General features: G+C 40.0%; 3 protein-coding genes across 3 annotated transcripts; 2 read left to right on the plus strand and 1 right to left on the minus strand.

The window, feature by feature from the left end:
* Positions 1-1,342: 1,342 nt before the first annotated feature.
* RAB39A (RAB39A, member RAS oncogene family) lies at positions 1,343-31,489 on the minus strand. Its single transcript, XM_032472291.1, has 2 exons — positions 31,103-31,489; positions 1,343-5,940 (listed from the first exon to the last, which is right to left on the minus strand). The coding sequence occupies exons 1-2, from the start codon at positions 31,327-31,329 to the stop codon at positions 5,514-5,516; spliced, it is 654 nt and encodes a 217-aa protein (XP_032328182.1). The 5' UTR covers positions 31,330-31,489; the 3' UTR covers positions 1,343-5,513.
* Positions 31,490-43,819: 12,330 nt separating this feature from the next.
* On the plus strand, positions 43,820-44,343 carry LOC102509733 (60S ribosomal protein L32-like). Its single transcript, XM_032472292.1, has one exon. It carries the CDS (start codon positions 43,883-43,885, stop codon positions 44,288-44,290), a length of 408 nt encoding a protein of 135 aa, XP_032328183.1. The 5' UTR covers positions 43,820-43,882; the 3' UTR covers positions 44,291-44,343.
* A 642-nt stretch (positions 44,344-44,985) lies between these two features.
* Positions 44,986-46,687, plus strand: LOC102515198 (EH domain-containing protein 1). The gene is given in 2 exon segments (XM_032472290.1): positions 44,986-45,462; positions 45,465-46,687. Coding segments are annotated over 2 exon segments (1,605 nt in total). The 5' UTR covers positions 44,986-45,003; the 3' UTR covers positions 46,611-46,687.
* Positions 46,688-62,949: the final 16,262 nt, after the last annotated feature.

Here is a 62,949-nt window from a genome sequence, read left to right on the forward strand (position 1 = left end):
AATAGCCAAGACATGGAAACAGCCTAAATGTCCATCAACAGATGACTGGATAAAGAAGAGGTGGTATATTTATGCAATGGAATACTACTCAGCCATAAAAACCGACAACATAACGCCATTTGCAGCAACATGGATGCTCCTGGAGAATGTCATTCTAAGTGAAGTAAGCCAGAAAGAGAAAGAAAAATACCATATGAGATCGCTCATATGTGGAATCTAAAAAAACAAAAAACAAAAACCAAAAAACAAACAAAGCATAAATACAAAACAGAAATAGACTCATAAACATAGAATACAAACTTGTGGTTGCCAAGGGGGTGGGGTCTGGGAAGGGATAGACTGGGATTTCAAAATTGTAGAGTAGATAAACAAGATTATACTGTATAGCACAGGGAAACATATACAAGATCTTATGGTAGCTCACAGAGAAAAAAATGTGACAATGAATATATATATGTTCAAGTATAACTGAAAAATTGTGCTCTACACTGGAATTCGACACAACATTGTAAAATGATTATAAATCAATAAAAAATGTTAAAAAATAAAGGAAATGGGAAAAAAAAAAAGGTACAGGATGGTACCTGTTTAATACGCAAAAAAAAAAAAAAAAAATCAGACCATTTCAAGGACTCATGACCATTTTACAGGGACCTAGTAAGATAGCCATTATCAACAATTAGTTGCTGGCACATCATGGGGATTAAAACTGGCTTCTTGGATTAAAACTCAGCAGCTCAAAGAAAATAAAAATAAGAAGTGACATTTGTCAGGTGCTTACTATGTGCTGATCACTGTGGTAAATATTTCACATGTGTAACGGGTTATAGACACAGAAGTAAAGAAAATTGTGTGTGGTTTAACAGCTCAATTCAAAATTTGATAAGCTCCTACTACGTGCAAGGCTGAAGCATGACAAAGATGAACCAACTACAAAAAAGTCATAAATTCTGCAACATCTGTTAAGGCATAGTAGATATCCATGATCCCTTTTCGGCAATTCTGAAGCCCCAAAAGCTCTGAAAATCTAAAATTCTTCTGATAACTCATTTGGCAGCAAAAATCTGACCTGATCTGGTTATTTGTAAACTTGTCTTTCTAGTGTGACTATTCATACATTTTGCTGCCTGTATGTTAATGTTTGATTCTGGTGTTCTGCCCCGCGCGCCACCAGAGTATTATGTAATATATAAGCAGCTTCGGATCTTTTATTGACTCTTACTTGTACTTCACTTGTGAATACACACACACACATGCAGCTAATAGTTGCTGCTGTTTTAAAAGCACCACTAAAAATGCATCACTAAAAACGGATAATGTAACAATCCTGTGACAATAAGAGTTCTCATTCTCATTCTTTTTATTCATTATTATTTAAAATCAAATAACACTAATAACATACTTCAAAATGTTTAGACCATATCTTTCTTCCATTGGCTGTCATTCTAAAAAAAATGGCAAGAGATGACTGTAGCAAAACATGTTTGTTCCTCCATGGAATGTATAAATTAAAATTAAATATATGGAACCGACATTTAATAGGATTAATTCAACATAATAACCATCAATTAGTAGTCACTGAATGTCACATTGATAAGACAATGTTTTAGGCAATATTTAAAAAAAAGACAAATAATTTACCCAGAGAGACAGCAACAAGGAACACCATTTTTTAAAATATCTTTAAATTTTTTCTTTTCCCTTCATTCATTCTATACCATGATTATGTGTAGTAAGTGAATTAGATGATGTAATAATTGGTTAGATTGTCACAGCTCATCATTCAGGTGCTTTTAAGATTTTAGGAATACCAAGTCATGCAGCAGTTCATTCAGATTCAGGAGAACAGTTTAATAGTTATTTTAAAGATCAGTTGCTCAGTAAAGTTTAGTGAAAACACTTGAATTTAGAAAGATTCTGAAGCAGAGATGGCTATTTATCAGCTATGGAATATCCAAGAGTTAGTTTCTAATTGGGAATGCATTCTGCTATTTTAAAATACCAAGGATCTAACTTTAAAGCCTTTATAGTTTTTCATTAATTTTTTCTTAGTGATTACACGTTTCCTTTGTATTTCCAACTAAATCTCTCCAGGCAGTTACTGGGGAACGAATGAGTTTGCTTATCAAATGGGTCTTTAGTCTTTTGAACCCTTCTCACTACGTCACAACTAAGGAAATTATTCAAGTATAGTGCACTCTTTTAAGTCAAAAGAAGCTTTGTTCTTAACTGAACCAAGGGCAATATAAAATCTGACAAAAGCACTCCTAATATGATTTTATTAATCCATAGATTCAGTTTTTCAATGATGTAAAGTTGGGTGAAAAGATTGCCAAAGTTATCTTAACAATAATAGAAAGGGCTGCTTTTGTTGCCACCAAAAGATAAAAAAATCAAAACAAAACAGATAAACAAACAAACAAAAATACAGTGCTTTGCGACTGCTGGAAACCCAGAGTAAATTCTCAAGTTTCCAGGCTCAAAAAAATCTTGTTTGCTACTATTAATGTACATAAAGGCCACATTTAAAAGCACTCTGATTACATCATCATTTTGGCTTAAGCTTACCATCAAATGAAACTTCACGTCACTACATGCCCTGAAAGTGTTTTTGCAGCTCAAAATGAGCAGTTTCTGTCAGGGACAAGTTTATTATATGATTGGATAGTTCTTTAATTTCTTTTTAATCACATTTAAACTATTTAGTAATTAGTTACATCATTCATTTGTTCTAAATTTTGAAAATTTTAAATAATGTTTAAATTTAAATTATATTTTAGATGAAAGAATTTTCATGTAAAATCAAGCATATCTGACTTCTAAGAACCTAAGTCAAAATGTTTTGTCTGGAGCAATTATTTTCACTACATTGGCATTATTAGCCGTATTCTCTATAATGATGTGTAAGAAAATAGGTCAGCTATTTATTTATACACAGAGATAGATAAATAGATAAAGATGTCTGGCTAAGGTTACACAGACGTTTGGCAATCTGGTATAAGAACTCGTATTTCTGTAGTCACCGCACATTTTAGTACTGTTCTACCACAAGTAGCTCCTCTACGACACCGTAACGATTTAGCCCAATTTTAGTGCTTTGCGGATGCCGTCAGATAACATTTCCCCTTATCTTCAACACACACACATACATGCGCTGACACAGCACGGTAATGAAAAAGGATACCAACCAGGGTGTAATTATGGACAGCTAGAGTTCTAGGCTTGCTTCTGCTCACATGTGATCTTGGTAAGTATCGGCTTTTTGGGGCCCTGCTCTCCTATTTGTTTCTTTGACCCTCAATTTTATTCTGAATCTTGGAACACATCATACCCTTTGACTGAAGATGAGTCCTACCCCAACATTATTATTAATAAAGGGCGTCCACCGAAGGTTAAATCACATTTTATGCTTTAGCTATTTAACTTTACAAGTAGCCACAGGTAACTGCACTCCAAACAATATATTGTTAAGTGTTCAGGATTTGAGTTTATGCCACTTCCGACTGATGGAAAATTGTAATATAAAATTTACAATCGCAAAAGTAAAAATAGAAAATTAGGCTACGTCACATCTGAGGGGACAGTATTTTCTTATGTAGCCGATTACAGGTTGAACTCACTCAAGTGAAATTAATCTGAGGATATCAAGAAAATGTTGACAATACATTCACAAATTTTATCGTGATGGTATAATTTATATTCTCGCCACAAGCACTATAAAAATACTTACATTAACCTAGGTAAGGTGTAACTATTTAAAAATACAATTAAACATCTACTTCAAAGAGGCACAAGAACCACATTCAAACATGACTTTTGATTGAAACAAGTCTCCTGGGATTTCCTTCCCCATCATTTCCACTTTGGAGGAGCGGGGTTTCAGGGTAAGAGGGCAGAGAAATACATCAAACCAAGAACTGCCCCAGATCCATGGAAGCGTGCACTTTCTTTTCTCCTCCTATGTGAGAATGAAGGAGAAGAACAGGAGAACAAATTCTCGTCCGTTTGTAAATATAGTGTGCCCGTGAACAGCTGCTCGTGAGCTCACATTTGTACAATACTTGCTTGATTTACAAAGCTTTTCTACATAATTCACTGGACTTTCAGAATAATTCCATGAAATAAAATAAATGGGGTTATTAACCTTGTTTTACAGATAAGAAAGCTAGTGTTTAGAGAGAGGTTAAGTGATTTACACATGTACAAATATTGGAGAGCAAAGGCAAGCTTAGAACCCAGGTTTTCCAATTTCTTCTGCTATACATACCACTTTGGTTTTCAGACAAATGAAGGAGCTACAGTTTAACAGTAAAGAACTCATGATTCCAAAAACGCAGCTTCATTTGGTGCTTCTTTGGGATCAGGGATGGTTTACAGATCAGAATAGAAACGTACATTATAAAATATTTGACATTGTGATAAAAATGTCCCTTCAAGGTGGGGAATTTAATCAGTAAGTTAAAAATTAGGAAACTCAAACATTATCTGACAGCCTTAACTCATGATTCTATCTTTACTTTTACTGGTGAGATTGTAAAAGAAAATCTGAATGCTAAATATATCAAACATCTAGCCAATTTTTCTCACTCAGAAAAATCTTTTCTACACTTTTCCTTGTATTGAAAATGGGGCAATTCGGAAATTTACTTGGACAAAGCAAGCTATTACTAGAAACATTCTATATTTACCTATATTGATAATTCTGATAATAGTTCAAGGTGAATTGAATTTACTTTCTTTGACAATATCAGCATATACATTTGTTTTTCTTGTCTAAATAAGGACAGTCTACTGTAACAACAGAACATTTCCTGACAGTGGTCCTTCATTTTTATTTTCACAAATATTTGCAGCAAAACATTTTGCTTGGATCCTTAGACACCTTTTAAAACATAAAAATTTTAGGAGCAATAAAATCAGAGAACAAAAATGAGTAAAAAACTTATCTTCTTATGTCCAGGCAAAATTAAGAGAGGATAAATGTTTCAGAGGATGGTTTAAAACCTGGTACCTTTAACAAGGAACTGTTACTTTAGGCCTAGTTGATAACTCTGAGATTGTTTATTTTGTAAGTGAACAGTGCACTTTTAAATCCACTTTACTATTTAATATTAATTAATTAACTCAAGAGAATGTAATTCCTGATAAAAATCTTTTCAATCAGATTATATATGTGCACAAAACACCCATTTCAAACTGTCGAGAAAGATGAGTAATATTGGCATATTTGGATGTTAAGGTCAGTTATATGCTAGCAAAGTGAGAGTGGAGGTAATTATGTAGACACTCCAATTTCAAGAGCAAGTTGTCTGCTTTGCCTGATAATTTAGCCGAATACCAATCTGGTAGTTCAACAAGTAAGCATACTGCTCTGAATCAAATACCTTACGAAATAGTGTTAGCATGGGTTTATGACTTTTTTAAACGCTTTTGTCACATCATTCTGTGGTTAATGTTGGTACTTCTCCTGAAATGACACCCAATTTGTTCTTGGTTCTTTGGCATGTTTGAAGTCAACAGAAGCACTCTTTCCTGGGCTTTACTGCTTCCTCAGAAGAATGCACGGTATTTGGAACAAAACCGCTTTTAACCCCTTCCCAGCCATCCTGAATACAAATTTCTCCCCGTTTAATAAGCTCGTAGATGTCTCTTGTCAAGATGGTGAAGGATTCCTCTACATTTGTAGCATCTTTTGCCGAGGTTTCTATATACTTCATCCCACAGTCTGCGGACAGTCTTTCGGCTTCTTCCCTTGTGACTTGACGTTGCGAGGCTAAATCACATTTATGTCCCACCAGCAGAAACACAATCCGAAATGGCTGTACATGCATTTTTGCTTCTTCTAGCCAGTCTTTCACATGCTCAAAAGATCGTCGGTTAGTAATGTCAAATACCAAAAATCCACCAACCGAGTTGCGGTAATAAGATCGAGTTATTGATCTGAAAAATAAATAGAAAAAAAAAAAGGGTTGTAAAAGGACAAATTGTTCTTTTCTCCCTCCTTCAAACAATGCAGCACCATAATACAATTTAAAGATAGCTTAATATGATTTAACTGGAGTTTATAAGTCAAATATGGGATGTCGTTAAGTACAAAAAAAAATTCTGTGAAACGAATACGCGAGCCAGTTTCATCCACTTGACAACGTTAAAGGAGTTGTTTTTAGAAAGACAATTACAACGTATGTCATCACACACTCAGGAGTACTTGTTTTCATTTTAAAATATCTGATAGAATAATTATCACATTATTGAGGTTTAAAGTAGAAAGATCTGGTGCAGGGCAGAGGTTACACAGCAAACCGGACTTTAATGACCTCTCCTTGTCATTTAAGCCAATGAGCTTCCCTCTCTGTCAGAAGAAACAAGAGCAAACTTTTCTAACGTGAGTTACAGGTTTAGTCCTGGGCTGTACCAATTCAAGGAGCAGGAAACTGTTCAGACGTGGGATGTGAATCGGTTGTGCTAAGGGACTGTTTGCCTCTCCGGGTCTAGTCTCTGCTCTCTGGGCCTCAGGAAGTGACCTTTACAGAAAGCTTTCCCCAACTCCTTTCCCCTCTGGCTGAGATGGGGTTCAGCCGGTGGGAGGGGCCTGCTGGAGACTGGAGGCCAGTGAGGTATTTACCCCTCCCCTCGTCTCTGCCAGGCTGTGGCTTGGCGGTGGTGGTTTCCTCGGCTTCTGGCTGTGGTTCCTGTTGGGCAGCCCCTCTTCCATGGCCATGGCTTCCACCAGGTTCTGGCAGTCCCATTCCCTTTCCTTGTCCCTGCTCACCAGGTCTTTAATGACTTCCCACCATTGCTGTCCTCGAATGCTTCACCATCCTTTGTTGTTGCCCCTGACCTAGCCTGCATTTCTGGAAATAATCACTTCATTAAACTCTTTTCAGTTACCCTTCCAAGGGTGCCCTTTGTCTCCTGACTGGATCAGGAGGCAAGGTGGCAAGGCCATATTGTTTTATATTTCTTGTCTTGACATATGTTTTCTTTACTGAGAATGTCTTCTACCCCTTCAAAAATCCTATCATACAAGAAGCCTTCCTTGTCACTGAACTCTCCCCCTTTACCTCTCTTAGATGCTTCTCTCTCAAATTCCACTGAACCTCTGGCATACTGCCATTATAGTTATATCCATTTTCATAATGTGCTGACTGGATTTGCTGGTATGTCTCCTTCTCAATTCAAAGCTCCTTGAGGGTCAAACATGGTTTGTCTATGACAATACTATAGAACTACAGTAATCAAAAGAGCATGGTATTGGTACAAAAACAGACATATGGACCAATGGGACAGAATAGAGAGCCCAGAAATGAACCCACAAACTTCTGGTCAACTAACCTTCGACAAAGGAGGCAAGAATATACAGTGGAATAAAGACAGTCTCTTCAGCAAATGGTGTTGGGAAAACTGGACAGCAGCATGTAAAGCAATGAAGCTAGAACACTCCCTTACACCATACACAAAAATAAACTCAAAATGGATCAAAGACTTAAACATAAGACAAGATACAATAAACCTCCTAGAGGAAAACATAGGCAAAACATTATCTCACATACATCTCAGAAATGTTCTCCTAGGGCAGTCTACCCAAGCAATAGAAATAAAAGCAAAAATAAACAAATGGGACCTAATTAAACTTACAAGCTTCTGCACAGCAAAGGAAACCATAAGTAAAACAAAACAACCTACAGAATGGGAGAAAATTCTTGCAAATGAAACTGACAAAGGTTTGATCTCCAGAATATACAAGCAGCCTATATGACTTAATAAGAAAGAAACAAACAACCCCATCCAAAAATGGACCGAAGACCTAAACAAGCAATTCTCCAAGGAAGAAATACAAATGATCAATAGGGACATGAAAAAATGCTCAATACCACTAATTATCAGAGAAATGTATATCAAAACTATGATGAGGTGTCACCTCACACCAGCCAGAATGGCCATTATTCAAAAGTCCACAAATGACAAATGCTGGAGAGGCTGTGGAGAAAATGGAACTCTCCTACACTGCTGGTGGGAATGCAGGTTGGTGCAGCCATTGTGGAAAACCGTATGGAGAGTCCTCAAAAGACTAGGAATAGACTTACCATATGACCCAGTCATCCTGCTCCTGGGCATATATCCAGAAGGAACTCTTCTTCAAAAAGATACCTGCACCCCAATATTCATAGCAACACTATTTACCATAGCCAAGACATGGAAACAGCCTAAATGTCCATCAACAGATGACTGGATAAAGAAGAAGTGGTATATTTATACAATGAAATACTATTCAGCCAGAAAAATGACAACATAACGCCATCTGCAGCAACATAGATGTCCCTGGAGAATGTCATTCTAAGTGAAGTAAGCCAGAAAGAGAAAGAAAAATACCATATGAGGTCACTCATATGTGGAATCTAAAAAAAAAAAACAAACAAAAAAGAACATAAATACAAAACAGAAACAGACTCATAGACATAGAACACAAACTTTTTGTTGCCAAAGGGGAGGGAGGTGGGAAGGGATAGACTGGGAGTTCAAAATTTGTAGATACTGACAGGCATATGCAGAGTAGATAAACAAGATTATGCTGTATAGCACAAGGAAATATATACAAGGTCTTGTGGTAGCTCACAGCAAAAAAGAATGTGACAATGAATATATGTATGTTCATGTATGATTGAAAACTTGTGCTCTACACTGGAATTTGACACAACATTGTAAACTGACTATAACTCAATAAAAAAATGTTTAAAAAGTAAAAAAATAACAAAATGCACCAAACAAACAACATGGTTTGTCTATGTATCCAACAATCATATCGCCTGGCAAATGAAGGATGTAATTTAATACTTGTTATAGTGCATTAATTAATCTTATTGGAGAGGGAAAGTGTTAAAAGTTGTGTGAGCCAGAAATCGTGTATGTGTCTCAGTTTCCAAGTTGACAGTGGTCTGAAGCACTGAGATCATCCTTAAGCAAGGTCTTCAGTTACTTGCCTAAGGCATGAAAGATCTCTGCGGAGGGCCAGTGGGTTATATGGTGTTCTCCAACTTTTGCAGACCTTCATTATCCTTATTGCTGAAATCACAGCTCAGTTCAGTGACTCGATACCACAAGTACAATTTGTTGAAGAAAGTTTACCTCCCCTTTCTGTTTCTTCTGTTTCCCCTTCTCAGAATATCTAGTGGAGAGATTCTCAAGTGACTACTTACAGAAACTTCTCTCAGGGACTAGAAAAACCTCCCACTATCACTGGCAGGCTGCAAATAATGCGGTTCATTTACGTTGTTGCTTTTTTTTTTTTAACTTTGAGGGATAATTAATTTGTTATTATTCTGCTACTCATCTACATGTGAATTTAGGCAGATGTGCAGTGCCTTAAGAGGAACCTAATTAAGGCTGTTATTAGACTGAAAGCTTTAATTTACTCAGCACCAAGTCTGCATTACTCCCTCCCTGCCCAATTAATTTACCATTAGTGCAATTTAAAACAACATGCTTCTGTGGTTAAAAACTCAACATTGAAATGCTTGTCTATTGGGCAAAGGCATGTCTTGTATACTGTAGGAAATGCCATGGGTTTTTTTTAGCACCTTTTATTTAATTTTGAAAATATATTTGGAAAACAGTTAGCAAATCATTCTATAGAATAAAATTATAGCAAAATATATGCAATATACTTATAAATAACTAGTTGGAATGAGAGATCTCAACAGGACACCTGCCATTTTCTATACTGTAACTCGATCTCCAGTTTGTGTCTGGATATTAGGTTTAGAATTCTGATGTGGTTAAGCTTCAGATGCAGAATTAGTTGTCCTAGGAGGTAGAGTTTTCCCTAAACCAATTGGGCATCCCTGCTGTCAATTATTTAGGGGAAGACAGGCCTTCAAGACTGAAGAATGAAACTCGAGAGGCAGGTCTTACAGAGGTGATGAGGGAGCATCTGTCTTCTCTGGAACTTCCTCTCTTGGGTTGGGACACTTAGGTCTCTGGAGGTCTTGAAGGTTTTATAGGAAAGCAGGAAATAGACCCTGAAAGAACTAGGTAGGCAAGCCCCTCGTAAAGAATTCAAGAATTGTAAAGAACTATATTCAATATCTTGTAATAACTTTTAATGAAAAAGAATATGAAAATGAATATATGTATATTTATGCACGATTGGGACATTGTGCTCTACACCAGAAACTGACACATTGTAACTGATTATACTTCAATTAAAAAAAAAGTTGTAAAGAATGATGAGTAACAATTCTTTATAAGCAACAATATCTTGTTGCATGTTATGTCATATCTATTTTTTTCTGGGCTTTGAAAGTCTCACTGAATGAATGGACGATTTAAGCAAAGGAAAAACACTAAGGTAGAGGGAGATGGAGGGAAGGGAAGAAGAGAATGGAGAAATAAGTCAATGGATTCCAATCTGGTCTCAGGTGTGTTACTGGAGAATTAAGAGTTATAAGACTACCCTCTGACAAAACTGGTACAGAGGATATAGCAAGAACCCCCTAAATCCAGCATGATGGTGGTGTGATGGAAGGTGAATTACAGAGGACAGGGATTGGGGTCACAAGCTCTTAGCAACCCCTTGTCCCTCCTAAATGGAAGACCTGGTTTTGATTATAAAACTGCTGGTTCTTTTAGACCTTGAAAGCTATGCCATCAGCAACTCCTACCCCATTTTCAAAGAATCTCCTCTCAAATTGTTTTCTCCAACTCATTGTCTTAACTGAAACGTGCTGGTCCCTGAGAATATAGCTTCCCCTGAAGCACACCCGTGTTGTTCACTCTGTAAGACCAGAATGAAGGGGCTTATACTTCCCCAGTGCCGCTTCCAGATAATCGTTCTCTCCCAACTCTTGATGTCAAAAAATCCCCTGTTCCTCTGAGGCTTGTGCCATCTGGCTCCATGATCTGTTGTCATCTGCCAACTTCTTGGTCCTTCTCAATATACTGAAGATTTTAGTACTTTGCTTTTTCTATCTCAATTCCTATCATTCTGCTCACTGATTTCAGCATCCATTTGGACGAGCTGTCTGATGTCATCTGTTTCTTGACTTCCTCAACTCACATGAACTTGCTCCGCCACTCTGTTTTTCTCATCCACTTCCTTTTTTTTTTTTTAAATCATCAGAGACATTTACTACCTCCCAAACTACAAATTTACAGCCCACTTTTTGATCAAAATCTCACAGCCCAAGGGCCTATTTTTACTGTGATAATTCTTTAATTTCATGAAGATTTGTAATCCAATGACCAACGCTATCACTTTCTACCCATTAATAACCTTCCATCTTTACCCCCTTCCATATCTCAGTTCTATGAGCATCATTATGACTGTTCTCTTGGAAATATCTCAATCCCCAGCTCCTCTCCCTTCTGTCATATTCACTCTATCTCTGTATCAGTCCAACATCCAGTGTTTCTGGGGCTAATCACTCAACTAGGGAGTCTGGTGTCACTATGAATTAATTATATATAATTCCATGTTATATTTGGCACTGCCAAGAATACTGCTGGTAATCATGAGAAATTCTTCTCCCTTTTCTTCACATTTAGGCTTCTACCTTGGAAAGAAATGGAATTTTCATTCAACCTTCCTCTCCCCACAAGAGAAATGGAGGAACATTTCAGCCCTCTTACTTGATTCCTCCACAGAAGGAGACGTGGTTGCTCTGTCTGGTTAGAGTCTGTTTCTCAGGTTGGGCATTATCACTGTTCAAGGTTAGAACTCTTGCATGGCAGCCTTTCCTCCTCCTTTCCTCCTTTCTGGATTCATCAGCTTGGCTTGCTAACTGTGAGAGGTAGGCAGGTACCACGTCTATGCTCATCACTGAATACCCAGTGGTTGAGTCTCAGTGAGTAAATGAATAGTTGATCTGCTAAGAGCCATGGACACAGCTGTTGGGGAAATAGGAGAAATGGCCAAGAGAGTGAGGAAGTTTGCAAAAAACGAAAGGTGCTCGATATTAGATGTACTAGTAGTATATCCTTATGTTCTCATAACAAGGTCACTGAGTTGCTATGAGCATGTCAGTCCTGGAGGAGAGTGGATAAGCTAAATATACCTGTATGCATTCTAGAGATACATCCCATGAAAACACTGGCTAATGCCAGTGATGTTTATGAAGTGTCTTGGGGGAGGGAGGTCCTTTAACCACGGGCATGCAGATGAAAACTCTCAAGAGACGACAAGATAGATTACGTTCCCTAACGAAAAGTAAGCCTAATACTTGATGGGTCTTTTTGGGTTTTGAAGGAAATGTATTCTATTTAGATGTGCTTCTCTGACCCATTTAGTGGAAGTCCCAACAACTTCTAGCTTTAATGGGGCTGAAAGAAAGAGAAATCCCCTCAGCTGGTCCCAGCTACAACGCAAGAAGCTTTGCCACCAGGGTCATCAGATCAAATGGTGCCTGCCTGAAGTGCCTTGAGCAGACTGGGATGCTCTATCAAGCCTGGGGAAGGCTCCACTGGACAATTACAGGTGTGCCATCTTATAATAAAGTCATACCCTTTTTGTCAAGAGCTATTACACTTTTGAGAAATAGTTCTTGCCTTAAAACTTGGCTTTGATAGAGAGACCAAATGCCAGAACACCAGGTGACTGTGAAATCTGAGAGCTCCTCAAGAGCTAGGTGTCCTGTGACTCACCAGGCTGGGACTTTGTCATCAAGCAGAAGTCATTACATATAGGCAGATGGGACCAGAGGGCACCTGAAGTAACAAGGTTCACACACCCAGCATGTCTACTTCTGCAGCACCCGCTCAACCTATGGCCTTATGTGGATTTCCCTATAATCAAAGAGGAAAAAAATTCAAGTCTGCCTTACAGATGGCTCTAAATAATACACTGGCATCAGTCAGCCCCATTCAGTAGTGGAAAAGAGGAACCTTTCCATTTGTGGAACTTCTAGCGATGCTTTTTCCAGAGGAAGAGATGAAGAGACATAGGTAAGTGTCTACACAATTCGTGAGCAGAGGCTAAGGGTTGGGCATGTTGGAAAAAACAAGATCAGAAGACTGACAGTAAGGAGGTTTGGGATGTGCGGATGGGTCTAGAGTATGTGAATACTGTATCCTACGTGAATACTCACTTAAAGCCCCCTCTGAAGGAGCTCCTAATAATTGCTGAAACAAAATGTCCTGTCCTATACCCCAGTCTGGACTCAAAATGGTCATGTAGGAGGCTGGGAGAGGGCTCAACAGAGACTTTCTTTTACCTCAACTGTCACTGACTAATACCCAGTTTTTCAGCAGTTACTGGCACCTTGGATATGGTACCCTGCTCTGGGAGAATCATCACAGAGGGGACACTGATATGCCCTCTCTATAACAGACATTTAATGTGGACTCAGGTTCACCATCATCCATGAACTTATGGAATGCCTTATACAAAGTCATGGTATCCCACACTTTGCTACAGACCAAAGGTTTCACTTAACAGAGGAACAGACAAGGAAATGGGCTGATGCCATAGGATTCATTGATCTTATAATGTCACTACCTAGAGGCATAGTCCTATAAAACTGCGGAATGGGTTACTAAGATTCAATTATATTAACTGATACACACTAACATGTATAAAATAAATAAACAGCAAGGATCTATTGTATAGCAAAGGTGACTACAGTCAATATTTTGTAATAACTTATAATGGAAAAGAATCTAAAAAATATACGTATATACATACATATGAATTACCTTTGTACACCTGAAACTAACACAACCTTGTAACTTAGCTATACATCAATTAAAAATGAAAAAGATTCAGTTGTGCCCATGTCCAGGAGTTGACACCCTGTAAGATTTTAACATGAACCTTCAGAATGTACACATTCTAAGCTGGTGAGGAACAGAGTAGGTGGTGTTTCCCCCCCATAAATAGATGCTGTGTTATGGGAAACAAAGGGTGAAAGTCAGGTGATGGTGCTTCTCACAATTACACTTAATGAGTCACTAAAATTTTTTGTTGCTTCTAATCCCTGTGACTCTGAACTCTGCTGATGTAAAGGTTTTAGTATCCAAGGGAGAAATGCTTTCACTAGAGAACTTCGTGAGGCTTCTACTGAATTAGTAGCTAAGACTGCCAACTGTCCATGTGGGGCTTCTTTTGGCAGTGGATGAACAGTCAAAAAAGGGGCAACAGTGTTGTGGGGACCACACTGGCCTCCTGTGGTTCTTGCAGCCCAGAACTCCCAGAACTTTTGATTTATTCCAAGCTCGCTCCCCTCCAGCTCTCCTGTCAGGTCTCTGTGGCTCAGACATGCTGCCAGTAACTTTTGTTTTTGATTAACATCCTCAGGTGGTTCTGGCAACCCAAGACCTAATTGATGAGGCTATATGTATTCTGCAGGAAAAGAATGATACAAAACAAAGTCACAAATCTTTCATAACTTTCAACGTAGTTTCAGGAAGCCAAAACTCATCCATTAAAAAAAACTTTGTGGTAAAAAACACATGAGATTTACCTTCTTAGCAACTTTTATTATTAGAGTATTATTTTGTTAGAGTATTATTAACTCTAAGCACGATGTTGCACAGTGGATCTCTGGAACGTCTCCATCCTGCATGACTGAAACTCCACTCCCATTAAATAGCAACTCCTCAACTTCTCCCCCTTCAGCCCCTAGCAACCACCCTTCTACTCTCTGCTTCTGTGAGTGTGACGAATGTAGACACCTCATATTAGCGGAGCCATGCAGTATTTATCCTTCTGTGACTGGCTTACTTAACTTAGCATAATGTCCCCAAGATTCACCCACGTTGCAGCATATGACAGGATTTCCTTCTTTTTTATGGCTGAATATATTCAGTTGTATGTATATACCCCTTTTTCTTTACCCATTCATCTCAAAGTTTATCTATCTATCTATCTATCTATCTATGCTTCAGAATAGAAAAAAAATGGTAGCCTTGTTTATGTAAGCATTTTAAACTGTTTAGTTTTCCTCTTTAATTTTTTTCCCAAAACGATATGCAGACGAGTGAAATGTAAAGCACTGGCGTTTGCTGACATTTACAAAGAATTACTTAACAAATGGGCAATGCAATCAAGTGTGAGTGAGATCTTATATGCTATTACTATGTTCTTTAGAAGATGTGTACTGGCATCTTAAAAAAGCAACAAAATATAGAGCACTTTTGGACTTAACTTGGGTAAAATGAGCCAGATGTTCCATTCTGGAAATGCCCTTCTAGTGGCTTTGCCAGCTGCCAAATAGGCACTTAGAAGATACAAGCGCTTTATGCCAAAGGTTGTTGGCAGCAAGCAGCCTATAAATGCATTAGCCTTCTCAGTGCTCTTTTTCAGCATGACATTACATTCCCACCGCCCTTCTGGGAATAGTCACTGTGTTGATGGTTTATTTACCTGCTTTATTTGCCTTGTAATCCAGGCCCTTAGGACTTTCAAGACACTAAAGCACAAGTCTCCCCCTCCTTTTATTATTATTGACACTAACAGTCCCTGCCCTGCCTTCTGAAACCGAGGCTTATAACTTAGGATATCCTTCTTCATACATATAAACATTAAAATTCTTTTTCTTTGTGTAACGCCAAGGTCTTTCCATCAAAAACCTACAGATTTAATGCAATCCCTATCAAATTACCCAGGACGTATTTCACAGAACTAGAACAAATCATAATAAAATTTATATGGAACCACAAAAGACCTAGAATTGCCAAAGATTTACTGAAGAAAAAGAAAGAGGCTGGAGAAATAACTCTCCCAGACTTCAGACAATACTATAGAGCTAAAGTAATCAAAACAGCATGGTATTGGTACAAAAACAGACATATGGACCAATGGAACAGAATAGAGAGCCCAGAAATGAACCCACAAACTATGGTCAACTAATCTTCAACAAAGGAGGCAAGAACATACAATGGAATAAAGACAGTCTCTTCAGCAAATGGTGTTGGGAAAACTGGACAGCAGCATGTAAAGCAATGAAGCTAGAACACTCCCTCACACCATACCCAAAAATAAACCCAAAATGGATCAAAGACTTAAACATAAGACAAGATACAATAAACCTCCTAGAAGAAAACATAGGCAAAACATTATCTCACATACATCTCAGAAATGTTCTCCTAGAACAGTCTACCCAAGCAATAGCAATAAAAGAATAAACAAATGGGACCTAATTAAACTTACAAGCTTCTGCACAGCAAAGGAAACCATAAGCAAAACAAAATGACAACCTATGGAATGGGAGAGAATTTTTGCAACAGATGAAAACAACAAAGGCTTGATCTCCAGAATATATAAGCAGCATATGACTTAATGAGAAGAAAACAAATAACCCAATCCAAAAATGGGCAGAAGACCTAAACAAGCAATTCTCCAAGGAAGAAATACAAATGATCAATAGGCACATGAAAAAATGCTCAATATCACTAATTATTAGAGAAATGCAAATCAAAACTACAGTGAGGTGTCACCTCACACCAGCCAGAATGGCCATTATTCAAAAGTCCACAAATGACAAATGCTGGAGAGGCTGTGGAGAAAAGGGAACCCTTCTACACTGCTGGTGGGAATGCAGGTTGGTGCAGCCATTGTGGAAAACAGTATGGAGATTCCTCAAAAGACTAGGAATAGGGGAAGGGTATAGCTCAGTGGTAGAGTGTGTGCCTAACATGTACGAGGTCCTAGGTTCAATTCCCAGCACCTCCATTAAAATAAATAAACAAACCTAATTACCTCCCCCACAATAAATAAATACATTAAAAACTAGGAATAGACTTACCATGTGACCCAGGAATCCCACTCCTGGGCATATATCCAGAAGGAACCCTACTTCAAAAAGACACCTGCACCCCAATGTTCATAGTGGCACTATTTACAATAGCCAAGACATGGAAACAGCCTAAATGTCCATCAACAGATGACTGGATAAAGAAGAAGTGGTATATTTATACAATGGAATACTATTCAGTCATAAAAATGACAACATAATGCCATTTGCAGCAACATGGATGTCCCTGGAGAATGTCATTCTACATTCTAAGTGAAGTAAGCCAGAAAGAGAAAGAAAAATACCATATGAGATCACTCATATGTGGAATCTTAAAAAAAAAACAAAAACACATAAATACAAAACAGAAACAGGCTCACAGACATAGAATACAAACTTGTGGTTGCCAAGCGGGTGAGGGGTGGGAAGGGACAGGTTGGGATTTCAAAATGTAGAATAGAAAAACAAGATTATACTGTATACCACAGGGAAATATATACAAGATCTTATGGTAGCTCACAGCGAAAAAAAATGTGACAATGAATATATGTATGTTCATGTATAACTGAAAAATTGTGCTCTGCACTGGAAATTGACACAGCATTGTAAAATGACTATAACTCAATAAAAAAAATCAAGTCTGTGGTTGTGGAGGCTACATGTAATACTGACAAGACCTAATATTAGGCCATATTCTTTCTTTGAATATGCAAATCAAATACCCTTTCATTTTTCTTTTACCACAGATCATCATGTTATGATAGGCTTTCTTATCACCCGCCCCAGCACGTTCCAATTACGTTTTAGCCTCTATTTTCCTCGAAAGTAATTAACACTCTAATATCCTGTATAGTTTTTCCAACTTATTTGCTTACAGCCTGTCTCCACCATTAGAAGATAAGCTTCAAGAGAGCAAGGATTTTTTGCCATTTTTTTTTTTTGGAACGCTGTATCCCTGGCGTCTAAGACAGAACTGGGCACCCATGAGGCCCATCAACAGTTGTAAATAAATAAACAACTGAATTAATAAGTTCAGACTGTCAGACCGTGCCCTGGCAGCAGGCAAATGCTAAGCAAATGGGAGAATAACAGAAGGAAGTACAAAAAAGTTTACCTCCTTTTGGTATTTTTGGTGAGAATCAGGAAGTCAAAAGAGGAGAAATGTGCTGAGTAACAGCACACACTACACACACACGGGTGAAACCACCCACCTACTGTATATACGTTGGTAGTAATTCAAATTATACTTTGCAGTGGATTCTGGAAGGCAGAGCCAGTTATGTGAAAATCCAAATAATTTATCTGGAAATTAATGAGACCTGTTTCTAGCTTCACTAATTGTCTGCGAGGTGATAATGAGAGGACGTTTGCTTTCTATCTGGTGTTGTATTAGAAAAGTGTGTGAAAGATTTCAGCACTAATACCCACACTTTCTGGACTCCTTTTGCAGAACAAAAGAGAGATGATGGCCAGCTTCTCCTGATTATTTTATTTTCCATGTAACACAGTACATTATGTGATCTAAACTAATCACAGAACATTTCTTCTTGGGTTATAATTCTCCCACCACTTTTTTGACTTCTGTTTCTATACAACTTTCTCACTATTGCTTCATTTCATGTGCTGTTATCTCTCCAGATTTAAAATTTTTATTGGTGTTTATCATTTTCTCACTTCATCTTATATCTGAAATTATGTAGCTTTTGTTTTCAAGTCATTTTGCCTTTCTTTTTTTGTGGGAGGTAATTAGGTTTGTTCATTTATTATTTTTCTAATGGAGATACTGGGGATTGAGCCCAGGATGTCACGCCTGCTAGGCAGGCACTATTTTCAAGTCATTTGAACAGGCTGTTCTTTTCCTTCTTTCTTTTTCTAAGTTTGTGTTTTCATCAAAGTTACCTGTGCACTTACCACACATCCTTATTGATTCTGTTGCCCAAACTTGCCAGTATTGCTTTATCATAATTTTAGAAAGATTATTTCTTGGCATTTGTGTCATTCTGACTGTGTAGATACTTTTTAGTGCTGAGCCCTGGTACAAGCTATGATCTCTTACCACGTACATTGTATATTAGTCAAGATAGACCAGGATATGCTACAGCAACAAACAATCCACCTCTTGATAGGAAGAATGTTAAAAAATCTGGGCTATATTTTAAAACCACCACATGTGAATTCTGCTCAAATCCACTGGCCAGAATTAGTCGTAAGTGACTCTAAGTGCAAGAGGGAAGGGAAATATATTCCTCCTGTGTCCAGAAGAAAAGAAGCATCAGCTATAAGTGAGCACTAAGTCTCTATCACATATTTTTCTTCCTTTCTTTTCCTTTTTGCTGTTTTCCATGTAGTCCTCAATAATCCAACCCCAAACTCTCTGCCAGTTGCCTTCTTTCATTTTTTTTAATTTTTTTTTTCAGTTGCCTTCTTTTAAAAAGTTCATTCCTGTTAGCTTTTCTGTCAATTTCATCTTCCTGAGGTCTCTCCTACAATCTTCCACCCTGCTCCAATCTGGCCTGGTTGTCCCTGGTATCTGTGGCAGGGATACCATCCTAGGATCTCCCTTCACCGTCTCTTTGAGCATTCCTTTTGCTTTTCTTCAGAGGCAGAGCCCCTGTTCCTTACATCCCATGTGTTCTTCATTCCTGGTTGACTCTTTTAAGTGCGTGCATGTGTCTGCAGGGCACATCCCCAAGTAACTTCCTAAAAAGAGATGCATGAAGTAATGTTCTGAAGTCTTGCACGTTTGATTTATTCTGCGCTCACAGTTGAATGACAGTTTGGCCAGATGTGGAATTTTTAGAATTCTGAAGTCCCTCCATTGCCCTCTAACTTCAGCTGTCGTTTTCAGGAAGTTTGAAGTCACTCTGATTCCTCATTTTTTTTATGTGACCTGTTACGCATGCTGCCACCCTTGCCCTGGAAGTTTGTAGGAAGTTCTCTGTGGCCCCAGTGTTCTAGAATTTCATGACGATGTTTCTTAGAATGTGTCTTCTTTCATCTATGTGCTGGAGCCTTCCAATCTGAAAACTCAGGTCCCTACATCTTGGAAAATTTTCTTGAATTGCTTCACTGATGATTTCTCCCCTCTGTTTTTTCTGTTCCATTTTTCTGGAATGCCTGTTGCTTATTTATTGAAACTTTTGGACTAGTTCTCTAATAAAAAAATTTCCCCCCTATTTTCTAAGTCTTTGTCTTTTTGTCCTACTTTTGGAGAGATTTCCCCAACTTTATTATTTATTTGGTGTGGGGGGGTTGTAATTAGGTTTACTTATTTATTTATTTTTAGAGGAGACACTGGGGATTGAACCCAGGACCTCGTGTATGCTAAACATAAACTCTACCTCTTGAGGCATACCCTCCCCACTTCTGAACTTTATATTGTTTTATTTTTCCTACTGTGTTTCCAAAAACTCTGTTGTTCTCAGAATATTTTTTTTAAAAAATAGTATCCTGTTCTTTTATGACTGCAATATTTTCCTTTTATCCCTCTGAGAAGATTAAAGATAGGGTTTTTTTTTTAATATTCCTTTCTCCCTTATTAAGTTTGTTTTTCTGATTGCTTTTGGTTTCTGTTTATTTTGGTCTCTAAGTTTCATATTACATTTTTCTTAGTATTTCTTGTAATCTTTCATTGAGACTAAAAGCCTCACTTGTAAGATGATAAGGCTCGATCATTTAGTTGAGAAAACTGTGATGTTGGTACCTTAAGTCTTTCCTCTTGGCCTGGTCAGTTTTATCAGAAATGATTTCACCAATGTCTTGTTTGAAGAGTGAAGGTCTGATTGCCAGCACTCTGGGAGCTAACACGGCCCAGAAGGCTGGACAGTCTAAGCATATAATACGCATACATTCACCAAAAGCCTTTACTTTTTTTAAGAGACTCCAAACTCAATGATGCCTGATGCTTCCAGTAAGGGACTTGATGTTTAATTCTTTTCAAAGAATCAATTTCTAGTTTCTTTGCCAATGTTGGGGGAGAGGAGTCACTTGGTGTGTGGAATGCTGGAGGGGATTTGAGACTTCAGTCTTTCTTAAACAGACTGATAACCAAGGATCCTGATTTTAGCATTCCCACTTCAGAAGAATTTGGTATCACCATTTCTTGAGTCTTTACGGGATTCAATGATATATCCTGGGTTGGTTTTTAGCTTTTTCCGCCACCAGCTTAGAAACTAGTTTTCTTTAATCTGCTAATCCATTTCCCATTCCTCCGTCTGCTTTCTTACTTCCAAAACTTCGTTGCTATTGTCTTCTGATCTATTCTCCTTGTTAGGACTTATGGTTAAAACATGAAACTATTGTCACTTTAGCGAAGTTTCAGGATAAAAAAGCTAACACAGGCACAGGTGTTCAATCTGCTATTATTACTGGAAGCCACTTCTCTGTCTGTGGTTACTGTTTCCTATTGTTATTCCTAACTACCAACACATCCTTCATGTCCCTGCATCAAGAACCACATTCTTTCAGACACATCCTCTGAAACTAGCCCTCACCCTACACACAGATGACAATTCCTCCCTTTGTTCTGCAGCTGGAACTTATTTTGGTACCTACCAGCCTTTATCGCAATTATTTGATTCTTAACGTTCTTTGCTAGGAGTCTGTGAGAAAGACCTCTAATTGTCCCCCTGGGTCTATTCTCCCTGTCTTTAGTAACAGAACTCCACAAGTTTTAGCTTGCATACAGCAACTCAAATAGAGACTATATTCCCCAGCACCTCTTGCAGTTAGCTGTGGTCATGTCACTAAGTTTAGATCAATGGGACATGATGAGTTTTGTGTGCAGTCTGAGGTTCATTTGCTTGAAGAAGCCATCTGCCTGAGACTTCCTCTTTCTTCTGGCTTGCTAGAAAATGGCAATAACTGGAGAACCCTGGAAACTGACACTGAGGCAAAGCCACCCAGATCAGAACTGCTCATCCTGGACTATTCACACAGGGGAGAGAGAAACAAAGTTCTATATTATTTAAGGTACCATTTGGGGCAATCTCTTGGTTATAGTGGTGTAGTCTGACTCCACCCTGGATAAAGACAGCATGGACCTTGAATGTGAGACTATATCATTTATTTTTCTACCTAGTACCTGTTGTACAGTTAATCTAATTAAATGCACAGATTTCCATACATCAGTTATCACCCTGATTGATTTCAGTTTTCCCAGGAAAAACGGAAAGCTACTTCATAGTATTTTTAAAAACATTTTATTTTTATTTATTATTGTATTATTTAATTTTTTTGGTAATATTTAAGTATTTAGAAAATTTTGATGGGAGATGGTAATTAGGTTTATTTATTTTTAGAGGAGGTACTGGGGATTGAACTCAGGACCTCGTGAATGCCAAGCATGCGCTCTACCACTTAAGCTATACCCTCTGCCAGCTACTTCATAGTATACTTCTGAAACTTTAGGACACTGGGGCCAGTATTTGCTTGTAGCTTTACTTAATATCCAACACCTCTCCTTGTCTAACAAGGCAAAAGGCTTCATATAAATTCCTCCGCTGCAGTGGCAGGGTTCATTCCAGTTACTAAGTGTAGCAGTACAGTCACTGAGTTCTGCATGGAGGGGAGGGTTTGCATTGTTCCCTTCATGAAAGGGAGGTAATTGGGGATCGAACCCCTGATCTCTTGGGTGCTGAGCATGCGCTCTACCACTTGAGCGCCACCCTTCCCCCGGAGGGGAGTGTTAATTGTCATTGCAGCCACACACGTGCCTGCTGCCAGTTTTCAGCATCACTTCTCTCGTGTAAAGCTATTTCTCCTTTTGTTTCTGAATTTAGCAGTAAACTAATGATTTGAATAGACATAGCAATTAACTGGGTCTACAGAGATGACAGTGGGGGTGGGGTTGTATGCAAACAGAATATTTTTCAGGGTAGAAACTACGCAATCTGCCAATAAAAGTCTTTTCCACCATGCCAGGAGGCCTGGTGCAGCAGAAAGGGCACTGAACAGAGGTGTTTAGAGAACTGGGCAAACCCACTAACAAATTACAAGGCCTGGGGCAAGTCAAAGCCTCTCTGGACATTAGTTCTATTATTTTAAAAATGAGACTGTTGTATCAGATCATCTGTCCGTTCCTTTCCAGTCCTACGGTTGTACCAAAATGGCCAAAATGTTGACCAGTGTGGCTGATCTCTCTGGCTTCTTTCATGTGTCTTCCCCCCCTCACTTTTTTGGATTTTGTTTTCAATTCATCTCTCACTAATTTTCCTTGCATCCAATAGTTCTCTCTTATACAATTACACCTCTCTTCCACCTTTAATTCTCTTTTCAGTCTGTCCACCTAGTCTATCGAATCTGTCTTAAATTTCACCTCATATTTGCTGCATTCACTTCTGCTTTCCTAATCCCATGGGCTTTCTGCAGCCCTTTCATACCTAAGAAATCTAACATTATGAGGTTTCATCAGTTTGCCCCTTTGTCAGTCTTCCAGTTTTCCTAGTGTTCTACGTGGAAGATTCTGTGGGTGAAACAAGCACGCGGTCCGTGTAAAAGTGTGACAGATGGCTAGAAGTCAGGCAAGAAGATAAACCTTTTAATTTTGAATGAGGGGACGAAAATCAAGGGGCTCTCTAGAGTTTACAGCTCTGACTAGATCTCGCCCTAAAATACAATAATCAAGTGTTTTAAAAGGGAGACCTAATGAAGTTATCCAGCAGCAGCAGCAAGAAACATAGAGAATCATATAGAGAAACTGTGAGGGGGGCTCAAATATACTCCTAAAATTTAAGGAACTGTCTACACTTTTTCTTTGAAGTCCTGGCCCCTAAAGTGCTCTGATCTCTCTCTCTCTACTGGTTCCTAAAATACTTCTATGTAAAAGGACCCTGGGTTGGGAAACACCGTGTCTGTCTTGGGCATTTACAAAGTATATTAGGATATCAGTATATTAAAAGCCCTGAGTAATTTTGCAACAACACAGCATTTCCAAAACTGTTGGATCAAGGAACGCTTTACTCAGATTACACCTATTACTATCATTTTGAAAAATGCTACTCTGAAGAAAAACGATAGGCGATGCCTGGAATTTGAGACTCTGTATATAACCTTTCTTCATATGCCTTCTCCTACAGCCAGGACGCACTGCATATCTGCCCAAATGCCCCCTGCAGCTCTGCCCCTGATCTGTGCTCAGAGGAGGGGGTTCAGTCTGGGCCACACACTATCCTGTTGTATTTGAGGCAGGAGTCTGTAATTTAGGCTGCCTTCAGCCTCATCTATTCCAGGCCATATCACACAAAGTCCTGTGATAAGGAAATACATTTGGAAAGGCTGAAAAAATCAGAAGAAAAACCACTTTTAACATTCCTAGTACAGGAAGATAATTTTTAACAGAGATTATGACCAATTATACAAAAGCAGGGGGGAAAAAAAGCGTTAGAGAAGGACAACATTTTGCCAAGAAAAGTCACTGATGACTTTTGAGGCATGGCTTGATAAAGACCTTCCTCAGCTGACTTCTGATGCACCCGCCACACCAGTGAAGTAGAAATAAATTTAAGAGAAGTCTCTGTTCCCTCACCTCAATATTTTTTTGGCTTTGAGATATTTTTGGTGGCGTCTTTATAGCCTAGCTATTGACATCAGTGGATGGTCTTAAAGACTTACTGTCAGTAGTAAAATAATTTTATTTAGTATGGTGTTCCTAAATTAAAAATGAATCATTACCATAGGAAGGAAATAGAAAAAAAACTTCAGAACATTTAACAAGAGAACACTGCTGAGATTTTAAACCAAGCTAAAATAATACGCCAGCTAGCCATCAACATTTACTCGATCACGCTTATATACAGAATTACTATCGATATTTTCAAACTTTTTTCCAGCTCAAACTAAAAATGTACCTTTATGTTTAAAACACACTGGACCTCTGTTTCACATTTTTTTCTGGAACTCATATAGGTCAGAACAGTGCTTTATTACATAAAGTGATTCCTTTTAGAAAACAGTGGGGTTTATCATAGTATCTGTTTCATGGTAAGCTAGGTAGATTGTGTGCAGTGGCAATTTTTAAATAAACCTCCCCAGAATTATATATTATCAGAAGTGATTAAAGGTTACTGACATTTGGAGGCAGATTTATTAATATCAGAAAGTATAGGCTTTGTAGGTATTTCGCCTTAGAAAGAACGAAAATATCTTATTAAAGGAAACCTGATGTTCCCCGGGACACGTGTGTGCACCTCAGTAGTATCTGCGTGGTCATCTTCCTTTCCCGCTGCTTGACAGGGCAGACTGGAAGCATGCAGATGCCCTGTAACTCAGCTAGGGTAAGAGTAACCTGCTCATAAAATACCAAAGTAAATAATCTCACACCATTCCCAGAAGTTGCTCTTTAAACTTTTAAGTCCCGTGGCTATGGAGGGTGAGTTGTTAAGAAATCTTTGTATGCTAACCAAACTGACGGACAATGGCTAGAAGTTTCTTCTCTCTTTCTCTCAGACCGAGCAAAGCACTTTTTTTTTTTTTTCATGTGAAAACTTTACTATGGGGATCCATGTACTCACAACACTACCTCTAATTTTTTTTTTCCTAGCCCTTGCTTTGAAAGCTAAATGTGGGGCCAACGTGTCAGAATACACGGTCATCAATGAAGCATGATAAGAAACTCCAGCATTCTTCAGCCACAGATCCACGACTCCGCCAACAGGGAAACGTTACTTCGAGATGAGATATTACCTCTTTAGGTGGTCATCCTCTTTAGAATGTAAATACTCCTGGCAGAACCCTTATTAAGTTTTAATAATTTTTCAAAGTTTTTTAAAAAGTTTTAATAATTTTGTGTCTCTTGATCTGCCAGCTACTTCTCTCTCTGAAGCTAAGATGGTGTAAAAAGCCACTAGGGATGGCTTTTTAACTGAGATGTGAGGGAAAACAGAAGAAGAGGATAGGTCAAGGTCTTACTATTCAAAAACAGAAGGAAAGAAACGCAGGAAAGCCCCAGAGGCCCAAGAATGAGCTTTATCGACTTCGCAGTTCTGCCAACTGCTGGCCTAGGAACCTCAAACGTTTGGAGTACAATATTTAGTTTACTATGTTTACAATATTTAGTTACTGAATAGTTAGAATGTATAATCATCTTCATATACCAATATATCATTGAGGTTGTAGTTACACATGCTAAATCAATTGATTCATTGAAGAAAAAAGAAATCAAGAAAAATTATCACAGATTTTTGGAATAACTATTTAGTTTCTTAACTGCAGTCACTCAAAATGGTCTGAACGCTGAGTGGACAGTGAGAATAACGTTTAGCGTATAAAGATACATGCTAATACACAGGTCCTCTTTCCACATTCTGCTACACTTGTTAGGAACCATGCTGGCTCCTTCTTACATACTATTTTACTCTGAAACACCATAAAGTAGATACTTTTTTGGGGTAACTGCTCACTTCTTTCTTCTGTGAATTTCTCTTTCCCAAAAAAGTAGACCCTGACAGATGCATCTGCATTATATGACCTATAATACATACCTGGGATATTTGTATTAAAATTCCTTTGTATCTTATGTATATATTATCTTAATAACCTTTCAGGGGGTGGGGAGCTGATTCACTGGCAGGTCAAGTAGCTAATGAGATTTTTTTCTTTCAAGAATTTGAGGAAAAGGCTCAGAGACTGAGACATAGCTGGGCGACAGCATTGGAGAATGGAAATAAACTAGAGAGAAAATCCATAAACTCTTGTTATGAGAGTTTCCATCCTTTCAGACACCTGTATGTTCAGCGAGCTTCTGTCTCTCATGAGATCTGTATCATTTATAATTTATTTCCTATATCTACACTAATTTGACTAGATTTCTGTAACTTATGACACAAATTATTTTAACTAAGACATTTTATTATCTGACTACTCAATACAAATATAGCCTAGCTTTCTATTGTTTCTAATAATTTGGAACTGCAATGATTATGGCACTTAATTGTGGACAATCTCTGCTCTGTTACCTACGCAGTTATGAACCGGCTAATCCACTATCAGCAAATCTTTTTCTGTTGAAGACCATGAACCACAGTAAGGAGTGTGGGGACCAAGTAAGGGTCCCTAAAAAATAAAAAGCCTATTTAGTTTAGGGGTCTTTAAAGGTATCTTAAGGAGAAATATAAAATGTTCATGTTGTTTACTTTAAAAATTATGAATGGAGAACATAAATTAAGCCACTTTTAAACATTAACGTCATATGGATGTTTTGAAGGGGCAAAGGAGAAAATGGAGACATAAGGGAGGCAGAGGGATAAATAAGGAAAAATAAGTTCAAAAGAAATGAGAGCATAAAAGACACATTAAAATAAAAGGAAGGAGAGGAAAAGATGGAAGGTGGGAGGAAACTATGAGCAGGGACAGACAGATGAAAGGGGTAAAGAAAAAATAAAAATAGAAGCCTAAGGAAGGGTAAGTTACAGGGAAGAGAAGGATACACAGATAAACAGGAGCTGGAGGGAAAGAAGAAGAGGCAGGCAGACAGCTGGGGAGAGGCCCAGGAGTCTAGTGGTATTAGAGGTCCCCCTCTGAGTTTTGGGGGGGCAGAGGACGCTGTCCCTTATAGAGCAGTTACTGCCTACAGCCCTTTGCTAGGAGAACTAGCTGGGTAACTAATGCCTTCAGGTATTCCCTTGCTCCAGACCGCCAAAAGTTTAGTGGTCCTGCTCAAAGGATGTGACTAGAGCAACTCATCAAGGGAGCTTAACTCCAAAATTATACTCCTTGGAACACTAACTATCATCGATTTTCAGATTTTAAGAATAGCCTCTCAAATAAATGTTGGAAATGCTAGTTTAATCAAAGTTCAGCATGTTTCTTTGCTCGACACTTCCTAGAGCCTTTGATGTGAATTTCGAAGGGAGAAATGGAATATAGGGATTTCCAAATTTATTGGATTACAGAACCCATCCTTTAAAAAAAAAAATCACAAGGGCTGAGCGTTCTGCAGAAGAGCCTTTGCGAAGCCCTGCACCAGGAGCACATTATTTTCTAAGCTTTACAACCAGTGGCTGTAACTGGAATACCCCAAAGGCCAGACAATGTGAAATAAAAGGCTGAATCCAGCTTGAAACCTCAGGTTTTCTGTCCCTGCAATGTTGCTATTTCTTTGTCTCATTTTATCTTCATGTTGCTTCAAATGCGTTTCCTAGAAAAAAATTCAGAATTTATATTCTTACGTTTGGTGCTCTGTACACTTCCAGCCTTATTTACACTTACTTAGCCTTATTCATACTGTGTTAAGCAATATTCTTATTTTCTTTCCTGATAAACTTCTTCCACTATGATGATTAAAAGATAACAGTGGTTACTGCTGGCTTCCCCTCAATGCCCTCAAACCCGTCTTTTCTTCTTCCTGGGCACATGGTAGCCTCATCCAAGTGTGGCCTTGTAACTAATATCTCCTCAATGAACTGAGAGTTTAGGTGATCTATACCACCTTGGCTTCACTTGCTTTAAAGAAACATCGCTTGTTTAGATCTTTTCTTTCCCCTCCCCCTGAGCTGGCACATAGTGTGCCTGCAACCCAGCTTGGTCCACACAGATGACGACAATGTCCTAGGGATGGCAGGAAAGTAGGAGGGAAGGTACCTGAACGATGGCCTGGAGCAGGCCACTCCGACAACTTGGACCACTTACCTTGAGACTGTTACACGAGAGAGAAATCAACTCATTAACGAAGGCACTGTAATTTTAAGTATCCTTAATACGGCAATTTAACATTCATCCTGAGTAAAACACAGAGTTAATAATAGAACTTAACAATCGAGTGTTATGTTACAATTTACAGATGCTCACATATTCATTATTTTTCTAACCCTTTGATTTTGTTCCATTTTATTTTTTGCAAGAGGTTACTGACTACTAGCATATATTAATCAGAACATTGAAAACCAAGGCTTTATTTGTCAATTATACCTCAATGAAGCTGGGTGAAGGAAAAATCTAAGGTTATTTATGGTCATAATTATCAGCTTACTATTTTGCTGTTCTGTAACATATTTGTTTATGCTTTCAGGCTATACCCCAAGCTGTCTAAAGTAGGCTCCTTTTTGTTAGTTTATATCTAACCACCAATAAACCTCCAAATAGACTATTTCCCACAAATTCCTAATGGTATGATTATAACTAATGACAGGACTATATATTCATGAACTACATAGCTCCTTCTTATGAAATCAGTGTGCTCATTCAAAGTAAGTATTTACATTTTCATAGAGGAAGGTACAGAATGATTTAACAATAATTGTTTAAGATGCAGTTTTATGGAGAAACATTCTGTTAAATGAGAGAAAAGCAAGTATTTGGAGGTAGCTACTGAAATCTGTATGTCTTTAGGAATACATCTTTGGTAAAGACCCAAACAAAATAAAGTATGGCTCATTGTCAGTAAACATTCCCTAAATGTCCTTGCATTATTATGAGACAGTTACTGTCTGGTTTTAATAATGTATATAAAGTGAATTACTATTTACATTCTTCTTAAAGGCAATAAAAAACAGTGATGTATTTAGCAGAAAGGTCTTTAAAAAATCTAACAAATTAATCATCCCTTACTTTCCTGTCAATTTGTTTAAGAGCTACTTTTAAGGAAAGAATTTTAGACACAAGATTTTACTATCTTTGTTTCTTGTAGCTGCAAATGATAGTAGCTGCTAGAAGTTTAAGGTATAAGGAACATGTTTTTATTATATTCACTTTAGAGGATAGAGCAAGAGCGATTAGTAAACACTTTTTTCTGACCATGAAATATCTTAAAGTTCACCTCTGACTGAGATCACACGGGAAGGAATTTTTAATCAACTCAGAATGGTAAAACTGTCACGAATCTTAGAGATTATGATGACTCCATTTTACAGATGAGGAATCAGAAGTTTGAAAAATTATTTTAAAGGAGGCATCTTGAAACAAACTTCTTCATGGATTCTTGTACAATTCAAATCACTAACCTTTAACATCTCTCTGAAAGGCTGGTCTTACCATCTTTCCACTTCACAAATGGGAATACTGAAGTATAAGCAAGCTAAGGAGTCACTTATCTCTGTGAATCAGTGTCATAGCTGGGAAGGGAAGCCAAAACTTTCAATGTTGGAACATTCTCACGAGGCAGGCTGCTCTCACTCGGAACGGATGCTGGCTGGTGTAAGGGGAAGCCATGTTTGGGAAGTCCCCTCATGGACTACTCTCTCTCACAAGCAGAGTTCTTGCTGAAGACTACATAATGCTTGCTGTAATGAGTTCCAAATGATAAAGCAATCTTTGAAAAACCCCAGACTCTACCCTAGAGGCCCTACCTTCCTCAAAAAAAAAAAAAAAAGTCCTTGAATTCTAGAAATTTAAAATGTGTTTCATAACTGGTTCAATCTTAAGTATCTGGGAAATGCATAGAATTTACATTTAGTTTTAATTTACATGTTGCCTTTGTGAAATCCTTCAGGGTTTCAATGAGCATTCAGACTGAGACTATTCATTTGGGTCCCTCCTTCTCTATTTAGAAATGTATTTTCTGATCTATTAGCACCCTGAGATCTATTAGCACCACGTTGATAACCAATTATAAATAAAATAAAGGAAAAGTTCCTAACAAATCTCAGTATGTATATCTCTTTTCTCCACCAAAGCCCCAATGATGACAAAGTTCTAAAGACAACTCAACCCTTAAAAAACAAAACAAAAAACTCCTCAGCTGTGCCTCTGCCCCTGATGTTACATCCGGTTGCTGTACAATGTACGTTCCCACGGGTCCTGGCCCAGTATTTCTGATGACCACATTCGGTGCTGTGAGGTGTTCAAACCATTACCGCATTCATCTCCCTGTGAACGATGCCCAATGAGCTCATGCAGTAATCTGGGCTGGAGCACTGCTTGCTGTGAAGCTAAAGGGATCAATCGTGACTCTGGGGGCCCTTGGCTGCTGTTCTCCGGAGCCGCAGAGATGGAAAGCCGCTGGGTCAGGGGAAGGAAAGGGGAACTTGGGGGAGGGTGGCCGGGTCAGGGTGTGCGCAGCTAGGGACCCTGAGTTTGGGGAGAAAGCAGCAGGAGAGCCTTAGAGTTGGGGATAAAAACACCAGCAGGGGCGGAGAGAGTGAGGCTGGTGAGGGGGCTCTGGGTTCAGGCGGGAAAGGTAACACGCTAAAGGAGCGCAGGAAATGGGCGCCAAAGAAAGAAGTGAGAAATTGCGGAGGAGGAAGTCGTCCCTGGAAGAGGAGGGGCAAAGGGGAAGCGAGAATGGAGTGTTTGCACTTTCGAGAGAGGGGAGGGCCGGAGCCTCTCCCGACCGGGGTCGGAGCGGCCGACGCTGGGGGAAGGGGGTGCCCAGGCGGACGGAGGGGCCAGCGCGGTCCCTGGGGTCCCCGGGGTCCCCGGGGTCCCGGCGCCGGCGGCCCTACCTGAACCGCTCCTGTCCCGCTGTATCCCAGAGCTGCAGCTTGATCCTCTTGCCCGGCTCGATCTCCAGCAGGCGGGAGAAGAAGTCCACGCCGACGGTGGGGTCGCAGGCGGGGGAGCGCAGCCCAGGAAAGCGGCCCTGAGTGAAGCGGTGCAGGAGGCACGACTTGCCCACGGTGGAGTCCCCGATCACGATGAGGCGGAACTGGTAGATCCAGATGGTCTCCATCGCTCACGTGCCCGCGGGTTCCAGGGCCGCCCCACCCGCCCACCCGCCGCGGGCCAAGTTCGGCGGCGGGAACTGTCCCTTCAGCACCGCCCGGGCACCCGCCCGCCACCTTCCAGCATATTCCTGCGGCTGCGGCCGCCGCCTGGTCCCCGCCCTCTCTGGAAGAAGAGGCGGGCCCGGCAGTGACGGAGGCGGGGCCTCGGGCCAGGGGGCGGGGCCGGGCCGTGGCGCGGGGTGGGGGAGACAGTCTAGCAACGTGCGGACTCCCGCCCTCGACCTCTGTAAATCACTTTCCTGCAAAGCTCACTGGGCGCCGAGGGGGAAGTGGGTGTGGCGAAAGGACGTGACAGCAGCAACAGCCAATGAAAATGAAGCAAGGTCTCAACTCAGGGAGGGTCAGCCAATGAAAAGTGAGAATCATTTTCTTGCAGGCGTCAGGGTGGACTTGTCAGATTCCGGCTCTGATTTTGGAAATGGGGGTGGCGTCCCCTGGGTCACCACTGTAGTTTCCTCTTTTATCGATTTGACCAGCTCTGTGACCACAGTTACCTTGCAAATTTCTGAGCTTTGCATTTGCGGCTTTCTGCTCTCTAGCTTTGTGGATTGCCACCTCCGAGGCGTTCTAAGGTGGAGTTGAGAGCAGAAAAGAAAGAAATTTTCAGAGCAAGTTCTGGGTGCCCCTAGGAAGCGCTTTGGCCATTGCTCCTGCCACCACCATCCCTTTCTCACTGCAGAAGAGGGAGAAAAATACCAAGAATCAACTCCATACTCTTTAGGGCCCTTCAGCTAAGGAAAGGAGAAGAGAAAAAAATTGAATATTCATATATTCATTAAAAAAAAAAAACCCTCCCATTCTTCTCGGTCTCTGCTCTGTATGTCGGAAAAATCCTTAAGTGGTTCCTTCTTAGCTTGTGTCTGGTCGAGGACCTAAATAAACAATGCACACCTGAATTCTGGTGAGATCGTTCTACTTTCCCATGCCTTCCTTCAAACTGGTTAATAAGTGAATTCAAGATTTATCTTTTAAAACTTAAACAGTTTTAAAGTGTGTTTTTAACTTATGGTTACCAAAGGGGGGGGGGCCAATAAATTTGGAATTTGTGATTAACAGATACACACACTACTATATATAAAACAGGTAAACAAGGATCTACTGTATAGAAAGGGGAACTATATTCAATATCTTACAATAATCTATGAAGGAAAAAAACCTGAAAAAGAATCGATATGCATGTATAACAGAATCACTTTGCTGTACATCTGAAACATTGTAAATCAACTATGCTTCAATTAAAAAAATAAAAATTAAAAAAGTGTGTTTTTTGCCAAAATAGAATTTTAACAATTCCACTTTTTTTCATGCCCACATCCAAACTTAAAACTTTTTGTTATTCATCCTTACTTCCTTTCTTGTTTTGGAGGAAGAAGTATTGTTTTCAAGGATGTGCTTAATACCCTGCCACCCATCTTTTTAAAACATTTCTTTCCAACAGTTGATCTTTATTTTGTACCATTTATACCTCAAATCTCCCCCTTTCCAATTGTTTATACTGTTCAGCCAATAGACATACTCAGGTATCCATGATCCTGAAACCAAGCAGAAGATCTTTCCATGATGCCCTCTCCTTTCGATTTTTGCTTTCTCCATTATTCTCCTTCTCAAACATTAAAAAAAGAACGACGTATTCTCATTTTTCACCCACAGTTTGCCTTCATCCCTCTCCATGTCTAATACGCCCCTGAAAACTTCTTTTGATAAGGTTGCCAGGGGCCTTCTAACTGCCAGATCTACTCCTCCCCACCCCATCATTCATCTTTATTTATTCTTCTTGACCTCACAATAGCTTTTGTTGATTATACTCTGTTGCTAAACTGATTGGCTGACCCAACTCTTAACCACAGTCTTTCTGCTAGTCCTCCTCCAGTTAGGGATGGCCAAGTGACGGAGTTCTGATCAATGAGACGTAAGTGGTGCTTCTAGTAAAGCCTTTATTTTTCTGATGGGGGCTGGCACCACTAATGCCCATCACCCTGTCTCCTTTCCTTTTCCTTCTCACCTGGAAGGTGTAACAGCCATCTTGTGACCATAAAGGTGAAGGCTGGATGCTAAAAATGGTGGTAGAAGTGAGAGGAAGAGACCGGGTCCCAGATGGACCTGTTGATCAGTGGTACCAGCTCCAGACATCTTGTTGTTTGGGATAAATAAATCAGTATTTGTTTAAAACACTGGTGACTGGATTTTCTATAAGTAGAATCTAAATAATCTTATTTCTTGGCTTCTATGAATGCATTCTCTCCTAGTTTCCTGTTCTTTTTAACCTCCTTCACTGATTCCTTTCTGTGATCCATATCTTATATATTAAAATTCTTAAGAGATCCATTTTTCCTTTTTTCACCCTCTCCCCCTCTTTTCCTTCACTTTGAGCTGTTCCTTGTAACATCATCTACTCCGGTGACTTCAGTTACCCCCTTACCCAAATCATATGTCCACCCCTCCGCAAACCTCTGCTTTGTATTCAGACTCATGTTTCCAATTACCTCCCCTCTCAGATGTTAAATACACATTTCAGACTTGATACATCTGTGTTGGTTAGGATTCTTTGAGAAAAGCTTTAGTTAGGGTGATATAAAAAGGTTAGTGCACTTAACATAAGGATACAGAGGTATTTTTACAGAATCCACAGGCAGGAATGCAGCCGGTTTCAGAAAACTGCTGGAACCAGGAAAGGGAATGCTCTAAGGGACCCAGGCAGCATGTGTCTCTGTATCTGTCACATTCACTTTCTTCTAACATCTGCTTAATTTTCTTACCTCTCTGCAAACCAGCTTTCCCTGCTTAGCCCATATGGAAGATTATACTTGCTGCAGTTTCTAAGTTAGATCTAGACACTTAGGGTGGAAACCGATTTCCATTTTTTCTGTAGAGATAATCTAGTTGGCCCAGTTCAGAGGAGGTGTTCCTATCAAAGAGATATGGTCAAGGAAAGAGGAGCATGAGGCAGACCAATGCCTTTGGAGGTGGTATGTGGACTATTAGCAGCCCTGGAGAAAGGAGGGGTCAATGAATTTCCTTTATGTCAAAAATATATTCTCTGTAATGTCCAATGGTCAATTCAGTGGCTTTCTTGCCATGTTTTCGTTTCCTATGTTTTACAGTTTTGTCAGTGGTGTTAGTATCTGTTCTAGCTCCCTAGACAAGTGAAAGCTTGTGGTGCTGAATCTGGAGGCTAGGGGTTTGTGCTGTGTATTCGGGAGGGATGGAACTGGGCTAGAAGTGGCAGAATGTAAAGCTGATGATAACCTAATAGCATCCAGGGCAAAACTAAAATGGAAAGGAACTTAGACAGGTCAACTGAAGCCTCTTAAAAGAACTGGGTGGAAGGAGCAGATATAGCTATAAGCCAACAGAATGGAAACTGGGGGATCCAGCCCAGAGAAATGTTTGAATGAGAGATCAGCAGCACAGCTAGGCTAGACACCACCAGCCAGAGGAAAAGGCATGGGGCTTTTTACAAGGTCCCTGACCTCGGGAGAGATCTAATGAGGACACTAAGGAAGTTGAGACACTACATTCAAGTTGATTAAGATTGAATAAAATCTTTGTTCACCTTAGACTCCATCCCTCCTTGGCATATTCTGCCAATCATTAAATCTTGTTGCTTTTTACTTTAGCGATATCTTGTGGATTTATGACATTTTTGAACTTCCCACTATCACTATTTTTGTTCATTCTCTTATCACTTTATCATTTCTTGTTTTTAAATTAATTTTTTTGTGGGGGAGGGTAGATTCATTTATTTGTTTTAAGTGGAGGTATGGGGGATTGAACCCAGGACCTCATGAGTGATAAGCACACACTGCCACTGAGCTATACACCCCTCCCCACCCTGCTGCCCACCATTCTCTTATCATTTTAGACTATGCTGCTCTGTATTAGTTTCCTAGGGCTGCTGTAAAAAAAAAAGTGCCACAAAAGGAGTGACTTAAAATAATGCAAATTTATGAATGGACCTAGAGATTATCATGTTAAGTGAAGTAAGTCAGACAGAGAAAGGCAAATACGATATATCACTTGTATGTGGAATCTAAAATACGATACAAATTTTGTTTACAAACCAAAAACAGACTCACAGACATAGAAAACAAACTATGGGAGAAAGAGTGGGGAGAGATAAATTAGGAGTTTGGGATTAACAGATACACATTTCTATATACAAAATAGATAAACAGCACAGGGAACTCTATTAAATTTCTTGTAATAAGCTATAATGGAAAAGAATGAAAATATATGTATATGTGTATATATATATATGTATAACTGAATTGCTGTGCTGTACATCTGAAACTAACGTTGTAAATCGACTACCCTTCAATAAAAAATAAAATTTAAAAAAACCCCAGAAATTTATTGGCCCAGAGTTCTGGAGGCTAGAAGTCCAAAAAATCAAGGTATCAGCAGGGTTGGTTCCTTCTGAGGGCTGTGAGGAAGAACGTGTTCCACGCCTACTTCCTAGCTTGTGGTTCACTGGCAATCTTTGGCATTACGTGGACCGTAGACATATTATTCCAGTTGTCCACCTTTGTAAGGCATTTTTCCTGTGTCTCTTCATATTGTCTTCCAGCTGTACATGTCTGTGACCAGATTTCCCCCTTTTTATAAGGACACCAGTCATATTGAATTAAGGCTCACCTGAATGATTCCCCTCAATTAGATCATCTGCAAAGACTATTCTCAAATAAGGCACATTATAAAGTAATGGAAGTTAGGACTTCAAAACTTACCTTTTTGGAGGCATACAATTCGACTGATAGCTGACTCCTGTTTTGTTTCTACAGTGCTTCCAAAATTACTTTATTAAACACTTTTGATGACTCATTCACCCTTGGATGAACTCTAAATACCTAATCATGTCATGGATGACCAATCATAATGCGGCACCCATAATCCGGTCAGTAATTCTTCTACATGACATGCTATTCATGCTATACTGTTTTGTTTTTTTTTTCATGCTATTATCTCCTCTCTTTTTACCTTTTTCACCACATGAAAATCTGGTCAATGAATTTTTATTCACCTTCCAAGGCCCAGAACAAATATAACCTTCCCTTTGTAGTCTTTCTAAACCATCTACACCCCCACGGAGAATCAGTTTCTCCCTGGTCTGTGATCCTAAAGCAGTTATGCAAAGCGTACTCTGTACTTGGATGACATCTCTTATATCTTCTGTAAAATATCTCATTGAATTATGGCTATTGGTCTGACTATCTCTTGCTAGATTGTAAGACAGAGGGACTTACTCATTCTTTGTTAGTTCCCCAGCACACATACAACGAGCACATAGTGGTACTAGCAAATAGGGGTACTGTACAGATCCTCACTGAGTGGAAGTGAACTGTTAACCACAGTTTTCATGAACCGGAACTTCTATACATGTGCAGTGTGCACATGTGATGAGTTTCGCGATGAACTAAAACTGATTAATTTTATGACTACTAAAATTTGCCTTTGACTAATCCATGAATAACCTTAATTTCAAGTACACTTGAATTATGCAAGCTGCACACAAATAATTTAATATTTTGATAAAAAACATCATGTTGTGTTTGTGTTTGTAGAAGTTTAAGCTTAGAAGATAAGGCAGGGAGGTAGAGCACACGTAATTTAAGAAAGGTACTTAAGCTGCTACTTAGGGCATGCTGCTTTAATATATTTTTTAAAAGAAAGAGAAAATATGGGAAGGGATGGAGAGGATCTAGCTTCTATTTGCTGTTTATCAACCAGAAGTCAAGGGGCCTATGCTCTGGTCCAAGCATTGCCGCCTAGTTTGGGGGACTTTTTATAAACCACTTACTCTCTCTGGGTCTTTGTTTCCTCAACTGGCCCCTAAAGGTGTTGAGCAACATCAGTGTTCTTGAAACTAGGAGTTGTGAAATCAGTTTGGTGGGGAAACTATCAAAATTCAAAACAAAACAAAACACCCGAGTACATCATACATAATAAGGATGTTTGTTTCATGCAAATTTCCTTTCAGTGACATGTGTGTATGCATGAGAGTGTCTATGTTCGTGTGTGTGCGTGTGTGTGTGTTCATACTTGTGTCTGCTGGGTCAAGATGTAAAATTTATTTCATTCGGTTCAAAGTGAAAAAGTTCAAAAAAGCTAGATAATCTTTAATGCATCTTCTGGCTTTGAGATTCTCCTAAAATGCTCAGAAATTCTCCATGTGATCTTTGTGTTCGCTACGTTAAACCTATATAGGGAAACTATGATTTACAAGTAAGAAAACAAAGGCAAAAAAATTTCCTCCTCTTTCAGTCTTCATCACCTAAGTCAATGGAAGCATCATTCTTTTCGTTGCTCAGGTCAAAAATCTCAGCCTGATTCCACTCTTTCTTATTTCCCCGTAAGTATTCTACCGGCAAATTCTGTAAGGCTGTACATTCAAAATCTACCCAGATTCTAACCATTTCTCACTACCTCCACCTCTGCCAACTAGGATTCAAGCTACCATCATCTCTAGTCTGGATTATTGTAATAGTCTTTACCTAGGCCTTGCCCTGCTATTACTATTGCTACTTTCAACCTAGCGCCTGGAATGATCTTGTAAAAATTTGTCTCATCATGTCACTTCTTTGCTCAAGCACCTCTAATGGCTTTTTATCTCACAGCAAAAGTCAAAGTCATTGGTATTTCCTTACCTCTTGGCTCTCATCTTCTACCTTCCTTTTATGCTTCTACAACAAACATCCTGGCTTCCTTGGTATTTCTTAAACATGCAAAGCAGGCTGCCACCTCAGGGCCTTTGCACTTGCTATGCTGTCTTGAACAGCTCTTCCTCTTTGTCTTTGCATGGCTTGCTTCCTCACCTCATTCAATTTTCACTAAACTATCTCCATGAAATTTTCCTTCCCTCTATATGTGAAACTACCCGACTCCTTTGCTCTGTTTTATTTTTCTCCATAGCACTTACGACTGTGTAACATAATATGGAATTATTTATTTTGTTTATTGTCTCCCTCCCTAAAAAGAATGTAAACATGAGTGTGGGAATTTTGTTTTGTTTTTATCTTTTTTTTCTTTTCAGTGTTTTTTTGGAGGATGGGGGTGGGGGTAGATAATTAGGTTTATTTATTTAATGGAGGTGCTGGGGATTGAACCCAGGACCTTGTGCATGCTAGGCATGTGCTCCGACACTGAGCTACATCCTCCCCTCCTTGGTTGGTTTTATTCATAGCAATATCCCAGTGCCTGGCACAGTATAACAGACAGTCAATAAATAATTGTTAATAAATTTAAGGTTTCCATGAAGTTCCCTCTAAAAGACAAAATCGGGATAACTGATAATGGATCTTTAAATAGAAAATGATATTTGATTTCAGACATGAAGATTGGAAACTTTGGATGGGAATTAAAGAAAAAAATTCTAGTTATGAAGAGTAGACACAGGGAGATATCAGTTACAATTTTGTATTTATGAATTGAGTGCTTCATAATCTTTTCCTACCAAGGATTAATTTGATAAACAATTAAATTTGATGTCAAACTGGATATTGTCCCAGTGATTTCACTAGGAAGTCATGAGACAGACTATTGAACGGTCCATATGAGGTGATTAAGGTCTTCAGTACCCTCTGTATCCTGATCCTCACAATCAGGGACAGATTGAACTGGAACCAAAGTTCTGATTTGAACTGGTTAACTAGCCTCATTTAACTATCTAATGAGACTGTTTGAGTTAATAGTTTTTCCAGAATATGAATAATGTGGACAGAAATAATTGCATACAATTAGAAGTCAGCTTGGAATATTTGTTCATGCCATTTTCAATACTTAAAAAAATTATCATTTGATCACTTATATGTGGAATCTAAAAAAAAGGACACAAATGAACTACTTATTTATAGCTTAGATGATTGATTTCTTGAATATGTGTAAGCACATTTGACTGTCCTTTATGATTGGATTACTGCATTATGTTGATTCTTATTTTGTGGTTGGCTTTATTCCTTTGATAACTATGTAAGTTTGAAAAGCTAAAGCTCTAAATGTTCTTAGAAACAATGAACAATACATATTTATAAATTTAAAAATATGTGCAGTATATTGTATATATGTATTTACATGCAATATATTGTATATGCGCAGTCAAATTGTAACAATTCTACCTAATAAAACTAAAAAATGAAAAAAAATATCATTTGTGTCTTCACGGTTCTTTTCTGAATAAGACAGTCCATTCAAAGTGAATCAGAAGTCAATTCACACTTTAAAATATAGTAATAATGTCTTAACTTGTGTAGGCACTATTTTAATTTTTATTTTGTTATATTTGCAGTGAGGGGCATCTGAGTGGTAGAATTTCCTCTATATACGGCTCTGTCCTTAAAAGATAAGACTACAGTCATTGCATTAGTGAAGACTTTTGTCATCTCTCAGTTGACCAAATTCCTCTCCCCACTTCCAATACAATGAGCTTATATAAACATCTAGGAGTTTAAGTGAACTGAATTAACATGGAGAGGGAGAAAAAATAATCCTGAATTGACGAGAGTTTAAACCTGCAATGGCTAGGGGAAAAAAATCCTAAGTAACTAAATTAGGTTATTAGGTGGAATGAAGTCTCAAGATAAAGACTAAGCTGAGTTGTAGAAAGATAAAGTTACGGTTCGTTTGCACACCTGAGGCAGGAGATTGAAGACATCTTGCTTGTTAAAAGAGGAAGGATTGATCCAAATAATGACTGACATGTAGTAGTGATTTAAACACGTGTACACCCTAATGCACGTTCATTTGTGACTTTTGTGAGTGGTGAATACGTGAGAGGTGAATGAGGAATCAACAACGATTTGCTTTTTTTCATGTCAGCTATCTGGAAGGCTCATGTTGAACCTCTTACGTCAGCTGGCTGTGGTCTTGTAACAGTGCCTATTTGCCTCCAGTGCTTCAGAAGTCATTCAGGTTGACTAAATTCTGGTCAATTCTGCCTTATATGTATTTTTCAAATCTTTCTCCTCTTTGCCATCCCCAATGTTGTTGCCCTGATTTTGATCCTTACCTCTTGCTAAAGTTGCCACAAACTCAATTCCTCTGATCTTGCCCACCTCTAAAATGTTCATCATATCACTTGAAGAATTTTTCTAACATATACAATAATCAAATCATATTATGCCTAGCTCGAACTATTTCAAATTCCCTCTGTATGTATACACACACACACAACCACACACACACACACACACAAATGCTTAAAGAGCAAAATTTAAATTTATTAGGATAATATAAAATAGACGTTTTGATCACTGTTGGATTTTCCTTCACTTCCTACTTCTTTATATTTGCTCTTACATTATGATACTATATGTGGCCCTTCAAATGCCGTGGTCTATCTTAGCACCATACACTTGGCATGGATGAGGATTAGATTAGGCTGTGAGTGACAGAAGAAAGAAAAATAACAAAACAACAGTGGCTTAGCTATGATGGAAATTTATTTCTCTTTCATGTCAAAGAAGTATATAGTTGGGTTGCCCAGGACCAGCAGGGCAGCTTTGCAAAGGTGAGGACCCAGGCTCTGTCGATACTGCTGCACTGCCATACTCTCTGTTTTGCCTTTCACCTCCAAAATGGCTGCTTAAGCACTAGCCATCATATCCAAATTCTAGCCAGAAAAGGGAGGGGTGCAGTGTGCATCCTCTGAGTGAATCTTAGTGAATCCCCGGACTTTAGTGAAAGTTATTAATAAAGAGAATCTCTCTTTCATTTGGACTTGGAGTTTTGAGGTTAGTGCGTGCAGCCTCCTTGCCATTGTGGGGGCAGAGCCTGCCTGGGAGCAGAATCAACCTGGAGGAAGCAGAGGCTCTTAAATTCAGAAAATACACAGTTCTGTTATCATTGTCTGGTCCCCAGCATCAAGCTATAGCTAATGCAAGACTTGTCCTTGGATTTTTAATTACATGGCTGGTTATACATCTAGGCTATGGTACCTAAGGTGGATAAGGGAGAAAGCGAAGACAAGAAAATCTTGATAGATTGAAAGTGGTGGCAGTGGTGGCAGTGGCTAGGTATTCTTAATGAGACGCAGAGTGTGGCAGTGTGCCACTTGCGTGAAGGAGCTGGGTGGGCAGCAAAGAGGCTGAGATGTTAGATTTGTGAATTTGGAGGTGGTACTTTCTGGTTATGACATCCAGGGTGTGACTTTGGAAAGTGAGGGCCTCAGGTGCTGGTGTGGATGAAAAATGTCAATGGAGATGAGGAGGCCAAGGAACTGAGAGATCAGTGAGTTTGACTGTTTCATATAAATATCCCTCAGTGTGGACCGATGACATCATGTCTGAGCTTAAATCAGCAAGACCAGATGATGAGAGGCTGAGATCCAGCTCTCTTCCGGTTTGGTCTTTCCTGGGATAGATCTTAGCATAAACTAGAGGAATAGGCCTTTCAGTCAATCTTCCATAAATATTACTTGTCTCACTTTGGACAAGTACTACAAATTCAATATTATTCTCAATGCCAGGTACCTGGAGTGTAGTTAAAGTTAGAACTGTAAATATTGATAGTCACCTGGGCTGGAAATAGAATTGACAACCTCTTTTTTATTTTTTTTCTTCCTTTCTTCCTTCCTTCCTTCCTTCCTTCCTTCCTTTTTCTTTTTCTTCCTTCCTTCCTTCCTTCCTTCCTTCCTTCCTTCCTTCCTTCCTTCCTTTCCTTCCTTCCTTCCTTCCTTCCTTCCTTCCTTCCTTCCTTCCTTCCTTTCCTTCTTAAAATTTATTGAAGTGACAACCTCTTTTGAAGGCAAAAAAGTCTTAGTAGGGCATGGAGGTAATCCAGGGAAATACTCTTGGATAGAGCCCAGATTTTCCTCAAGAAATAGTTTGGAATTCACTTTAGCACACAGATGAAAGGGTTTTCAAAGCCCCAAGTTCAATATAATGGAGCATGATTTTAGGAACATAACCTGAAAAAAATTTTAAACCAGATGAAACTAAATGTCTGTCTAAACCATTCAAAGTGAAAATGCAATGAGTTAACTTGCATAAGTTTATAATTAATAAGCAAATTAAACACTGATATCTGTCTTTCAAGGGTAAAGTTTTATTTTTAGAGTAGTTAACTTTTTAGAAGCATTTCATGCTTGGAAATAGAGCGCACGGCAGTTTCAGCAGAAACGTCTAAAAGTGAGTCACATTTAAGGTGGAGGTTAGTTTTTTGTTTTGTTTTGTTTTATGGCTAGGGGCCTATAATCTCATTATCCAAGCGCAGTATATCATTAAGATACAAAATTAAAAAAGAGAGGGACCAGAACATAGTTTCTCTACTTTACTGGATATTGCTATCTGATTTATCGAAAGACCAGTTCTACCAATGAACAGGTAATTCAACAAACGAGGAGATATAAATGGCTCTTAAGCACTGAAAGAATGCCCAGCCTTACTAGTAATCAAAGAGATGCAAATGAAGTCAATGATGTGGCAATTTTCACCCATCACACTGACGATTTTGCTAAGGGTGACTCATGTGATGATCGATCACTCTAGTTTTTCCTTACTTCACTTTCCCATCACTGGAAATTAAATGACCCAAAGGTCAGGGTATAAATCATCACAAAGAATTTCAAGATCTTTAAGGAAAGTAATTTTGTTGGAATTTCTGAGCTGTGAAAATAGAAGTACATTTCCCTCTGATCCCAAATCTAAAACATTTGAAAATTCTACTTTACAAAGATGCTCAGTTCTCTTCCAAGTCTAAGCTTTTGCAGATGCCGGTCATTTCTGATTGGAAGTCTACCAAAGAGCGTTCAGGACCTATTCACCTCATCAGAGCTACATGCCTGGGCTCTGATTATTCTGTAAGAAGTGATTTGGCTTTTACTAGCATTTTCTATCGAGCAACATTTCATTAGGAATAAGTAACCTGAATGTAGCCTGAATTCTTCAATAATACATTCATGGAATTACTGTAAAAGAGTACTCATTTAGTTTTATTAAAAACAGAGAGATTCAGTGTATTATTAAAAAGTCACTATTATGATCCTCTCTAAAGTAAAATATATTGAACTGCTTTTCCCTAAAATTCTACAGTTCTCCAAATGAAGAAAAAAAAAGTTTCTTTTTCTAAACCACATTCTTCAGGTCCCTTCAAATGATGGTGTCTGGCCAGTAGTTCTTTGAAGTCTTCTGTGGTCCTCCTTTCAGCCTCGACCTCCAAGGCGTCCAGGGAGTCAACAGGGAACACTGTTGCTACACCCATCCTTGACCACATCACACCACACCTTTCCTCCTCTTCACGATGCCATCACTGTTAGCATTTCCCTCTTCTCTTCAAATAAACCTCCCACCACCCACACACGTACAACTTTTAGAGCCAGAAGACACCTTAAAATTTTTCCCATCTCCATTCCCATGAGGGAGTGAAAGCCCCTCATTTTAATTTTTATTTTTGCCAAAGTATAACACGACATAATGGAAGTTTCAAATGAATTCCTTGTATAACAGGAATTCCTCTCTCTTCCTCGGCGCTACCTACGGAGGTAGCAGCCATCTCCTAGTCGGCATCATGGCCGCCCTCAGACCCCTCGTGAAGCCCGAGATCGTCAAAAAGAGGACCAAGAAGTTCATCCGGCACCAGTCTGACCGATGTGTCAAAATTAAGCGGAACTGGCGGAAACCCAGAGGCAATGACAACAGGGTGCGCAGGAGGTTCAAGGGCCAGATCCTGATGCCCCGCATCGGCTACGGGAGCAACAAGAAAACAAAGCACATTCTGCCCAGCGGCTTCCGCAAGTTCCTGGTCCACAGCGTCAAGGAGCTCGAAGTGCTGCTGACGTGCAACAAATCTTACTGTGCTGAGATTGCTCACAACGTCTCCTCCAAGAACAGCAAAGCCATCGTGGAGAGAGCAGCCCAGCTGGCCATCAGAGTCACCAACCCCAGCGCCCGGCTGTGCAGCGAAGAGAACGAGTAGCCGGCCCGTGCACGTTGTATTTGTGTTAATAAAACCATGAAACTCGGCAAAAACAAACAAACAAACAAAAAACAACAACAACAAAAAACCCCTCCAGTCTCTGGGGGCCCTGAGGACATGTGCAGACCCAGACTGGGATTCCCTTTTGTGTCTAGGTGGAGTCGCTCCATCCGGACTGCAGCTTCCCTCCCCACCCAGTCCTGCCTCCTCCTAGGCTCCCAGATGGAGTTGGATCTCGTGCCTTCCTTCTTCCCTTCCCCATGGCCCCCTGTCTGCAAGTCCTGCTCCTTGCTCTCATGTCCCCCTGGCTCCACAGCCACAGAAGCAAGGCCCAGCTGCCTTTTTGAGGGGACTCCAAGGGATGGGTGAATGTGGGAGACTGTCTTCTGGAAAAATACATAAGCTGGTTTTTGTTCTGTAAAAAAAAAAAAAAAAACAAAAAACAACCATTTCCCGCGGCCCCCAGTGGCGGCGGCGCGCGCGCCCGAACGCGCGGTCTGGCCTTACAAAGAGCGCACGGCGAGGCGCGCGCTCCACTGCGCAAAGGGCGCTCCCGGGCCGAGCCGTGCGCCTGCGCAGTGAGGGCCGCTCCCCGCCCCGTGCCCCGCCGCCCCTCAGCCAGCCGGCCGGCCGGGCCCCGCCTCGGCTCCGCGCCCTCGCCCGGCTCTCAGCCGCCGCTCCGACCCGCAGCAGCCAGCCCAGTCTCCGGCAGCATGTTCAGCTAGGTTAGCAAGGATGCCCGCCGCAAGAAGGAGCCCAAGCTCTTCCAGACGGTGGCTGAGGGGCTGCGGCAGCTGTACGCGCAGAAGCTGCTGCCCCTGGAGGAGCACTACCGCTTCCACGAGTTTCACTCGCCCGCGCTGGAGGACGCTGACTTCGACAACAAGCCCATGGTGCTCCTCGTGGGCCAGTACAGCACGGGCAAGACCACCTTCATCCGGCACCTGATCGAGCAGGACTTCCCAGGGATGCGCATCGGGCCCGAGCCCACCACCGACTCCTTCATCGCAGTCATGCATGGCCCCACCGAGGGCATGGTGCCGGGCAACGCGCTGGTCGTCGACCCACGGCGCCCCTTCCGCAAGCTCAATGCCTTCGGCAACGCTTTCCTCAACAGGTTCATGTGTGCCCAGCTGCCCAACCCGGTCTTGGACAGCATAAGCATCATTGACACACTCCCGGGATCCTGTCTGGAGAGAAACAGCGCAACAGCAGAGGTTATGACTTCGCGGCCGTCCTGGAGTGGTTCGCCGAGCGGGTTGACCGCATCATCCTGCTCTTTGATGCCCACAAGTTGGACATCTCTGACGAGTTCTCGGAAGTCATCAAGGCCCTCAAGAACCACGAGGACAAGATCCGCGTGGTGCTGAACAAGGCTGACCAGATCGAGACCCAGCAGCTGATGTGGGCCTATGGGGCCCTCATGTGGTCCCTGGGGAAGATCATCAACACGCCCGAGGTGGTCCGGGTGTACATCGGCTCCTTCTGGTCCCACCCACTCCTCATCCCCGACAACCGCAAGCTCTTTGAGGCTGAGGAGCAAGACCTCTTCAAAGACATCCAGTCTCTGCCCCGAAACGCCGCCCTCCGGAAGCTCAATGACCTGATCAAGCGGGCACGGCTGGCCAAGGTCCATGCCTACATCATCAGCTCCCTCAAGAAGGAGATGCCCAATGTCTTTGGTAAAGAGAGCAAAAAGAAAGAGCTGGTGAACAATCTGGGAGAGATCTACCAGAAGATTGAGCGGGAGCATCAGATCTCCCCCGGCGACTTCCCAAACCTCCTCAAGATGCAGGAGCTCTTGCAGACCCAGGACTTCAGCAAGTTCCAGGCCCTGAAGCCCAAGCTGCTGGACACAGTGGACGACATGCTGGCCAACGACATCACCCGGCTGATGGTGATGGTGCGCCAGGAGGAGTCCCTGATGCCTGCCCAGGTGGTGAAGGGCGGCGCCTTCGAGGGCACCATGAAAGGGCCCTTCGGGCATGGCTATGGCGAGGGGGCCGGCGAGGGCATTGATGACGTCGAGTGGGTGGTGGGCAAGGACAAGCCCACCTACGATGAGATCTTCTACACCCTGTCATCCGTCAACGGCAAGATCACGGGCGCCGACGCCAAGAAGGAGATGGTGAAGTCCAAGCTGCCCAACACGGTCCTGGGGAAGATCTGGAAGCTGGCCGACGTGGACCGGGACGGGCTGCTGGACGATGAGGAGTTCGCGCTGGCCAACCACCTCATCAAAGTCAAGCTGGAGGGCCACGAGCTGCCCGCTGACCTGCCCCCACACCTGATCCCTCCCTCCAAGCGGAGGCACGAGTGACCACCCCGCCATCCACGACCCCACCTCAGTGCCCAGCCAGGCGGAGAGGCTAGGGGAGGGGAGGGTTAGCGGTTCTCAAGTCCATAAAAACTGAGTGATGTTTCCTCAGCTCGCAAAAGAAAACCACCATCTTTCTCTTAAGGCTGCTCTTGGGGGAGGCAGGGGTGATCCTCATATGTGAATGATGGAATTTTGTGCATAAGAACTACGGATATTTTTAATATATAACGTTAGAGGCAGCGTTCTTTCTTGCCTCCTCTGGCTGGCAGCCCCACGCACGCACAGCCGCTGCCCTCCCCGCCTTCTCTGCGGCCCACGCAGCAGCCCCCTGACCGAGACCGGGGGGAAGCCACCCGGCACGCCCCTCCAGTCTCTGGGGGCCCTGAGGACACGTGCAGACCCAGACTGGGATTCCCTTTTGTGTCTAGGTGGAGTCGCTCCATCCGGACTGCAGCTTCCCTTTACATATTCCAAAGTAAGTGATCAGATCAAAATACAAAAATTTCAAGAGACACCCCCAAACTGGTTATTCAACTCATAAACCTCTGCCACATAGAAAGAACACAGAAGTCATGGGGTGAGAGCAGAGTTTTGGGGAGAGCAGGAAGTCTTCTCTGAGCTCCTTCTCCTCCCCCAGCCCCCCCAAGGATGCCTGACTCTCATCTCAAGTGAAAGAATCTGAGCAGGACTACTCACAGAGCTCAATATGTGCCCCAGGCAGCCTGGGGATGTGTTTAACTCCATCTGAGACACCTAAAGAGTGAGAGCCTTGGTATCCATTCCAAGAGAAGAGCGAAGGAGAGGTTGCTGATATGCTGGGACTAACCTGCATTTCTCTACTTCCCTGAGGCAAAGGATGAGTTTCCTATGGACTGGAAGAAGGAAATCATGCATATGAGAGGGCCAGAGAGAGGCTAAGTGTCTTAGATTTCATCCAAGAGGACTCCTTGGATGCACACCACTGGATGCCTGCGGACTGCAGAAGTAGCAGGCACCCAGCCAGAGTACGGATGCATACAGATGCAGGCACGGGACTTGCAAGTGAAAGTTTGCTAGTGATAGAGGATTTATGAAGGGCCCACCAAATCTACCAAAGTGCTCCGGAAGAAAAGAGCTGGTGTAAGACCTTTTATGGGACCGAAGAGCATGACCCTGCATCACCATGACAGTACCAGTTAGGCGTGAATTTTTCTGCTCCCTTTCCTCTTCCTTTTTCTCTTCCCTGAACTCAGACCCTAGAGTGGCCAAAAAACCGGGCCTGGCAAGATGAGGGAGGAGGAGGAGAAGCACTAGGTGGGGTAGAGGCAGAAGCTACCTTTCTTCTCTTCTCCGGTTGCAAGCTCCTCTCTGCCACAGGTCAGAACTGGGAGCTGGGGAGAAGCCACAACATTGAATCATGGGTGGGAGATTTTTATTATTGAATCCAGTGTGCGTTGTGTGACTTGAAGTGACTGAAGTGACTTTTTACTATCTAAGAATGGCCTGAAAAGTCCAAGTACTGGCCTGAATTTTTAATCTAGAGTTGGGGGTGGGGGAAAAATTAATGCCACAGAGTGGATTTAAAGGGACCCAGGGAAGCAAAAAAAGAACCTGGACCTCTCTCAGCTCTTGTATTCATTACACACATCACATTGTGCTGTAGCTTTTGCTGTTCATCCCACCGAAGCTGTGCCTATCAGAGGCGCTTCATTTCAGTTCACACAGGGGATCACTGAAGTAACATGCCACTGATCGGTATGGACTCTCAGTGTCCCACCTTCTGATCATAACAGATCCCACTCCTTTCAAATAAATCCAGGTCACATGATCCCCAGTTCCTATCCTTGAAAGTCTATTGCCTGCAGTCCTTTTGCGTACAGGTAGACAATGGAAATCACTCCAGCTATTTTAAGCAGAAAATGATTTAACACAGGAATTCAGAGCTGAAAATAATGTCCAAAGGGCAGGAGGAGCAGGCTCTGCTTGGTGACTCTGAGGGATGACTCACAGCACAAGACTGGCTACTGGAGTGCAGTCAGATCTGTCCTAATCAAGATGCTGGGGAATCAGGAAGCCACGCTACAACCACTATCTCCAGGAACATACCTTCTTGGCTTCGACACCGGAGTCAGGATGCTGCTCCTGCAGGTCTTGGCTCTAGATCCATGTGGCTCTCGCCGTCCTCACACCACCAGAGACAGATGCCACACATGTTATGTCCTCATACTCCACTGAACTCGGTTCTCAATTCAAGTCTTACGTGCATACATCTGATGAACAAAACTGAAGTCTTAGCTTCAAGAGAACTGAGTAAATGTAGTTTTTAGCTTTCCAGCTTCTACACAACAAGAGAAGCACGCTAGGAGGAGGTTATAATAGTTATTTAGTGAGTCAATCAACTGCGTCAGCCACACCATAACTTTCTTTTTTTCTTAAGTTTTATTTTTAAATTTTTGGTCTTTTTTTTTTTTTTTTGGAGTGGGAGAGGACTAATTAGGTTTGTTTACTTATTTATTTATTTATTTAAAAATGGAGGTACTGAGGATTGAACCCAGGACCTCATGCATGCTAGGCATTCACTCTACCACTGAGCTAAACCCCCTCCCTCTATAGCTTTCTTTCCTGATAAATTTTTTTGGTTTGGTGGATCACGTTCTCCAACAGCATCCCAAAAAAGGATGTATAAGAGGAAAAAATTTTGAGAACCTCCAAGTCTAAAAATCATTTATTTTACCCTCATATTTACTTAATAGTTTGCCCAGATACCGTATTTTATGGCTGGAAATCATTTTCCATCACAATTTTGAAAACATTTTTGCATTGTCTCCTAGATTCCACTGTTGTGGCTGAGAAGTCCAATACCATTGTCATTCCTAAAATGTTATCTTGAAACTATTTGCTTTTTTCCTGTCTGGAAGCTTTTCAGATCCTTTCTTTATGTCTGGTTTCATAAAACTTTACAATAATGTGACTTTTTCTTTCATTGTGGGCTTTTTCATTACGAATAATCTTTTCAATTCTAGGATTTTTTTGTTAACTGTTTTTTTTTTCTCTGATAATTTCATTTTTTCCATTTCTTTGTTCTCTTCCTGAAATGCCTAAAAATTCGATGTAAGATCTTTTGGATATATCCTCTGAATTTCTTACTGTTTTTCTCCCATTTTCTACCTTTTTGTGTTTTGGTTTCACTTTTTTTAAAAAAATACATTTTTATTGAAGTATAGTCAGTTTGCAATGTTGTGTCAGTTTCTGGTGTACAGCACAATACTTCAGTCATATAGGAACATACATATATTGGTTTTCATATTCTTTTTAACCATAAGTTACTACAAGATATTGAATGTCATTCCCTGTTGCATACAGTATAAACTTATTGCTTATGGTTTCACTTCTTGGTCGATTTCCTCAACTTTATTTTTCAATCTTTCTGTTGAATTAAACTTTTTGCTATTATACTTTAATTTCCAAGAGGTTTTTGTTATTGCTTTCTGATTCTTTTTTTTTTTCTTTTTACAGCATACTCTTCTTATTTCATGAATATATTATTGCATTATCTTTTTGATGACATTAATTGGTGTTTTCCAAGTTCTCTTTTGGTCTCTGCTTGGTCTATTTCTTTTGACTTCATTTTATTTTCCCTGGTGACTTGTTTTTGGTCTCTCTCCACACTGAGGTTTCAGCTTCCTCAATCCTGTTAAGTCAGTTACCACTTGTTGAAATACTTTTATCTTGTAAAATTTAGTTGACGGCCTTGTCTGCTGTTGTCTTTTCTTCTGTTCTTTTTGTCTTTGTGGGTTTAACTCTTTTTGTTTGTTGGTTGGTTAATTGCTTTACTCTATTTCTTGTTGAGGTTTTGGAGAAGAACAAGAATAAACATATATGTTCCATATACTATTTTTTTGGAAATTTTATTTATCTAATAATTCTACCTAATAAAACTGAAAAATGAAAAAAAAAACCCAAAAACAAAAAAAACAAAAAAAAGTGTGTAAATGTATTTGTGCATGTTTTAACTATTGCAATTGATTTTACTCAAAATAGTAATTCCTTTAAAACAAATTATGTAAGCCTTTTAAAACAATGAAAATAAAACTTTGTGTTAATCCAGTTTGAAAAAAATTTTTTGTGGGGGCACAGGTAATTAGGTTTACTTATGTATTTGTGTATTTATTTTTAGAAGAGGTACTGGGGATTGAACCCAGGACCTCACACATTCTAAGCATGCACTCTACCACTTGAGCTATACCGTCCCCCCATACACTATGTTTTAAAATGACTTTTATTTGATGTGTGAGAACTAAGATCCAGAGGAGAGAGTAGGTTTGCCCAAGGACCAAACACAAGCCTGTGGCAAAGCCAAGCTAACACTTAGTTCTTCTGACTTCAGGTTTAATGTTATTACCAATTTCTACTTTCCCATCCCTTCCCTCCACCTCTAGCACTTATAGCTACCTGAAGGTCTACCTATGAATAATCAATTGATTGATTAATTAGTTAATTAATTAAGTCATTTCCCCACCCCATCTTCCATGCTGCATACATGCAATACTAGAACAGTGCCTGGCACAGAGTAAGCACTCAGTCTCTAATTATTAAATAAATTAATAGGAAGATAGGCAGCCTGTTTCCTAGATTTCTCCTTATTTAAGGTTATGCCTTTGGGGGTGACAAATTCTTCTCCAGATTGGTGGGTGATGAGACATGTTCAGACATTTTCGACTTGGAGTCTTGGAAGCTAATAGCTAAACGTCTTTATTAAAAGGCAAAAACAAGGTTATTGAGAGCATACAATTTGAAGACAGAGGTAAGTTTTGGTACTTGGGTTCAAATCCCACCTACCTCACTTACAGTCTGTGCAACCTTCTTTTCAAGAGACTCAGAAGGTAAGAGAATTTGAGTCTTAAAATCCCTGATCAGTGTGTCCTTTCAACTTCTCCCTTTTCCCTCCTCATAATCTTTCTTCCTTTTTGGAGTTCTATGGTGTCTGGTTTTTGTTTTTTGGGTTTTTTTCCTGGGGGGATGGTAATTAGGTTTGTTTGTTTGTTTGTTTGTTATTTTTTGATGGAGGCACTGGGAATGAATCCAGGACCTCATGCATGCTAGGCATGCACTCTACCACTGAGCTATACCTCCCCCATCCTATGGTGTCTGTTTTTGAAGAAAGCAGACATTTCTTCCTCTGTCTGCATGGCTAAGTGATAACAATACTTGGTAGAACTTATGTAAACCTTCTCCTCCAAAGGTTAGAAAAATCATCCTTTATTGCCTTGGTGTTTTTCCCTAAATCTTCAGTATATGGTGACTATAATGCTTAGCGATTCTTCTATTTTTATTAATACTAGACAGAAATTCAGCCCTTTAGTGCTTCTGAATGAATACCATAAGAAGGTAGGATAGCAAATAATCACATTTTACTTCTAGTTTTTTTTTGGAGGGGGTTGATTTACAATGTTGTATTAGTTTCTTTAAAAAAAAAAAACCTTCATTGTGCTATGATTCCTGTACAGCAAACTACACATATTTCAGAGGTACAATTTGATGAATTTGGATAGATGTACAGACCTATGAAACCACCACCGCACTCAAGATAGCTAACACTTCCATCACTCCCCACGAGGTGTAAATTCAAACTTGTATTCGTTTCTCTTGTACAGTATAGAGATTCAGTTATCTAGCCTTTATTTCTAATTGGCCTGTTACTTATTGATACATTATTAAAACTAAGAATTAAGTCCTTTCCGATTACTGAGTAACTCTTTTTCAGTCCACACAGAATTTATTTTTCTTAGTTAGGGATTTTTTTCTTTTTCTGGGAAATACAAGACTATGGTATGGCTCCCAGAGGTTTCCCAAAAGGCCACATAGACTAAGAATCTTTCCCATTGCATTATTTTAGTCTCCGAGTATCTGAATATTTATAATGTTTCCTAAAACAGTGAAGTAGGTGCTGTAACTCCCCCTGCTATTGCAGCTTGGTACACATGGAGGCAGTGCAGCCCAATGGATGGAGTCCAAGGTGAGGTGGCCGACTGGCCTTTACGCCCAGGATATCTTTTGACTGATACTGTAATTGTGGTCACTGGTATAAATCTATACCGTTGTATCTCTATATGTAAAATGATTTTTTTAATGCAGAAAAGAATATTGTACTTTTGGAAGGGCTAAATAAATGTGATAGTACTAGATATTAAAAAAATCACTTCTGAGTGACACATCTCCACCTGGATGCCTTAGAGGCACTCCAAGCACAAAAAGTCCAGTGTAGAATTCATTACTTTCCGTTTCAGATCTGCTCCTCTCTCCAGACTCTTCAAGAGGAATAGGCCGTTTCTCATGCAGTCGCCATAGCCTGAAGTCAGAAGTTAGCCTGGACTCCTCCATGCCACTTACCCGCAACACCCAATCGTGCTAAACCTTGTTGATGCTTCTTCCTAGATTTCTTCAGGCTCTGTTCTCCGTCCTTACTGTGGCCACTCATCATCTGTTGCCTGGACAGTTACGGTTGCCTCCTAGTTGGTGTGTCTGCCCCCTCCATCACACGTCAGTGACAGAAGGATCACGGCATTCCCCTGCTTCCTGGCACCACACCTCTTCAGTAGGCGTCAAGCTCTCTATGGTGTCTCCCTGCTGACCTCTCTGAGCTCTTTTACCACATCCCCACACACCCTCTGTGAGCCAGCCACGCCTGGTGTGATTTCAGTTCCTCTTCTTTTTGCCTGTAATGCCCGCCCCACCTTCTTGTTTGTATAAAACTGCTGCTTTTCAAAAGCTGCCTTCATCACCATCGTAGTAATAATGTCATTCCCAATTCCTTTTCACCCTCTTAGTGCTGTCTTTGGCCTCCCTGCATCAGGAAACTTCTCCTTTCTACCTCCATAACTCTTTCCATTCAAGTCCATCTGGGGACTGTATTCAGTTATCTTTAAGAGCTTACTCTGGAGTCAGCAAATCTGGGTTTGACTATATCACTTATTAACTGTGTGACACTGGGCAATTTATATACCTCTAGGTCTCAATTTCTGACACATGGTACTCACTTAATAATAATAATAAATGATTACTATCATTGCCTTATTTTACTTTAATTGCTGATTTATGTATCTGGTATCCTCTGCTGCCCATGAGCATCTGAAGCCAGAAGTTCCTTAACTAATTATTCAACAATGTAAGCAGCCTTTGGCAAGGGAAGAACTTTCTGCAGGAGGCTCCTTTTGTCTGGTCACTTTAGCAAAGCTATATTGTAACTAAACTTAAACCAGGCACCCCCATGCTCTACTCATCTCTGGCCCAAGCACACCTTTCAGATCTTTTGATCGCACGGTATCTTGCCTAACCTGTTGGTTCTTTCCTTAGGTAGGTTCTTTCCTTTCTTTCCCAGAGAAATAGAAATAAACAATAAGTAATCCAAGAGATGACCAGATCCTGTCCCCAGCTTCTCTTTCAGCAATTTCAAGAGCAAATTGTGTGAACAAGGTAGCATCTAAAGAAAGATCATGAGGAGTTGCAAGCCTGCACCCAGTAGGACATGGCAACCAGTCTGGTCCCCTATCTCAGTGATTGATTGTGATTACTTTCCCTTTTTCCTTTAAAAACTTTCATGGCTGAGCAGCATCTTCAGAGTTGGTTTTGGGACATGAGTCTGCCTTCTCCCCAGATTGCCGGCTTTCTGATTAAAAGCAACATGTTCTATTTCTACAAACACTTACCTCTTGAGTATTGATTTTTGAGCAGTGAGCAGCCAGACCTGAGTTTAGTTACAACAATATTAACTAAGCACTTTTAATGTACATATATCCACTCACATAATCCTCCCAATATTCTGTCTGGGTCTAAGTTTGATTGACTCCTAAATCCATACTATTTTGCCAAACCATCTCCTGATTTTTGTATTAACCACTTTAAATCCTTCCAATAATTTGTTGGTTCCTGAAAAATTTATCAACAATAGTCTCATGATTTTACAAGGTAATTATTTCTTAATCTTACTTTCTTGCTTGACATAATGTATAAATCCTATCAACCTAGTTATAATTCAGGCACTCTCAGCTGAGTAAGTTTGAGGATTATCTATAAAGTGTTAATGAATAATCAGGATTTAAGCATTTATTTGAATATGTTTGGCTTTGTCCATTGGACCATATGATTCTAAAATGATTAATCAAATATATTAATTCAATCAACTTGGTCAATTTATTTTTTAAAACCCAGTTTAGTTAATTGATTCAGGTAGCTTGCACAGATGATTTATTTCCTGTACATAAATATATCATTATTATGGATAATTTCATCTTATCCTTTCTAAAAATTTTGTATTCACTATTAACTCAAATATTTGTATACAAACACTTTATTACCCTTCACCTCACTTAAATGAGCAATATACATTTAATTTGAAAACGTTGCAATATTTGCCTTAATATAATTTCTATTGGCAATATTCATGAAAAAGGGTTTTGGTGTTATTCTTGACTTTTCATTATTCTTTAGTACATTTTCAGTATCTTACATTTGCTTGAATAACACTGAGAGATAAACTTCTAAAATAATAATTATTATCATCATTTACATTATGTATTTCCATTTCTTGCACTGGCACCCATTAAATGTTGTGGCTTCCACAAATGGTCTTCCTCTTTCCATCCTCTAAGTGGGGGCATTTGCTAGGTTAGTTCTGTTTTTTTTTTCTATTTATATCGCCATCCTCAGAGAATTTAGTTTAGTTTAATTGCTTCAGCCACCGCTTCCAGGCAAAAGGATCCCAAGTCTTTTTCTCTAGTATTGTCTTTCCCGTGTCTCTTAAACAGGACCAGCTGCGACTCCCTGGAAGCTGAGCTGCTCCTTGAAGTACAACGTGCTTGAAAATCAGACTCATTCTCTTCTTCACAGACTGACTCCTCTGAGCTCCTCTTTCTTTGTTAATAGGACCACCATTCTCTAAGTCCCTCTCAATACCTTCTCGTTATCTCTTCATCACTTCCTCTTCCTTGCTAGGCAGTGACCAAGTTCCATAGATTCTATAGGTGTGGTTTGTTCTGGTTCCTTCTTTTGTATTCCCATCACCAGTTCTCAAGGGGAGACCGTTACTGAGTGTGGTGCTGCAACGATTACCCTCTAATGGCTCTCCTGCATTCAGAGCCCTGTCTTCCTAATGGATTCTACGTGAGCAACCTTCTCCGTACTCCACTGCTCAGAAAGCCTTTAAATGACTGTCTATAGAATGAAACTGAAACCACTTGATTTAAATGCAAAGCCCTTCACAGTTTGGTCCCAATCTACTTTGTTTTCCCCCTTTTCTTACCCCATTTCTTACCATAAAATCACTACTTTCAGCCAGGCCTTCTGCTTATCCTTCCTTGATTATATATAATACTCTACTTTTTACCTTGATTCCAAATTCTCTCTTACTCATTGCCTATTCAAGGTCCTAACCATAATGTAAAGCCTAGAAAAAGAGGTTTTTTTTTTTTTCAGGAAGTCTTACCTAATTGAGCCTGGAGCTAAGCTTTTAATCTATGTGATTTGTTTCTCTAATAAATTGCAAATTTCTTGATGCCAAGGATACATATACTTATTAATACATATGTTAATATCTTGATCCCAAGGACCATACACATTAAACCAAAAATTAGGACATATATAGTCTGTGAAAATGTGACAGTACTGTGTGGGGAGATAGGACTGCTATTTGAATTTGGGGCACTTATGACTTGTGGTAAATCCATCCAAATTTCAAATTTTATAAGTCCTTTTTTTGGATGCATTTCAGTTGGTTTTCCAAAAAATGCATTTTGCAGGACAGTGAAGGCAATATTATTTGGCACATAGGAATTGAACATCTAACTGTTTTTTAATTTTATTTTATCTGATTTAATGAGAAAATAAGTAAATCAAAGCATGCAAGTCAAATATATTAAACCTCAGGATATTCTTAGCTGATTTATTTTGACAAGTGTTTAAATTATTTAGCTCTTCCGAATTTATTTGATTTTAATTATTTATAGAAACATGCTGTAGCGCATTAGTAAATGTCTTGAAGAGTGTTTTGTAAAACTAAACAGCATCTCGGTAATAGTATGACTGTAACTCTGCCATTTAATTTTTGCTGACAAGTGGGTTGAGCCTGTGAGGATAATTGTAAGACACATTAGGGTCCAGTGCTTATGCAGTTTGATACAGGATGATACTGTACTTGCCTTTTTAGTTCTTTGTGCTACGATAGCTTTTCAATATTGTTCAAAACTGTCAGCAGTTCAGTAAGATCTTTAGTTGATTCTCGAGCTTAAAATACCACTTTTATATTCACTCAGTGCCATATGCCCACATTTCTCAAGTGCTTACCTCCTTACTTTTTAACAGCAGCACTTTTAAATGATGTCCCATTACATCCTAAATGTCCAAACCTCTTTCTACTTCTGCTTGGAAAATTTTCAAAGCACTTCAGCATTTGAAAATGCAATAATCTACAATGATTTTACATGGAACAACAGTAGGTAATGAACCTATCTTCCTTATGCATTTTTTCTGCTTAACTTTTTTTCCCTTTCACATTTTCAATACAGGCTCCTTATTATCCCTCAGTGAGAGTGAGGTTAGTATAAGGAGGACTATTGTAAGTCAGTCCCCAAAGTTTGCTGGTTTTGAGAGCAAAACCAAGAGCAATCAATGCATTATTTAAATCCCTCAATGGGCACCACCTGTTTTAATTGCTAATCAACACTGTGTTAGCGCTGATAAAGTTGTAACCTTTAAGCAGTATCCAAGGTAGATATCTCACAGATATAATTACTCCAGTTACTGGATAGATGGAATGCACTGCGGGACAAGAGCTTTATAATTTATGTATCGACTCTTTTGAGTTTCATTTATGCGGTAACATGATGGCTCCCCATTTGATCTCCTTTCTTCCTTAGCACTTGATTCTCTCCCAGTGCACCTTCCTGGTGTGCAAAGGCTGGAAAGGCAAACATTAGACTTCTCAGGCTTTTTTTGGTGGCCATGTGTTTAAAATAAATCTTTTCAGTATGGACATTTTCAAACATTTACAAAAGTAGAGAGACTAGTAGAGTGACCCATGTGACACATCCATCATTCAGCTTCAACAATCACCAACATTTTGCCAATCTTGTTTCACCTATTCCCCTCCACTTTTTTTTTATTGTTGAAATTAAAAAAAAAACTAGGATATCATATCTTTGTACCTGTAAACATTTCAGAAGGCATCACTAACTGATAAGCACATTAAAAAAAAAAATACCAGCAGCAGCGAGGTTCTTGCAAGATGTGTGTGGTCAAGATTTGAAAGGTAGAGGGTGAAGCAGAGGCCATCTGTCTGTTATGTCTGGTGTTAAGCATGAGTAGTGAAGACTTCGGGTTTTTCAACAGTGCTCCAGAATCCTCACTGTTGGCAAATAAAGGGTCACTACACTTGGAATGATTGATCTTGATCATCGAGGAGAAATAGGATTGTTGCAATACGGGGGACAAAAAAAAAAAAAGTTTTTCTGGAATCTAGTGGACCCTCTGGGTTGCCTCTTATGTGCCAACCCAGTGAAAAAATTAATGGAAGACTGAGCTACCCAATACAGGCAGGACTTCTCAGGAAGTAAACAACAGCTTATAACTACATGGTATCTACTATGTGTCACATGCTGTTCTAAGCATCTCACATGTATCAACTCAGCTAATTCTCACAATAATTTTATGATGTGGATACTTTCATTATCTCTATTTTACAGATGAGCATACTGAGACACAGAGAGATTAAAATAACTTGACGAAAGTTCACAGAGTTAATAAGTGGCAGAGCTGGGCTTCAAACCCAGATCACGTAATTCCAGAGCCATGCCCTTAATAACTGTATTTTACTCAGTCTTGGTTTGGATTATCCTACAGGTAAGACCCAAATCAGACCCAAACCAGTTGAGGTGCTAACTGAGGGTGAAGGGAGCATAGATCGTGTAATAAAGAAGGATTATCGTAAATATCAACATGGTTTTATGACCAGTCACAGAAATGAGACCTGCAGTAGCAGCCCAGATTCCTTCCCGTCTGTGTCATGTATCACAGCAGGCAGCCTTGGCGCTGGATCTGATTTTAGCTGCCGTTATTGTCAGCAGTTCCCCTGGGGACTATTTGTTTGAATGCTGACCGTGTCTTACTTCAGAGGCTTCTCTGTTTTCCTGCTCAGGGCTTTCTCTGAGGTTGTGGGAGTGTGCTCATCCCACGCAAAGGGCCACCTAGAAGTGAAAAGAAGTTACTACTTGGGAGCAACTCTCCGCCATGATGGGTTGGTATAATCAGTAATCAGAACAGCATGGTATCGACACAAAAATAGACTTACAGATCAATGAAGCAGAACAGAGAGTCCAGAAATAAACCCAAGCACCTACTGTCAATTAATCTCCGAATAAGGAGGCAAGAATTCACAATGGAGAGGACAGTCTCTTCAACAAGTGATGTTGAGAAAGCTGGACAGCTACATGCAAATCGATGAAATTACAGCTCCTTCTAACACCATATACAAAAAAAGCTGAACATAGTTTAAAGACCTAAGTATAAGACATGACACCATAAAACTCCTAGAAGAGAACACAGGCAAAACATTCTCTGACATAAATCAAGCAGTGTTATCCTAGGTCAGCCTTCCAAGGCAAAAGAAATAAAAGCAAAAATAAACAAATGGAACTTAATCAAACTTAAAACCTTTTTCAAAGCAAAGGAAATCAATAAAACAAAAGGACAACTTACAGGATAGAAAAAATATTTGCAAACGACACCAGTGAACCGAAGTCCAAATCCTAGAATAGGTTCTCTCTAACGTCCTTTTCCTGAGACATCCAGTAATTCTCCCATAGGTTTGTTCTTCCTCATGGCATAGAGTAATAAATTCAACTTGCTTACCTACATGTATACTCATGGTAGTCTTTGGCTAGAGGACACCAACAATGGTTTGGCTTTTTTCTCTTAGGACACTTGCTTGGAAGGGAAACTAGCTGCCATGTTAGCAGACTAACTACCCTAATGGCACCAGGTGGTGAGGAAGACAGCTGTGGGGTTGTCAGCACGCGGTAAGAGATTGCATGAAACTAAGTGGAGAGAAAGATGCTGCAAGCTTAATGCTCCCCCATATCCACTCCTTTGCCGTCTAGCTGCAGCTGCCTTCCGACTACAACTGCATGAAAGGCTTTGAGCCAGAACCGCCTGGCTCAGACCTTCCAAAATTTCTGATCCACAGAAACCACAGGAGATATAAAATGATTAACCAATTTTTTGAAGCCACTAAGATTTGGGGTGATTTGATGCATAAAATAGATAGCTGGGACAGTAATGTAATTGAATTGATGTGATTGAATGTAGTTGAAAATTACATCAAGTATTTGGCTCATGGTTGGCGAGTAGGTGCTCAATACGTGGTAGCTCTTTTTTGGGTACCTGTGAGAAGTAAGATTATTATGTGCAAAAATCTCCAACACTTAAACAATTTTTTCCAGTAAATTTCCTTTGACAGAAAACTTGTGGATTGTTGCCCACAGATCCACTCGATGCATTTTAATCCTGATACCTAAATACTGTGGACTGATCAATAATCCTCAGTAAGGACGTGAGCTCAGTCTGGAGCAAAGCCAGAGCAATATTCCTATTGCTACTTTTTGAGAATTTCCTGTTTAGAAAATACATATAACTTTGTCCATAACTTTAGAATCCACGTCAATGGTTGGCTATTTCCTGGCCCCATTTTCCTGTGGGGGTAATATGTTGAATATGTTGAGTCAAGCAGACTTATTGAGAAATGCCTTTTTTTTTTTTTTTTGGCACGGGGAGGTAATTAGGTTTGTTTGTTTGTTTGTTTTTAATGGAGGTACTGGGGATTGAATCCAGGACCTTGTGCATGCCAAGCATGCGCTCTGCCACTTGAGCTATACCCTCCCCCCAAAAATGTCTTAATTGAGTATTTTTCAAATTGTAACAGTAATATATGCCCATAGTAAAGATGTATAAGACAATCCTATCTTATTTCCCTCCGCAAACACCCCTACTCCCACCACCCTCATGACTAAAACCAGTATCATAGCCTGGTGTGCATTCTTTTACACACTTCTCCTTGCTCATATAAACATGAGAGTATAAAGATATGGATATAAACATCTGTGTTTCTATAAAGATATTAAGTTACTTTGTTGGTGGTTTTTACTAAAATGGAATCATACCAGACAATTATTCTATAACTCTGCAACTTTTTGCACTTGACAGTGGTCATGATCTCTAAAGTTAGTGTTTGTACATCTGCATTTGTTTCTTATGGCTGCTGTAGCAAATTACCACCAATTTAGTGGCTGAAAACAAAACAAATCTATTCTCTTTCAGTTCTAGAGGTCAAAAGTCCGACATCAGTTTTACTGGACTATAGCTAAGGCTGAAGTCAGCAGGGCTGCTTCCCTCTCAATGCTCTAAGCTTCTGCTGCTCCTATTCCTTGGCTGGTAAAGCCTCCTCTATCTTCAACGCGTATCACTCTGATCTGGGCTTCCATCACCGGATCACCTTCTCTTCTGTTGTAAATCTCCCTCTGCTTCCCTCTAATAAGGACGTTTGTGATTACGCGATAGCCCACCAGATAATTCAGGATACTCTTCCCATTTAATCACATGTGTGTAATTTAGTCACATCTGTAAACTCCTTCTATATAAGGCGACATTCTCAACTTTTAGGGATTAGGGACTGGATATTTTGGGGGTGGCATTATTCAGTCTGCCACAACACCTAAGCTCATCTTTTAACCTCATGTATTTATACAAACACACACTTTTGTATCACACATGCTGGAGGATTTTTTTTTAAGTGAAGTTTTCTTTTTTCTTATTTCTGCATCCCTTAACTTTTTAAGGATTACTTTTGATGACCCTGGATGAACTGCCACTTTTTAAAAAAATATTTTATTTTAAAAAAATTTTGGTGGGGGGTAAGTAAGTAGATTGATTGATTGATTGATTTTTTAATGGAGGTACTGGGGATTGAACCCAGGATCTCAAGCATGCTGAGCATGCACTCTACCACTGAGCCATACCCTCCCCTTCCTCCTATACCCCCACCAACCCCTACACCTCTCCCCCAACCTGTTTCCTATGACTTAGACATTTAAATTTCTTAGCACTTTATAGTTTGTCGGTATGTATTAATATTTGTATTAATAAAGCTGTTTGTTTAACAGAAAAAAAATGCTCCATGCCCACATAACCATACACATATTGTGAATAAGAAGTGAATCTGATTTAGTGGAGACTTGAGGATTATTGCAGCAAGAGGAGGGAAACTCTCTCCTGCGGGGGTGGGGGTGGGGGGAGGGGAAGTGGAATAAAAAGGTGGCTTGATTGGACAGTAGACTAGAGAATGTTTTCCCTGAGGCGGGGCCTGTTAAGGAGGGGTTAAACCGCTGGCTCAGGCAGAGGTGGGTGAGCATTTCCAGGCCTGGAAGAAGATAGGAGTTTAACCAGTCTGGTTAACAAGCATTTTGCTCTGATTGGTCAGTGGGGACAAGCAGTTCAGCCAATCATTTTGAGGCAAAGGATGGGAACTTGGAAGGTCTGTGTCTGGCCTTGTCCTAGGTGAAAAAGACGGCATCTCTGGGTCTTACCTAGTCATACGGAGTGTTTTTTGCAGTATGCCACTTCAAAGAAGACAGAAGGGTGGGCGGTTTCTTAACCACTACTACTTTCCAGGAGCACAGGGCTCAGGTAAAATTCAACATTATCAATGTAGGAGGTTTAATGGGCTTTACAAAAATGACGTCATACTAAATGTACTTTTCTACATTTTTTTTTTTAACTCAAAAATACCTAGAGAAAGAAAATCCTTCCAAGTTCTGGTACAGCTCTTTTCCGTTCTTTTTAATGTCCTCTTGTTTTTTTCCCATCATCTCACAAACAGTTAAAAAGAAAAAAACATTTCAGTTAAATTTGGGAGTTTCTGTAGCTGCTAAACTTGGGGTTCCTAAAGCTACATTTAATTTTGCAAAATATATTTTTTTTCTTAGACTCTTCTCACAACCTGCCCCCCACCCCAAGCCTACTCTGGGAAAGAGGCGGTCAGGAAAGAGAATGTTCTCGACACCTTTCCTTTTGTCTTCCCGGTCGAGCTCCTTTCCGGAAGCAGAAGTCTACCAGACCCACCCACGTTCTTCTGTCAGTGGGAGTCGGGAACTTTTAACTCCAGTTCCTCGTCCCTCCTTGGTCCGCAGAAACATCATCGGAAGGGGGCCCTAGGGGAGCGCCAGGGGTCGGCATCATCTCCTACGCTAGCACTTCAAAAACAACTCTGAATATTGAAAGGCAAACCGAACACATCTGTAAGGAACGAGACATACCA

This window comes from Camelus ferus, chromosome 33 (assembly GCF_009834535.1).
Source record: "Camelus ferus isolate YT-003-E chromosome 33, BCGSAC_Cfer_1.0, whole genome shotgun sequence".
In the NCBI taxonomy this organism is placed as follows: Eukaryota; Metazoa; Chordata; class Mammalia; order Artiodactyla; family Camelidae; genus Camelus; species Camelus ferus.

Excerpts from the sequence above, each read along its gene's own strand:
- RAB39A (XM_032472291.1), bottom strand. The coding sequence starts at position 31,329 with ATGGAGACCATCTGGATCTACCAGTTCCGCCTCATCGTGATCGGGGAC. Across the intron at positions 5,941-31,102 it reads GCGGGACAGGAGCGGTTCAG|ATCAATAACTCGATCTTATT; the intron begins GTAGGGCCGCCG and ends TTTATTTTTCAG.
- LOC102509733 (XM_032472292.1), top strand. The coding sequence starts at position 43,883 with ATGGCCGCCCTCAGACCCCTCGTGAAGCCCGAGATCGTCAAAAAGAGG.